A 72,089-nucleotide genomic window follows, 5' to 3' on the forward strand; every position below is an offset into this window, starting at 1 on the left:
AAATGATACTCATGAAGTTGTGCCGCAAAACAGTGGGAGTACTTTAGTGAAGGATGGTGAATCCACTTCATGAAACTGTCATATCTTCATCAAAAATCATTATGAAGACTATGTAGCAACAAGGAAAACTGTTTATGATACAATAAATAATGTTTACATATGTGTAAATGTGCAGGAGTGGGATGGCAGCAATTACCAAAACATCAACCCACTTGGGTGCAGGGATTACAGTGATTTACTTCTTTAAAGTTCTTTCTATTTTGTAATATCATCTCAGTGAAAAAAAAAATCCTGGGGAGGAGAAAAGCCAAAATGAAGCCCTAAAATCTCCCTGCCTAGGGCAATTTTTGAATGAGAGACAGATGATTCTGTCTCCTCAGGAAGCCGTAACTAACTCCAGGATCAACCCGGATAATACACACAGGCACCACAAACACCAGAGGAGGACTTGCGGAGGATCAATCCTGCCCTGCTGCAGTCACATCCTCTCTGCCTTCTTTCCATCCTCTGTAGGGAAGGGCCCATGTGTACATTCTTATGGCCACTAGCAACACAAGACGGCAGCATTTCCTGGCCTCTTTAATATTCTTTTTTCATATCCCACCATGGTGATGATGAGGATAGCAAATATAAAGTATTATTATCATCAAGTTTATTGATTACTTACTATGTGCCAGGCACTGTGCCAACAACTGTTATCTTCTTGAGTCCTCCATAGAACCCCCATGAGGCTAGGAATATTGTTTTTATACTCATTTACAGATGAGAAAATTGAGATTCAGGGCAATGTAAGTGTCAGGACTGGACTTGAATCCTGGTATCAACTAACTTCAAACACAAAGTAAAAGAACCTCTGCTTACCAGCAATTTTAATGTCTAATAAAAAGAGGTGCTATAAAAAAATCCAGGCCATACAAAACTGTAGGGACGGAAATTAGGTCAGTGGTTGCCAAAGGTTGAGGGAGTAGGAGGAATGAAACACAAGGAGACTCATGGAGGAGCTGTGAGGTGATGGAACTGTTCTGCATAGTACTGGGGTGATGGATATACTCCAAGCATTTGTCAAAAACTATTGGACCATACATCACAATGAGGAAACTTTAATGGATACAAATTTTAAAAAATATCCAGGATGCTGGAAAATCCCAGGGTGGAATGCAGGCTGAAACAAATGAATATAACTATATTAAGATTACATGACATAACCTCACTGAAGGTAGTGGGGAAAAACATGTAACTGACCTAAGTCACTTTGCAAAATACTGTTTCAACTGAGACCTGTAAGGCTGAAGACCAAAGGAACTGTCCATAAATGCTGTACTCTGGTAGGTATAGTTGTTTCACACAGGGGTACAGGGTAGCAATTTTGAAATTACTATACATATATATTGGGGTTGAACAAGTGAGTAAATAAACTATGGGTAATGAGAGCCTGGTTTCTCACTGTCCAAGAAAGAAGTTATAAATAAGCAAAGGGGGAAGCTGGATTAGTCAGAGACATTACTATGAGGTCATGTTTATGTTATGTACACAGACAGATGCATACAGAAATAATTACAGGACCCGGAGGAAGATGGCGGAAGAGTAAGACACGGAGATCACCTTCCTCCCCACAGATACATCAGAAATTCATCTACACATGGAGCAACTCCTACAGAACACCTACTGAACGCTGACAGAAGACCTCAGACCCCCCCAAAAGGCAAGAAACTCCCCACATACCTGGGTAGGGCAAAAGAAAAAAAGAATAAACAGAGACAATAGGATAGGGACGGGACCTGCACCAGTGGGAGGGAGCCGTGAAGGAGGAAAGGTTTCCACACACTACAAGCCCCTTCGCGGGCGGAGACTGCAGGTGGCGGAGGGGGAAAGCTTCAGAGTAGCGGAGGAGAGCACAGCAACAGGGGTGTGGAGGGCAAAGCGGAGAGATTCCGGCACAGAGGATAGGTGCCCTCAGGCACACACCAGCCCGAGAGGCTTGTATGCTCGGCCTCCGGGGCGGGCGGGGCTGGGAGCTGAGGCTCGGGTATCAGCTTTCAGTCGGAGCGCAGGGAGAGGACTGGGGCTGGCGGCAGGAAGAGAGCCTGAAGGGGTTAGTGCACCATGGCTAGCCCGGAGGGAGTCTGGGGAAAGGGTCTGGAGCTGCCGAAGTGGCAAGAGACTTTTTTCCCTTTTGTTTCCTGGTGCGCGAGGAGAGGGCATTAAGAGGGCTGCTTGGGGAAGCGCCGGAGACAGGCGCGAGCCACGGCTAAAGGCGCGGACCTCGGAGACCGGCGTGGGACGCTAGGGCTGCTGCTGCCGCCCCCGCTGCGGGGCCTGTGTGTGAGCGTGGGTCACTGTCCGCCCTGCCTTCCAGGGGGCCTGTGCACCCCGCCACTGCCGGGGTCCCGGGACCTGGGGACGGCTTTCCCGGGAAAGCGCACGGAGCGCCTTGGACTGCTGCAACGTCATGCCGGCCTCTGCCGCCGCAGGCCCGCCCCACACTGCGCGCCCCTCCCTCCCCTCTGCCTGAGTGAGCCAGAGCTCCCGAATCAGCGGCTCCTTTAAACCCGTCCTGCCTGAGCGAAGAACGGACGCCCTCCAGCGACCTACGTGCAGAGGCGGGGCCAGGTCCAAGGCTGAGACCTGGGAGCTGTGAGAGCAGAGACAGGGAAATCTCTCTGTGCAGCCTCGGAGGCAGCGGATTAAAGCTCCATGGCCCATTTGATGTGCCCTGCATCTGTGGAGTGCATAAATGGACAGCGAATCATCCCAAATTGAGGAAGTGGACTTTGAGATTAAGATTTAAGACTTTCCCCCCTTTTGCTCTTTTTACAACGAATTATCCCAAATTAAGGAGGTGGACTTAGAGAGCAAGATTTCAGACTTCTCGCCCTTTTCCTCTTTTTACAACAAATTATCCCAAATTGAGGAGGTGGACTTGGAGAGCAAGATTTTTGATTTTGCCCCCTGCTCTCTTTTTGTGAATGTGTATGTGTAATCTTCTGTGCAAGAGTCTCTCTGTATAGTTTTGTTTCCACCATATGTCCCAGGGTTCTATCTGTCCGTTTTTTTTTTTCAATAATTACTTTTTAATTTTAATAACCCTACTATATTTCATACTTTATTCTATTTTACTTTACCTGCTCTTTCTTTTTTTTTCATACCTTCCCTTCCTTCCTCCGCTCCTCCTTTCCTTCTTTTTCTTTCCTCCCTCCCACCCTCCCACCTTTCTTCTTTCCACTTCCTATTTCTTTCCTCCCTCCCTCCCTCCCTCCTGTCTCTCTTTCTTTCTTTCCTCCCTCCCTCCCTCCCTCCCTCCCTCCCTTCTTCCATTCACTCTTCCTTTTGCTTTCTTTCCTCCCTTCCTCCCTCCTCTCTTTCTTTCTTTCCAACCTTCCTCCATCCCTCCCTCCTTTCTTTCTTTCTTCCTTACTTCCTTCCTTCCTTTCTTCCCTTCTTCCTTTCTTTCCCTCTCTCTTTCTTTCTCCTACTAATTCTTTCTTTCTACTTTTTCTCCCTGTTATTCTGAGCCGGGTGGATGAAAGGCTCTTGGTGCTGCAGCCAGGAGTCAGTGCTGTGCCTCTGAAGTGGGAGAGCCAACTTCAGGACACTGGTCCACAAGAGACCTTCCAGCTCCACATATCAAGCAGTGAAAATCTCCCAGAGATCTCCATCTCAGCACCAGCACCCAGCTTCTGTCAACGACCAGCAAGCTACAGTGCTGGTCACCCTATGCCAAGCAACTAGCAAGGCAGGAACACAAACCCACCCATTAGCAGAGAGGCTGCCTAAAAACATAATAAGGCCACAGGCACCCCAAAACACACCACCAGACGTGGACCTGTCCACCAGAAACACAAGATCGAGCCTCAACCACCAGAACACAGGCATTAGTCCCCCCCACCAGGAAGCCTACACAACCTACTGAAACAACCTTAGCCACTGGGGACAGACACCAAAAACAACGGGAACTACGAATCTGCAGCCTGCAAAAAGGAGACCCAAACACAGTAACATAAGCAAAATGAGAAGACAAAAAAACACACAGCAGGTGAAGGAGCAAGATAAAAACCTACCAGACCTAACAAATGAAGAGGTAATAGGCAGTCTACCTGAAAAAGAATTCAGAATAATGATAGTAAAGATGATCCAAGATTCTATTTCCAAGATCCAAAATCTTGGAAATAGAATAGACAAAATGCAAGAAACAGTTAACAAGGACCTAGAAGAACTAAAGATGAATCAAGCATCGATTAAAAATACAATAAATGAAATGAAAAATACTCTAGATGGGATAAATAGCAGAATAACTGAGGCAGAAGAACGGATAAGTGAGGTGGAAGATAAAATAGTGGAAATAACTACTTCAGAGCAGAATAAAGAAAAAAGAATGAAAAGAACAGAGGACACTCTCAGAGACCTCTGGGACAACATTAAATGCACCAACATTCGAATTATAGGGGTTCCAGAAGAAGAAGAGAAAAAGAAAGGGACTGAGAAAATATTTGAAGAGATTATAGTTGAAAACTTCCCTAATATGGGAAAGGAAATAGTTAATCAAGTCCAGGAGGCACAGAGAGTCCCATATAGAATAAATCCAAGGAGAAATACGCCAAGACACATATTAATCAAACTGGCAAAAATTAAACACAAAGAAATCATATTAAAAGCAGCAAGGGAAAAACAACAAATAACACACAAGGGAATCCCCATCAGGTTAACAGCTGATCTCTCAGCAGAAACTCTACAAGCCAGAAGGGAGTGGAAGGACATATTTAAAGTGATGAAGGAGAAAAAAGTGCAACCAAGATTACTCTACCCAGCAAGGATCTCATTCAGATTTGATGGAGAAATTAAAACCTTTACAGACGAGCAAAAGCTGAGAGAGTTCAGCACCACCAAACCAGCTTTACAACAAATGCTAAAGGAACTTCTCTAGGCAAGAAACACAACAGAAGTAAAAGACCTACAATAACGAACCCAAAACAATTGAGAAAATGGGAACAGGAACATACATATCAATAATTACCTTAAATGTAAATGGACTAAATGCTCCCACCAAAAGACACAGACTGGCTGAATGGATACAAAAACAAGACCCATATATATGCTGTCTACAAGAGACCCACTTCAGACCTAGAGACACATACAGACTGAAAGTAAGGGGATGGAAAAAGATATTCCATGCAAATAGAAATCAAAAGAAAGCTGAAGTAGCAATTCTTATATCAGACAAAATAGACTTTAAAATAAAGACTATTAGAAGAGACACAGAAGGACACTACATAACAATAAAGGGATCGATCCAAGAAGAAGATATCACAATTGTAAATATTTATGCACCCAACATAGGAGCACCTCAATACATAAGGCAAATACTAACAGCCATAAAAGGGGAAATCGACAGTAACACAATCATAGTAGGGGACTTTAACACCCCACTTTCACCAATGGACAGATCATCCAAAATGAAAATAAATAAGGAAACACAAGCTTTAAATGATACATTAAACAAGATGGACTTAGTTGATATTTATAGGACATTCCATCCAAAAACAACAGAATACACATTTTTCTCAAGTGCTCATGGAACATTCTCCAGGATAGATCATATCTTGGGTCACAAATCAAGCCTTGGTAAATTTAAGAAAATTGAAATTGTATCAAGTATCTTTTCCAACCACAATGCTACCAGACTAGATATCAATTAGAGGAAAAGATCTTTAAAAAATACAAACACATGGAGGCTAAACAATACACTACTCAATAACGAAGTGATCACTGAAGAAATCAAAGAGGAAATTAAAAAATACCTAGAAACAAATGACAATGGAGACACGATGAGCCAAAACCTATGGGACGCAACAAAAGCAGTTCTAAGGGGGAAGTTTATAGCAATAAAATCCCACCTTAAGAAACAGGAATCATCTCGAGTAAACAACCTGACCCTGCACCTAAAGCAATTAGAGAAAGAAGAACAAAAAAACCCCAAAGTTAGCAGAAGGAAAGAAATCATAAAAATCAGATCAGAAATAAATGAAAAAGAAATGAAGGAAACGATAGCAAAGATCAATAAAACTAAAAGCTGGTTCTTTGAGAAGATAAACAAAATTGACAAACCATTAGCCAGACTCATCAAGAAAAGAAGGGAGAAGACTCAAATCAATAGAATTAGAAATGAAAAAGGAGAAGTAACAACTGACACTGTAGAAATACAAAGGATCATGAGATATTACTACAAGCAACTCTATGCCAATAAAATGGACAACCTGGAAGAAATGGACAAATTCTTAGAAATGCACAACCTGCCAAGACTGAATCAGGGAGAAATAGAAAATATGAATAGACCAAACACAAGCACTGAAATTGAAACTGTGATTAAAAATCTTCCAACAAACAAAAGCCCAGGACCAGATGGCTTCACAGGCGAATTCTATCAAACATTTAGAGAAGAGCTAACACCCATCCTTCTCAAACTCTTCCAAACAATATCAGAGGAAGGAACGCTCCCAAACTCATTCTACGAGGCCACCATCATCTTGATACCAAAACCAGGCAAAGATGTCACAAAGAAAGAAAACTACAGGCCAATATCACTGATGAACAGAGATGCAAAAATCCTCAACAAAATACTAGGAAACAGAATCCAACAGCACATTAAAAGAATCATACACCGTGACCAAGTGGGGTTTATTCCAGGAAAGCAAGCATTCTTCAATATACGCAAATCAATCAATGTGATATACCATATTAACAAGTTGAAGGAGAAAAACCATATGATCATCTCAATAGATGCAGAGAAAGCTTTCAACAAAATTCAACACCCATTTATGATAAAAACCCTGCAGAAAGTAGGAATAGAGGGAACTTTCCTCAACATAATAAAGGCCATATATGACAAACCCATAGCCAACGTTGTCCTCAATGGTGAAAAACTGAAACCATTTCCACTAAGATCAGGAACAAGACAAGGCTGCCCACTCTCACCACTCTTATTCAACTTAGTTTTGGAAGTTTTAGCCACAGCAATCAGAGAAGAAAAGGAAATAAAAGGAATCCAAATTGGAAAAGGAGAAGTAAAGCTGTCACTGTTTGCAGATGACATGATACTATACATAGAGAATCCTAAAGATGCTACCAGAAAACTACTAGAGCTAATCAATCAATTTGGTAAAGTAGCAGGATACAAAATTAATGCACAGAAATCCCTTGCATTCCTGTACACCACTGATGAAAAATCTGACAAGGAAATCAAGAAAACACTCCAATTTACCATTGCAACAAAAAGAATAAAATATCTAGGAATAAACATACCTAAGGAGACAAAAGACCTGTATGCAGAAAATTATAAGACACTGATGAAAGAAATGAAAGATGATACAAATAGATGGAGAGATATACCATGCTCCTGGATTGGAAGAATCAATATTGTGAAAATGACTCTACTACCCAAAGCAATCTACAGGTTCAATGCAATCCCTATCAAACTACCACTGGCATTTTTCACAGAACTAGAACAAAAAATTTCAAAATTTCTTTGGAGAAACAAAAGACCCCGAATAGACAAAGCAATCTTGAGAACGAAAAATGGAGCTGGAGGAATCAGCCTCCCTGACTTCAGACTATACTACAAAGCTAGAGTAATCAAGACAGTGTGGTACTGGCATAAAAACAGAAAGGTAGATCAATGAAACAGGATAGAAAGCCCAGAGATAAACCCACGCACATATGGTCAACTTATCTTTGATAAAGGAGGCAGGAATGTACAGTGGAGAAAGGACAGCCTCTTCAATAAGTGGCGCTGGGAAGACTGGACAGGGACATGTAAAAGTATGAGATTAGATCATTCCCTAACCCCATACACAAAAATAAGCTCAAAATGGATGAAAGACCTAAATGTAAGGCCAGAAACTATCAAACTCGTAGAGGAAAACATAGGCAGAACACTCTATGACATAAATCACAGGAAGATCCTTTTGGACCCACCTCCTAGAGAAATGGAAATAAAAACAAAGATAAACAAATGGGACCTAATGAAACTTCAAAGCTTTTGCACAGCAAAGGAAACCATAAACAAGACCAAAAGACAACCCTCAGAATGGGAGAAAATATTGCAAATGAAGCAACTGACAAAGGATTAATCTCCAAAATTTACAAGCAGCTCATGCAGCTCAATAGCAAAAAAACAAACAACCCAATCCAAAAATGGGCAGAAGACTTAAATAGGCATTTCTCCAAAGAAGATATACAGACTGCCAACAAACACATGAAAGAATGCTCAACATCATTAATCATTAGAGAAAAGCAAATCAAAACTACAATGAGATATCATCTTACCCCAGTCAGAATGGCCATCATCAAGAAATCTAGAAACAATAAATGCTGGAGAGGGTGTGGAGAAGAGGGAACACTCTTGCACTGCTGGTGGGAATGTGAATTGGTACAGCCACTATGGAGAACAGTATGGAGGTTCCTTAAAACACTACCAATAGAACTACCATATGACCCAGCAATCCCACTACTAGGCATATACCCTGAGAAAACCACAATTCAAAAAGAGACATGTACCCAAATGTTCATTGCAGCTCTATTCACAATAGCCCGGAGCTGGAAACAACCTAAGTGTCCATCATCGGATGAATGGATAAAGAAGATGTGGCACATATATACAATGGAATATTACTCTGCCGTAAAAAGAAATGAAATTGAGCTATTTGTAATGAGGTGGATAGACCTAGAGTCTGTCATACAGAGTGAAGTAAGTCAGAAAGAGAAAGACAAATACCGTATGCTAACACATATATATGGAATTAAAAAAAAATGTCATGAAGAACCTAGGGGTAAAACGGGAATAAAGACACAGACCTACTTGAGAATGGACTTGAGGATATGGGGAGGGGGAAGGGTAAGCTGTGACAAAGCGAAAGAGAGGAATGGACATATATACACTACCAAACGTAAGGTAGATAGCTAGTGGGAAGCAGCCGCAGAGCACAGGGAGATCAGCTCGGTGCTTTGTGACTGCCTGGAGGGGTGGGATGGGGAGGGTGAGAGGGAGGGAGATGCATGAGGGAAGCGATGTGGGAACAGATGTATATGTATGACTGATTCACTTTGTTATAAAGCAGAAGCTAATAAAAAACTAAAAATAAAAAAAAATAATTACAGTTATGTGAATAGAGAGTGAATAATAACCCTAGCTGCCTGCAGAGAAGACCTACAGCCAGTGACACCCTCGTAGCAACAAGCACATTCAGCACCTAGATCTTGGTTTCTAAATATCATTCTCCAATAAAAAGAACCATGACTCCTTGGAGAAATGACTGATTCTAGACACAGGGCAGGAAAAATACAAGATAAGCCTAGAGTATCTTGCAGTGCCAGAAAATAAGGAAGTGCTTTAAAAAAGGGGGGGTGGTACATCAAAGGAACAAAACCAAAGCAAAAGAATTCAGAATGGTCAAAGCTGGAGCAACTTAGGCAACAAAATAAATGATGTAGTATTGAATTATAATCCAAAGAATAAATTAAATATCCATGAGTGCATACTGATATAAATGATTAGATAAATAAATAAATACATAGGGAAAAGAGACAAATCTTCCTTACAGAAGAATTCCAAGTAATATATGTAGATACTTCCCTCTCCAGGAGGTGGAGCTAAATTCCCCTCTCCTTGAGTATGGCCTGGACTTAGTGACCTACTTCCAAAATGTAGAGGAGGGAAAGGAAAACAGTAACTTTATAATGGAGAAATCTAGCAGATACCACTTTAATCAAGTGATCAAGGTTAATGTCACCAGTGATAGGTCATGTTGACATCATAGACCACTGACATGATGTCATGATAGTGTCAATCCACCTCAGTGGTATTCTTCCCAAACACTAGTAACCCAGTCTAATCATGAGAAACATCAGACTAGCCCAAATTCAGCAACATTCTACACAATACCTGACCAATATGTCTTAAAATTGTCAGTCATAAAACACAAGGAAAGACTGAGGAGGAGACATGACCACTAAATACAATGTGGTCTCCTGGGTGGGATCCTGGAATAGGAAAAGGACATTAGAAGAAAAACTGGTGAGAAGATCTAAATAAAGTCTGTAGTTCACATTAAAAATGGATAGCAGAATTAGTCATTTACCACTGATTAAGATATAACTTTATTCTTTTGTATAACAGATTCTTCTTTTTTAAAAAAATTAAGGTCAAACTCACATAGCATAAAATTAACCATTTTAAAGTGAACAATTCAGTGGCCTTTAGGGGATTCATAATGTTGGGCAACCACCCCTTTTATGTAGTTCCCTCTATCTAGTTCCAACACATTACCTTTACTCCAAGAGGAAATCCTGTACCCATCAAGCAATAGCTTCCCTTTCCTCCCTCCGCCCAGCCACCAATCTGCTTTCTGTCTCTATGGATTAACCTATTTTGGATATTTCATATAAATAGAATCACACAGTATGTGACCTTTTGTGTCTGGTTTCCTTCACTTAGCAAAATGTTTTTGAGATTCATTCACTTTGTATCATGTATCAGTATTTCATTCTTTTTTACGGCTTAATAGTACTACATTGTATGTACATACCACAATTTGTTTATCCATATATTCCTTGATGAACATGTGGGCTGTTTCCACCTTCTGGCTATTGTGAATAGTGCTGCTATGAACATAAGTGGACGTGCATGCATTGTTTTAATACCTGTTTTCAATTCTTTTGGGTATATACCTAGGAGTGGAATTGTTGGGTCATATGATAATTCCATATTGAACATTTTGAAGACCCACCAAAATTTTCCACAGTGGCTGAACCATTTGACATCCCCACCAGCAGTGGATGAGGGTTCCAATTTCTCTCCATCCTCACCAACAGATCCTATTGGATGGGAAGCTGTATCTCATTATGGGTTTGACTTGCATTTCTCTAATGACGAATGATGCTGAGCACCTTTTCATGTACTTGTTGACCATCTGTATATTTTGTTTGAAGAAATGTCTGTTCAAGCCCCTTGTCTATTGTTAAATTGGATTGTTTGTCTATTTGTTGATGAGCTCTAAGAGTTCTTTATATATCTGGATACTACATCCTCATCAGATATATAATTTGCAAATATTTTCTCATATAATAGATCCATTCTTGATCAGAATTCTAACCACCTCCAACTGACACACAATATGAGAGTGTGAAAATCATCTTGACAACTGGAGGTGACGGGAGTGTCCATGGCTTCATGCTCGTCTTCACACTAGTCTTCTTTTTTTCACGTTAACCTTTATTGAAATCTTGCTAGATGAATAGTGGGTTATTGTTACTCATGAATTTGACCTGGTTCTTTTTAGTTAATAGTAATTATATTCCTTTTCCATTGTTGCATAACAGATTTCCACCAAATCAGCAGTTTAAAACAACACAAATTTACTATCTTACAGTATTTGTGATCAGAAGTCTAGACACAGATGAACTTGGTTCTCTGCTCAGACTCTCATGAGGCTAAAGTCAATGTGTCATCTGAGGGTTTCTAGAGCTCTGGGTCCTCTTTCAAACCCATGTGGTTCCTGTGGTCTGAGGCTCCCATTCTCTTTCTAACTGCTGGCCAGAGGCCATTCACAGTTCCTTGCCATGTGGTCCCCTCCACACACCCTCTCATGCTTCAAGGAAGGGTCCAGTCTTTTTTAAGGACTCACCTAATTAAGTCAGGCCCACCAAGGATAACCTTTTTAACGTAACTCAATCATAGGTTGAGTAACTCAATCATATCATCATAATCACAGGTTCTGCCTACACTCATGGGGAGGGAGTTAGGCAAGGTGTGTACAGCAAGGGGTGGTAATCTTGGGAGCGATCTTAGAATTCCACCTGTCAGAGCATTGTATCACAGTTAATTTTTTTACTTTTGACAAACATACTATGGTTATGTACATAGGTACATAATATGTTTCTATACAACTGAAGTTATTCCAAAAAATTTAAAAGGCAACATCATGGATTTCAACTTTCAGGCAAGATGGAGTAGCAATGACTAGATTTACATAGGTACATAGGTACAATGTGTTTCTATAAATCTAAAATTATTACCCCAAATTTTAAAGGTCACATTATGGTTTTCTACTTCCAGGCAAGAGGGAGTAGTAATGACTAGATTTACTCTCCTGCCCAAATAATATCAAAAACCCAAACAAAAATAGAAAGCCCACAAATAAGATATATGAAGCAATGGTTTTGAAGATACAGGGATCAAGCAAGGAAAGAGACTGATCCTCAGAGACACAGAAAACGACTACTCTGGCTTCCTGCCTGGAGAGAGTTTCCAGGATGTGGCACAGGGAGAGGAAATACAGGTGGAAACTGGCAACTGTGAGTGCAGGGATGCCAAGGTCGTTAGAGTTTGCAGAGGACCTGGTAGGTGAGAGCTGCACACAGACAACCATGGAGACCTTCAAGGGTCCTCACGGGGTATTCCACAGAGGGTTGATCAGCACGTGTGTGAAGAAAAAACCTGAAGCCAGGGAAAGGATTAGAGGGAACAGTGCCCAGCTCTCACACAGGGATGGGAAGAGCATCTGTTCAGACGCTGAGTAGGGTACCAAGAAGGGTCCTGCCTCAGTGGTAGGGAATAATCAACCCTACATTAAATAGAGCTCTGATTCCACCTAATGGATCTAAAAACAAGATCCAAAAGGATCAAACTATTACAAGTAACATCTACGACATAACAAAGCTCATGAATATTGATAGAAATATAAAAATATCCAGCACCCAAAGAGGTAAAATTCATAAATGTCTGGCATATAATCAGAAATTACCAGCAGGAAAATAGACCCCATAATGAGCAGAAAAATCAATTAACTGAAAATGACCCACAACTGCCATAGGTGTTAGAATTAGCACATGAGGACCTTAAAACAAGAAATATAACTGCATAGTGTGTGCTCAAAAGGTTAAGTAGAGAGATCAAAGATATTAAATGACCTGAGCTGAAATTCTAGAGATGAAAGCTATCATGTCTGAGATGGAAAATAAGGTAGAAAGGATTAATGGAAGATTAAACACTGCAGAGGAAAAGATTAGTAAACAGCAATAGAAACTCTCCAAAATGAACACAGAGGGAAATTATTATTTTAAAAAGAAAGCATGTCAGTGAACTTTGGGATTCAAGTGGCCTAATACGTGTGTAATTGCAGTCCCAAGGGAGAGGAGAAAAAGAGCAGAACAGAAAAAAATATTTGAAGAAGAAATGGCCAAGAAGGTTTTCAAATTTTGATGAAAACTATAAACTCACAGATTCAAGACTCTTAATGAAACTTAAGCAAAATAAACATGAAGAAAACTACACCAAGCCATATCATAATTGAATTGCTTAAAACCAGGGATAAAGAGAAAATCTTAAAAGCGGCCAAAGAAAAAAGACATTATATGAACAAATGAAACTCGCATACACTGCTGATGGGAACGTAAAATGGTACAATGTTTTTGAACAATGGTTTGGCAGTTTCTTAAAAAGTTAATCACACATCTATCAGATACTCAACCATTCCATTCCAAAGTATTATACCCAAGAGAAATGAAAGTATATTCCATACAAAAATTTGTACATGAATGTTCATGGATGTTTATTTGTAACAGCCTCAAACTGGAAATAACAAAAATATCCATTAACAGCTGAATGGATAAACAAATTGTGGTATAGCCATATAATAATAGTAATGAAAAAGAATGAACTAACAATGTATGCAAAAGAATCAAAGAAACTCTCAATAATTATACTGAGTGAAGGAAACCAGGCTCCCCTCCCCCCACAAAGAATACATACTGTGTGATTCCATTCCTTCAAAAATCTTAAAAAGAGGAACGCTAATTAATTGTGTAGGAATCAGCAATACTTGCATGGCAGGTGGGAAAGAATGGAAGGGAGAGAATTCAAGGAGGGAAGAGGAAAGTTTTGAGGGCCATGGACATGTTCATCTGTGGGGATTTCACAGGTGTACACATATGTCAAAATGTAGCAAATTACACATTTCAAATACGTGGAGTTCAGTGAACTTCAAGTATAATCCAACAAAAGCCCAAGGACGAGGGCACCCAGGTCCTGGCTCCCACAGGCTTGGCCGGCTGGTGGGGCAGGCATCCTGGGCTCAGGAAACATCAGTTCACGACTCTGAGCCTCAGCTTCCACCTCGGTGTCAGGTAAACGTCACAGCTGAGCCAGGTGAAGACAACCAGTGAGACCAGCTAGCCCAAACCAGGCATTTGGCAGGAGCTCAGAAACTTTTCTCTTAGGAATGTGGGTATAATCAGTGACTCCCATTGGCATGCTGAGTGACTCTCTTCTAAACCACATCGGCAAACATTTCCTTAAAGGTCCCTGTTCAGTCCCAAAATACAGAAGTGTGTTTTCAAAAGTTTGGTCTGCAAGCAAAATGCAAGTCTTCAGTAATCGTTAATTCATGTTCCCATTCATTATTTTTGAAGGACACACACATGACTTCCCATCAGAACCCGCTTTCTAAGGTTCTTCACACTGGCCTGACAGAAAGAAATCCCATCAACAGCCATGGGAGGGGAATGAACAGTTTCCATCATGGCTTCTTCTTTTTTTTTAAAGCCATACAGAGTGCCTTGTGGGATCCTAGTTCCCCAACCAGGGATTGAACCTGGGCCCTCAGCAGTGAGAGTGTAGAGGCCTAACCACTGGACTGCCAGGGAATTCCCTCCAGCATGGCTTCTGACATGTTGAGGAGAGCCCTCAGGCTGCTCCCATGTGTGGCCTCCAAGGCCTCGTCCATGCCACAGCCCAGCTGCCATGTCAGGCCTGCTTGAATCCCCACACTGGGCTCCACCTGTTCCTGCTGACCCCTGCCCTCTTCATCCTGCCCACAGTGAATGTCTGGAGTTTCCCTGATGTGTCAAGTCCGATTAGATGGTGGTATGGGCTGAATCGTGTCCCCTGCCAAAATTCATGTGTTGTAGTCCTAACCTCTGATCCTTCAGAATGTGGCTGTATTTGGGATAGGGTTTTTAAAGAGGTAATTAAGTTAAACTGAGGTCACTAGGGTGGGTCCTAATCCAATATGACTGCTGTCCTCTTTTTTTTTCTTTTCTTTTTTTTTTCCGGTATGTGGGCCTCTCACTGTTGTGGCTTCTCCCGTTGTGGAGCACAAGCCCCAGACGCGCAGGCCCAGCGGCAATGGCTCACGGGCCCAGCCGCTCCGCGGCATGTGGGATCTTCTAGACCGGGGCATGAACCCACATCCCCTGCATCGGCAGGCAGACTCTCAACCAGCACGCCACCAGGGAAGCCCCTGGTGTCCTCTTAAAAAGAGGAGATTCAGACGCAGATACACACAGAAGGAAGACCATGTGAGGACACCGGGAGAAGATGGCCATCTGCAAGCCGAGGAGAGAGGCCTCAGGAGGAACCAACCTGCTGACACCTAGATTTTGGACTTCTAGCCTTTAGAATTACGAGAAAAGAAACATCTGTTGTTTAAGCCACCCTGACTGTGGTACTTTGTTCGGGCAGCACCAGCACACTGACACAGATGGGGTCCCTCAGACACCCCGACCCCAGCCCCATGCCTCCTTCAGATTCCCCACCACCCCCAAGTGAACTGAAGTGAGAGAAGGCTGAATGGACCTGGGGCCTTGATGCCAGGCAGACAGAGAAGTTTTCACCTTACCGGCCCACAGGCGATGAGAGGCTCTGAGGGTTGACGGCGTGAGGAGAGGGAGACACCGCTGAGAATATTTAGGGAGATGAGTGAGAAGAATGCATAGTGGCCATACCTGCCTACAGCTTGGACTCAGAGAGGCAGCGCTAACTGAACAAAAGCCCAGGAAGAGATCATCAGCAGAACCAGGACCATCTGGGCTGAGTTATCCTATGGTGCTTCTTCCAGCTCAACTCATTCAAGGCCACGCCTAAGGTGTGAGCTTCATCACAGGAGCTGGAAGGAGGAGGAGGAACTGTCCCCAGGAAGGACCTGGCACTGATGTTAGCAGTCCCGGCAGCCCCGAAGCTAGGATTAGCCAAGTGGGGAGTGGTTAAGGAGGGAACTCCCGGCCCCTCACTCTCCGGGGCAGTCCTGGGAAGGGGCCTGACTGTTCCATCCTCACAGAAAAGCAGTGAAGTAGACACCATCCCCCTTTTTCCAGAGGAGGAAGTTGAGGCTTGGAAAGCCAACTGATTTATCCCAGGACACGGTGGCCAGTTTAGAGGCAGCTCCAGGCTCAAACCCAGGTCTCCCAGCTCTGGAGCAACAGCATGAGCTGTGCCAGGCCCAGTCAGGGCGTCTTCAAGGTGGGACAACTTCTGTGGGGAGGAAAGAGGTCAGGCTGGTTTCACCCTTCCCGCTTCCTTCCCAGCTCCTGTGTGCACATAAGTGTGTATACGTGCATGCAGACGCTCATACACACCCCCACACACGCACACACTTATATTCATATACACACTTAGACACCTATGTGCTCTCACATGTATATACACACTCACATACAGGCAGCATGCTCACATGTGTGCATACTTGCTCTCACACGCATAAACACCCACACACATGCACACCCTTGTGCTCTCCCAGCCCTCACACTGGTTCACCCTCACACACACATACTCTAATCCCATTGCCATGTGAACTTGTCCTTTGTTCGTCTGAACCACAAGATGGGTCTGAAAACAAGATGCTGTAGGTGATAACAGCCCATACATCACACAAAAAGGCACAGTTAAATCAATGGACAGACCTTGGTTTTTGTGTGATGATCTCCTTGGAGGCCCAAGTTAAGTAGATTTTATTTAAATTGTCTTCTGAAAACACCAGAATTCTTTCTAACTACTTTATGATTTGTTTCACAACATAAAGTTGGAAGGAAATTCTGTTTTAAAACTTCATATTACCCATTGGAAGGCACTTTCCCCACCCAAGGTTTTGTGGCTACATCAGAAAAATAAAGGTTTTCTCATTTACCAATATGAATCGAAGCAGATGTGTGTGAGGCCTCTGATTCATTAGCTTAATCATGAGCATTTGGGAGTATGTGTGCCATATTGTATAACCACAAAAACAGACTAACATTAATTAAAGCAAATTTATTGGCTGTTTGAAAACCCATATAATAATTTTTGTGAAGAATTAGATTTTTATTTTGGTCAAAACTGCAATTTTTTATCTAAGTGGAAAATCTCATTCTGCTCAAATGAGAGACTGAAAAAACGTGGCTATGTAGCTAGTGCAGTCTTTGGCTTTCTTCAACAACCAAGTCACATTTCTCCATCATTGACTCAGAGACTGGACATATGCTAATACCTTTTTTGCTTCTGTATGGCCTTAACAGGATGGCAGAGCCCCAGTGGTAAAAAGATCTTAAGATCATCCTTGTAACCACAGGACCTCCTGTCCAATTAGCAAACAGAGACATTCCTTCTGGATTCAGTCAAAGAAGAATTCCAACAAGAAGAATGATTTTCAGGATGTGTTTGATCCACTGAGCTCTTCGCACATATCAACTTGTTTCATCCCCACAGAAACCTTATAACGCAAGTACTATAATCCCCATTTAACGGATGAGCAAACTGAGGTTTGGAAAAACAGCCATTTACCTGAAGCTACACAGCTGAGAAATGACAGAGCTGGGATGTGAACCCAGTTCTGCTTAAAGCTAAAGTCTTCCCCATCACCCTCCACATCGGACACCTGTGGAGGATATCCACACTGGCAGAAAAAGCTGCCACTGCTCCAAGCTAAAGTATTGTTTCCATGGGGGGCTGCTGTGAGGCTGCAGAAAGGGCTCAGAGCTAGGAGTCACGTCACCCAGGCTCGGGCGCACGCTGCCACCTGGGGCTGGTCACTGTCACTTCTGGGAGGGTGAAGCCTATCTCTCAGGGGTTGGGATGGGGCTGTTAAGAAACACCACAAGGAAGAATACGTGACCCTTCTGTCCAGGGCGGGCACTTGGGAGGCCCTCAACTGTTTCCCCTGTAGTCTCCAGGAGTACAGTGACATGTCTTTCTTTAAAACTATATCTGCAGTGAATTCCCTCGTGGTCCAGTGGTTAGGACTCCACACTTTCACTGCCGAGCACCCGGATTCAATTCCTGGTCAGGAAATTAAGATCCCACATGCCATGCCGTGCAAATAATAATAATAATACATAAAATAAAATCTGCTAGGGGAGACATACTATTTTTTAAAAAACTGTATCTGCAACCTTATGTTTTCTCCCAGTGGTTGGTGCTTAGTGCTGAAATATGTTTCCAGACATGATGAAGGGATGTTTTCTAAGTGTCTGTGTCAATAATTAAAGATTAATCCTGATCCTACACATGGAGAAAATCGATTGGGGAGGAGCTGGAGGTCGTGTGTAGCCTACAGAGAAGTTTACCGAACAGAGTTACATTTGCTCAAGGAATTAGAAGTCGCAGAGCAGACCAAGTGCAGTGCCCAGTACTGCAAAACACTACTCACGGAGGGTTCTGCACCAAACCAACAAATGAGCCTAATTCTGAGATGAAATTTTCAGAGTTCTTCCAAGTCTTATTTTAAGACTTCTTTATCATTTGTTTTTGCTTTTTGCTTTTGCTTTCAAAAACAGCAAGAGACCCAACTGAAATGAAAGTTCAACCAAAAGACAGATTGCATGCACTTTTCCCATCATAAAACTTGAAGCATGATTTCACAGTGGTGCAACAGTTTTGGAGTTCCACAGGAGGATGAACATGTATGTCATGGACAAACTTGGATGGTCCAAAATCAAGATAAAAAACAAAGCCCTAAAAATGATCCTCTTTAGGCAGGTACTCTACATCATAAAAAATAACAGAAGTAAGAAACTTTCCCCATAAAACCATCAGCTGTACTGTGCCAACGAAGATGTGGAGAGGCATAGATGCCATGTTGATAGAGGGATGCAGATTCCACGGATGGAATCCTATGTGGTCATGAAACATGACCATAAAGACTGTGCAGCACCTGGAAAAATGTTTTTGATAAAAGGTTGGAATAGAGAGAAGCAAAGTGTAAATAGTGTGTGCACTTAGGTACACATAAATCTGTCCATCCATATAAGAATTGGAAGGGATCATGCAAAAGGTTAAATGTCCTTGCTTTAGGGTGGTGGGATTATCAATAATATTAATCATGTTAAATCGACATACATCTTGGTTATTTAAACGTTTAAAAGGGAGGAAGGGGAAGGGTTGCCAAGCAGGTGTGCTATTTCCCAACATTGGGTCTAACATCCAAAAGGAGGTGGCCACAGCCCAGGAGCAGTGGGAGCTGGGGAGCTGGTGAGCAAAGAGAAATGGGTTTGAAAGAACTCTGTCTCCCACCAACACCTAACAATGCCTAGTGGGGGGCAGGGGTCAGAATAATTAAGGGAAAAGGGGGAAATGTGTAGAAATCTGTGGTGAAGGAGAGGGTTCCCTGAAGGTGTAGGATTACACCAAAGGCCTTTGGAACCCTGACACTGAAGAACAGCAGGATCTAGTGCTCAGAGCACACCCTGGGCTGTACAAGCTACTCTGACCTGCCCTCTCTTCTCTTCCTGAATCACCATGGCCTCTCCCCACAGGCTGAGCAGTGCTCTCAGCCCTGCCTCATGCATAGAGAACTGAGGCTCTGGACCAGCCTGGGCCACACAGCCAGCAGGTGGTGGTGGCTGCTACAGACTGAATCATTCAGCCCCCTGCCCCCCTGTAATGGGATTAGGTGATGTGGGCTTTGAGAGGTGATTAGGACATGAGAGTAGAGCCCTCATAAATGGGATTAGTGTTCTTATCAAAGAGACCCCAGAGAGCTCCCTCAACCCTTCTGTCTGCCATGAGAGGACACAGGGAGAAGACCGCCTATGAACCAGGAAGCATGTCTACACCAGACACCAAATCTGAGGGCGCCTTGGTCTTGGACTTCCTAGCCTCCACAACTGTGAGAAATAAATATCTGTTGTTTAAGCCACCCAGTCTGTGGTATTTTGTAACAGCAGCTTGAACAGACTAAAGACAGTGGCCTTCTGATTCCTTGTCCAGAGCGCTTCCTCTTCAAACTCAGACCCCTCAAGGCCACCATGACACACAGCACCAGGCAAAGCTGGGCAACCTCCTGGCCTCACTGCTCCTGGTCACTGGGACTCAGGGCACCCCAACAGATTCCTCCAACGGTCTGGAAAGGAGCCTCCTTTCTCATGAGTGCACTCCTATGGGGAGAACACTCCCTGGGAAGGAGATGAAAATGGGCTGAAGGGGGACTTCCCTGGTGGTCCAGTGGTTAACACTTCGCCTTCCAATGCACGGGGTATGGGTTCTATCCCTGGTGGGGGAACTAAGATACCACATGCCCCACAGCCAAAAAACCAAAACATAAAGTAGAAGCAATATTGTAACCAATTCAATAAAGACTTAAAAAAGCAAAGAAAGTGGGCCAAGCTAAGTGGGCCCCAGCAGCAGGCGGCCCTGACTGCCCTCGGCTGGATATGAAACTCATATAAATGGTGTAGAGAACACACACAACCTTATCACTCCTCCTTCCAAGGCCTCCTGCTGACCTGAGGGAGCTCAGGCCTGGCCTGTGTGCCTGGAACAGGTCATGGCCTCCCTCTGAGTGACATTTCTCCCTTGTAAAACAATGACAATAACCTCTGTCTTCCACAATTCATCATGCTGTTGTGGGAAAGTTTTAAGATTTTAAGTTATCCTATAACTTGTTAAGCTCACATTTTGTGATTGCATTACAGTCAGAGAGAAATACAGATTTTGATCCTACAGATAAACTCAAATTTATCAATATACATAAACACCTGCAGAACAAACACCTACCAACCTACTGCCTAGCCCATTAGATCAAAAATCCTTTAGCTGGATTTCAAGCCATTGAGGAAGAATTTCTCCAGAATGTGGCTCCAGCTTGTTGCCCAAGCCTCTCTCTTGTTATTCCTTGGATGGTCATCTACTTGGTTTTACCAGCCCCTTGTCTTCTTCCCCTCCTAATAACAACACTTCAAATTGTCCTTTGGGGACCATCCTCCACTCCTGGTCCTTTCAGCTCCAGTGGGGTACACACAGATGTGCCCAGTTGCACACAACCCCCCCACACACACACAGATCAGAGATGCTGCCTGGCTCATCTCAGTGACTGGTGCAGGTAATCCATATTGACCATTGGAGTGAATCAGTGGGACTACTGGGAAAGAGAAACTCTAATGCTGAGGATATGAACCTGGAGCTGCTGACAGTTGCCCTGCCACTTCATGGGAAAGAGTGAGGGCATCCTTGACAAATATGGAGCCAACACAAGGAAACACAAAATCAAGGCACCTCTAGCTGTGCCTGAGCAGATATTTCCCTGGACATTTCAGTTAAATTCCCTTTTTAATTAAGCCAGTCTGAGCTGGTGTCCTGTCACATTGCTATTTGAAAGTTTAAGGATCCAAAGGCAACTAGAAAGGTGGACTCTAAGGAGATGATGCTCAATGAAGGTAAAAGAGACACCCTGCTCTGGGGACCATGATTCTTCCATGACCTCTGGAAGGGGATTTGGAGGCCACAGTGAGATATAGTTGTTGAAAAATTCTTGGGGGCCTATGGCTGGGATTGGGGTGAGGAGGGGGAGCAGAGCTGCCTAGGCACACCTTATGGGTATAGGGCACCACACACGTTTTCAGGTCCACTGATCTGCTTGGTCCTCGGAGTGGCTGGGCCAGTTCCCTCCAGCCCGAGCAGCCTCTTCCACTTACTGCAGGGTGATATGCAGGTGTCCTCGTATTTGTGTATGCCACGATGTGGAAAGAGCTGGAAAGCAAGACCCTACAGTGCCATCACCAGTGAGGAGGCCACTCCAGTCAGTCACTTTGGGATCAGAACAGCATGCACTTAAGGGTTAAAGACCACAAACTACAAAGCATGGGACTGAGCCAGAAAGAAACCCAAATGCATCAACCTTGCCTTTGACTACTATGGCTAGATGCAGGGCGGGAGAGCAGGACCCTGAGAGAAACAGAAATTTTGCAGCTGGAGAGTGTTCCCAAAGTGTGGAGCAGTGAAGGGGGCATGGTCATGAAAACTGCAGCAGTTTGGATGACTTCCCCCTCCCTCCACCCCCGCCCTGTCCTCCTCTAGGGTAACATTCTAGGGCACCTATCTGACACTGTTGGTTGCTCCCCAATAGCCATTCCTAAGCTCCCTTCCTCACAAAGCTACCATTTTGTTCCACTGGCAACATGCCCAGACTCAGAGGATTCACCAAGCTTGGCCAAAGTCTCCTGTGGCAACCCCATCACCCTTGACAGGATGATGGTGATCACTGGCCCTGGTTCTGGCTGGTGGCTATAAAGGAAAGTTCCCTAACTCAAATAAAAAAGAAAGCCTCTCGAGAAGATAGCTTTTTCCTGCCCTCTTCCCTTCTACCTTGGCTATTCTTGTGTGAAGACATGTGCTTGGAGCTGCAGCAGCCATCTTGTGACCATGAGGAAAGACCAAGTGAATGGCAGCATTTTGTCTGTGTCGAGGCGTCAGGAGGACCTAGATCCATGTGCGGCACCCTTCGGCCAGCCTGAGACCCAGAGTCACTTCCCCTTGATCGCCCAGCACCCCCAAGCCACTCCCGGGGCTCACGATACACCAGAAATACATCTACACGTGGAACAACTCCTACAGAACACCTACTGAACGCTGGCAGAAGACCTCAGACCTCCCAAAAGGCAAGAAACTCCCCACGTACCTGGGTAGGCAAAAGAAAAAAGAATAAACAGAGACAAAAGAATAGGGATGGGACCCGCACCAGTGGGGGGGAGTTGTGAAGAAGGAAAAGTTTCCACACACTAGGAATCCCCTTCATGGGTGGAGACTGCATGTGGCGGAGGGGGGAAGCTTCGGGGCCGCGGAGGAGAGCACAGCAACAGGGGTGCGGAGGGCAAAGCGGAGAGATTCCCGCACAGAAGATGGGTGCCGACCAGCACTCACCAGCCCGAGAGGCTTGTCTGCTCACCCGCCGGGGTGGGCGGGGCTGGGAGCTGAGGCTCTGCCTTTGGTCGGAGCACAGGGAGAGGACTGGGGTTGGTGGCGTGAACACAGCCTGCAGGGGATTAGTGCACCACGGCAAGCCGGGAGGGAGCCCGGGGAAAAGTCTGGACCTGCCGAAGAGGCAAGAGACTTTTTCTTCCCTATTTGTTTCCTGGTGCACGAGGAGATGGGATGAAAAGTGCTGCTTAAAGGAGCTCCAGAGACGGGCGTGTGTCACAGCTAACAGCGTGGACCACAGAGATGGGCATGAGATGCTAAGGCTGCTGCTGCCGCCACCAAGAAGCCTGTGAGCGAGCACAGGGCACTATCCACACCTCCACTCCTGGGAGCCTAGGCAGCCTGCCACTGCCTGGGTCCCGGGATCCAGGGACAACTTACCCGGGAGAACGCACGGCGTGCCTCAGGCTGGTGCAACGTCCCGCTGGCCTCTGCCACCGCAGGCTCGCTCCGCATCCACACCCCTCCCTCCCCCGGCCTGAGTGAGCCAGAGCCCTGCAAGCAGCTGCTCCTTTAACCCCATCCTGTCTGATCCAAGAACAGACGCCCTCTGGCGACCTACACACAGAGGCGGGGCCAAATCCAAAGCTGAGCCCTGGGAGCTGTGAGAACAAAGAAGACAAAGGGAAATCTCTCCCAGCAGCCTCAGGAGAAGCGGATTAAAACTCCACAATCAACTTGATGTACCCTGCATCTGTGGAATACATGAACAGACAACGAATCATCCCACATTGAGGAGGTGGACTTTGAGAGCAAGATTTATTATTTTTTCCCATTTTCCTCTTTTTGTGAGTGTGTAAGTGCATGCTTCTGTGCGAGATTTTGTCTGTATAGCTTTGCTTTCACCATTTGTCCTAGGTTTCTATCCGTCCTTTTTTTTTACTTAAAAATTTTCTTTTTCTTAATAATTATTTTTATTTTAATAACTCTATTTTATTTTATCTTATTTTATTTTATCATCTTTCTTTCTTTCTTTCTTTCTTCCTTCCTCTATTCTTTCTTTCTTTCTTCCTTTCTTCCTTCCTTCCTTCCTTTCTTTCTTTCTTTCCTTCTACATTTTCTCCCTTTTATTCTGAGCAATGTGGATGAAAGGCTCTTGGTGCTGCATCCAGGAGTCAGTGCTGTGCCTCTGAGGTGGTAGAGCCAACTTTACAACACTGGTCCACAAGAGACCTCCCAGCTCCACATAATATCAAATGGCGAAAATCTCGCAGAGATCTCCATCTCAACACCAGCACCCAGCTTCACTCAACGACCAGCAAACTACAGTGCTGGACACCCAATGCCAAACAACTAGAAAGACAGGAACACAACCCCCCATTAGCAGACAGGCTGGCTAAAATCATAATAAGTCCACAGACACCCCAAAACACACCACCAGACTGGACCTGAACACCACAAAGACAAGATCCAGCTTCATCCACCAGAACACAGGCACTAGTCCCCTCCACCAGGAAGCTTACACAACCTGCTGAACCAACTTTAGCCACTGGGGACAGAACCCAAAACCAACGGGAAATACGAACCTGCAGCCTGCAAAAAGGAGACCCCAAACACAGTAAGATAAGCAAAATGAGAAGACAGAAAAACCACAGCAGATGAAGGAGCAAGATAAAAACCCACCAGACCTAACAAATGAAGAGGAAATAGGCAGTCTACCTGAAAAAGAATTCAGAATAATGATAGTATATAAGATCCCAAATCTTGGTAACAGAATAGAGAAAATGCAAGAAGCATTTAACAAGGACCTAGAAGAACTAAAGATGAAACAAGCAATGATGAACAACAAAATAAATGAAATGAAAAATACTCTAGATGGGATCAATAGCAGAATAACTGAGACAGAAGAACGGATAAGTGAGCTGGAAGATAAAAGAGTGGAAATAACTACTTCAGAGCAGAATAAAGAAAAACACAATGAAAAGAACTGAGGACAGTGTCAGAGACCTCTGGGACAACATTAAAGGCACCAACATCCGAATTTTAGGGGTTCCAGAAGAAGAAGAGAAAAAGAAAGGGACTGAGAAAATATTTGAAGAGATTATAGTTGAAAACTTCCCTAATATGGGGAAGGAAATAGTTAATCAAGTCCAGGAAGCACAGAGAGTCCCATACAGGATAAATCCAAGGAGAAACCTGCCGAGACATATATTAATCAAACTGTCAAAAATTACATACAAAGAAAACATATTAAAAGCAGCAAGGGAACAACAAATAACACACAAGGGAATCCCCATTAAGTTAACAGCTGATCTTTCAGCAGAAACTCTGCAAGCCAGAAGGGACTGGCAGGACATATTTAAAGTGATGAAGGAGAAAAAAGTGCAACCAAGATTACTCTACCCAGCAAGGATCTCATTCAGATTTGATGGAGAAATTAAAACCTTTACAGACAAGCAAAAGCTGAGAGAGTTCAGCACCACCAAACCAGCTTCACAACAAATGCTAAAGGATCTTCTCTAGGCAAGAAACACAAGAGAAGGAAAAGACCTATAATAACAAATCCAAAACAATTAAGAAAATGGGAATAGGAACATACATATCGATAATTACCTTAAATGTAAATGGATTAAATGCTCCCACCAAAAGACACAGACTGGCTGAATGGATACAAAAACAAGACCCATATATATGCTGTCTACAAGAGACCCACTTCAGACCCAGAGACACATACAGACTGAAAGTGAGAGAATGGACAAAAGATATTCCATGCAAATGGAAACCAAAAGAAAGCTGGAGTAGCATTTCTCATATCAGACACAATAGACTTTAAAATAAAGACTATTAGAAGAGACGAAGAAGGACACTACATAATGATCAAGGGATCAATCCAAGAAGAAGATATAAGAATTGTAAATATTTATGCACCCAACATAGAAGCACCTCAATACATAAGGCAAATACTAACAGCCATAAAAGGGGAAGTCAACAGTAACACATTCATAGTAGGGGACTTTAACACCACACTTTCACCAATGGACAGATCATCCAAAATGAAAATAAATAAGGAAACACAAGCTTTAAATGATACATTAAACAAGATGGACTTAATTGATATTTATAGGACATTCCATCCAAAAACAACAGAATATACATTTTTCTCAAGTGCTCATGGAACATTCTCCAGGATAGATCATATCTTGGGTCACAAATCAAGCCTTGGTAAATTTAAGAAAATTGAAATTGTATCAAGTATCTTTTCTGACCACAATGCTATAAGACTAAATATCAATTAAAGGAAAAGCTCTGTAAAAAATACAAACACACACTGGGCTTCCCTGGTGGTGCAGTGGTTGAGAGTCCGCCTGCCGATGCAGGGGATACGGGTTCCTTCCCCGGTCTGGGAAGATCCCACATGCCGCGGAGCGGCTGGGCCCGTGAGCCATGGCCGCTGAGCCTTTGTGTCCGGAGCCTGTGCTCCGCAATGGGAGAGGACACAACAGTGAGAGGCCCCCGTACCGCAAAAAATAAAAAATAAAAAAAATACAAACACATGGAGGCTAAACAATACACTACTTAATAACGAAGTGATCACTGAAGAAGTCAAAGAGGAAATCAAAAAATGCCCACCAACCTCAGTTCTCAGGAAGATAAAAGCAAAGTCACTGATTTTCAGCCTGCCCCAATTTTTCTTCTTGTAAGGATACAAGCGATCACTTGCAAGCTGTTTACATGTCATAGCTGAAACAGGAATTCCAAACAAGTTTTGGAATGCTAGAAAGTTGAAGATTATGAAATGCAAACAAAATCACAAAAATTCTTTAACTGCTCAAATGTTTAAATGCTGAAGTAATGCAACAGCTTCACAATAAGTACTCCAGTGTCAACAGAAAGAATATCAGGTGTTGTCTGTGCAGAATTATGCAGAAATGTTGAGTATGGGCAAGATAGCCAACACCCTGCATAGAATCCATTGCACTTTGATTCAACTTTGAATAAATTGTTTGCACTTTTGCACATCCACCATAATTTGCATTTGTATTATCTCTATGGAAAGCAGTACACTTCTCATGAACTCAATAAGTGAGCAGCAGCCTTCTAAGCAAGCCTTTTTCACGAAAAAAACATACAAGCAAAGGGATTTATTTTTCAGTATTGTGATTACTTGCAACTTGGGCTGTGTTGTAAAAAGACAAGGCATTTTAGATCTTTAATAATCTCTGTAATAGTAAATAGAGCTATTACATTGTTTTATTGTTACAGCATTTTATCCTGGCACTTAAAATTTTTTTGCAATTTTAGAATCAGAAAATACTCCTGGTATGTTTGATCAGTCATTTGTGCTGAAAAGAATGATAATGATGATACACAAGGTGGACGGTCATTACAACTTCTGCTGTGATTATTTTATTTTCATCCGAATTTGTTTTAATTAGAAAATGTATTTTATCTGTTTATAGCTGAGATAATCCTATATCTCTTAGGTTTAGCTGTTAATACATACTGGTTTATAAATGACTTTCTATCACTTTTTCATATTGAATGAACAGTTTCATGCTGTGGAAAAGGTTTCAAAAGGATTTTTTCCCTCATTTAATACATAACCAATGTTCTGAAAATGAATCATGAATTTACATTTGCATTTGGGATTCAAATACTAGATGATAGCAAACACCACAGAAATTGAAAATATTGAATTTGATAGTCTCATGGCATCATGATTATGTTTGTCACTCACGAGGCTAAAGTTATAACAGTAAATTGGGGTTGAACTGTAGAAGTTGTTACCAACTAACAATAAATTGAACTTTGATATGTGATGCGGAAAAGGTGGACATCATGTATGGCTGCAAGCGAGAGCTGTATTCGCAAGGAAGAACCTTCCCAAAGAAAGCCACAGCTCATCTCATACAAGGTTTTGGGAAGCTTCGTTCAAGGATTGGTGGATTTTCAGAAGCAGGGGTGTGTATTGATTGACAGACTTTCAATTATGTTAGTGTGATCACTGAAATAAGGCTGTTATTGACTGGCAAACTTTCAGAAGTATGGTCACTAGACTGAGGTATCTGCTGACTGACTTGTCTACAGGCATGGGATAGTAACAAATTGGCTGACTTTCAGAAGCTGCAGTCTCTTTAACTTGCTAACTGTCAGAAGCATGGCCACTGTTGATTTTCAGAGCATGTGTACTGATCCAAAGTAATCTCTAATTAATGGTGATTACTTGCTTACAACTTGAGACTGTGACAAAAAGAAGTCTTTTCCTTTCTTTAATATGGAAAAGAAGACTCTCAATTCTTATTTACCTTCTCCTACACCCACCCCGCCCCCCCAACTTTGGTCTTTCCTCCGCCAAAAATATGAGAGAGACTATAAGGGATTGTTTCGGTCTTTGTGGAGATACAATTTTCAGCTGGCATTGCCACCTAAGTCATTTAAGTGCCAATTACTGAAGCAGAAAAATAGTTTCAACTGCTCGATTTTCATTACTGGGACAAAGCACAACTTATTACAATAAGGGTGACCTGACAAAATCAATACAGGATGCAGTTCAAAGTCATTCAATACGAGACATATCCAGTATACACAGGATACCTGGCAACCCTACCTTCAAGTCAGCTTAGCCTTCTCATTCACCAACCTCATCTCTTTGCTTGTGAACACCATGTCTTGTTTCTAATCCATTATCTTGTCTCCTGTTCTCCATATATGCTATCCCTGCTTGAGTTTGGACTCTCATTCACCTATCACTTGAATTACCATAGCCCAGATTTCTAGGCATCAGTCTATACAGCTTTAATACATACTAAACACACCCTCTATACATCGTTGCCAGAACAATGTTCCTTACTTAACATTTTTAACTCACTCCATCATTTTCACGATAAAATCCAAACTTCTTTTCATGGCAAATAGGCCCTTTGTGTTCTGGCCTCTGCCTTCTACTCAGACTTTAACATCTGCCATTCTCCTGCTCATTAGTTCTATATTTGAGTTTCCATAAAAGTGTCATGGTATTACTCACCTCTACCTCTCCTATTTGGAATGCTTATCTCATCCTCTGGAGAGTTCTTATTATTCTTTCAAAACCTAGCTCAGGCATCATTGCCTCTGGAAAGCTTTCTCTGATGTCACCATGTTTCCTTGGTTACATTCAGGCTCTCCTTCATCACGTCCACATCTCTACAACTTTCTTGCACTGCAACATATTGTCACAACCTATCTATCTGCCTGTTAAAACAACCACACTTACATACAGTGACATAATAATTTGCTTTACTCATCTGATAGTCCTCCATCCCCTTTCCTCCATTCATGGCTTCTTGAAGGCCTGTGACTTTTTTCTTAAAATTCCCAGTGTGCAGCATAGTACATGTCCCAAAGCTGGGACTCAAACAACCAACCAACCAAACTACTGAGTTGCTTATAAATTACTCCTTTTGTTTTCTTAAAATTGTTTGACACTAGAGAACACCAAGTAGGAAAAGCATACTCTTTATTTCATGAAGTGATTGATGTACCTTCCAATATTTTGGCACATATGCTAGATTCATTAAACTACTTTTGACAGCCCCTTCTGCTGTGAATTTAGAATATATGTTATTAAATATATATGTATAATATATATTAAATATAATTTAATAGCTTTAAACTTGAAAACTGCTTATTTTTCCATTTAATATACTTAAGATGACAGCTCACAGTATATAGCATGTATAATTTCATAATAAATGACTTCAGAGCAAAAAAAAATAATTCTGAGAACAGAATTAAAAATTGTGTAGAAAATTTCCAATTCACAGCAATTACTAGAAGAACAAAGGAAGAGAACAGACTTTTATTTCTACTTTTAAATGAAATCCAGGCACAAAGTTTGACATCAAGTCAGGAAAAGGACAAACCCCAGAAAGTCAGAGGTAGTTTACAATTCATTTTTAACTTTCATTTGGTCCTTTTCTCTAAAAATGTATAATTTCTTTGACCACATCTTTTATATACTATTACAATGTCAGTTATTTTTTAAAAAGTATTAAGTTTACAGTTTAACAGGAAATCCAGTGCACACTTCCCCTCATCACCCAGATGTTTACAACAATGACATATGATATGCAGCATGCGATGCTGTAGAGAAAACAATTACTTTACAAATGCCCAAAGTCAAGGTCTCCAGTCCAGAATTCTTCATTTTAGGTTATTACAAAGTGTCTGATAGGACTGAACAATTTCCACTTTTCTCATTATCTATTACATAGGTTTATCCTTGGAATTTATTATTTGATGACTAAATCATAGAATGGCTTTTCATATCCATTACATTTATTACATCACTTTCATGTATTCTGATGAGCTTTGGTTTCAGAATGTCACACATGCAAACCTACTTTCTAGGGTTTCTCTTCAAGATGAATTTTATGATGATTAGTAAGAGATGACCTGTGATTGAAAAGTTTCCCACATGTATTACATTCATAGGGTTTCTCTCCAGTATGAATTCTCTGATGGGCAATACGTGATGAGCTTTGTCTAAAAGTTTTCCCGCATGTATTACATTTGAAGGGTTTCTCTCCTGTATGAATCCTTCGATGTTGAATAAGAGCTGATCTTTGGCCAAAAGATATCCCACATTCTTCACATCGATATGGTTTCTCTCCTGTGTGAATTCTCTGATGATTACTAAGGGATGAGTTACACCTGGATGTTTCCCACACTCATTACATTTATAGGGTCTTTCTCCAGTATGCATTCTCTGATGTTGAATGAGAGCTGAACTTTGTCTGAAGGCTTTCCCACACACTTTACATTTACATGGTTTCTCTCCAGTATGAATTCTTTCATGAATAATAAGTGTTGAGTGGGAACTTAAGGCTTTACCACATTCATTACAATTATAAAACTTCTCACCAGTAAGAATTAGTCGGTGTCTGTTAAGTCGTGAAATAGAAGTGAAACCTTTTCCACATTCATTACATCTATAAGGCTTTTCTCCAGTGTGAATTCTTTCCTGTTGAATAAGAGATGCACTCTGACTGAAGGCTCTCCCACATTCACTACATTTAAAAGGTTTCTCTCCTGTGTGTTTCCTCTGATGATAACGAAGGGATGAACTAGACTTAAAGGTATTGCCACATTCATTACATAAATAGGACTTCTTTCTGGAATTCATTCTCTGACATCCAGGAAGGGATGTGTTGCAACTAGATGCCTTCCTACCTGGATTATATTTATAGAGGTTTTCTCCAGCATGGATTTTTTGATGTATAAAAAGGCCTGACCTTCTGCTCAAGGATTTACCACATTCTTTACATCTATAGGATTTCTCCACAGTGTGTGTTCTTAGGGGTTTATAAAGGGATGTACTGAGAGTGAAGGCTTTCCCACATTCTTTACATATATAGGGTTTCTCTCCAGTATGAGTTATTGGATGTTGAATAAGAGCTGAACTTTCGTTAAAGGCTTTCGAACAGTCTTTACATTTAAACAATTTCTCTCCACTATGGTTTATCTCATGTTTATGAAGGGATGAAGTATTAATGAAGGTTTTCTCACACATACTACATTTATAACGTTTCCCGGCTGTGTTGATTTTTTGTTGATTAAATAAATTGGAATTCTGTTTGAAGCTGTTTCCTTGTATTTCACATTTTGGTGGGGTGTTTTCTCTGGGAACCATCTGTTGCCTAACAAGGACTGACTTTGGGCTGAAGTTTTGGCCAAATTCAGTATTTTTATGTTTTCTTTCTACAGTGAGGATTTTTTTGTGAGCGACTGAAACTATCTGAACACTTTCTTTTTTCTTCTGCTTTTTCTCCAATCTGTCTTCATATTTGTAGGGGTTTTCTAATTTGAAGTCCCAGGGTCCATTCCTTTTGGATCTTTTCATTATCAGCTCCTGAAATGAAGAACCTTGTGTTTGAGTTGACTTTGTGGTTTTATAACTGTTCTTCCATCCTGGAAGGGAAAGAAAAAACTGAAGATGTTCCATGTGATACAGCATTTGGCTACTGAGACTAAATGTATAGACTGAATATTGATGGTATTTAAATAAGGTCTTGGTATATGGCCAAAAACAGTAAGAAGAAAAACTTAGGAGATTTAAGCAGTACAGAGAATCAATCAACATGAGTTGAGAACAACAGGGTGGAGAAAAGATTAAACAAACCCATTTAAAGAGGGTGAGTGTAAGAGTGATCAGAAGAATTGGCTAATGGAAAATGGAGAAGAGGGATTCAAAGGGGAGCCATGAATTGGAAAAGGCAGCCTGGGATCAGAGTCCAAAGCCTATGATAGAATCCTAAATTATCTTCATGACATTTTTCTTCTTTGTGTAATCATTCCTAATCTGGAAAGTCTTCATCCCTTTTCCCTCATGCCAAATTCCTTTGTATCCTTCAGATTCAGTTCAAAAGTTAACTCTGAGTCCCTTCTTGACTGTGAGTTTCCACAGAGCATTCCTGTTATTATAGGCACTCACCACAGTGTTAAAAATATATATCTATATATTCTATATATGTAATTATATTTATCTATGTCTAAATATTTTTCACTTTCCTTTTCTACCCTAATGTTCTCTGCAAGCAGATTAGCATGCCCTATTCACCTACAGATCCTCCTAATGGCATCTGAATTATACACAAAATGTTTGTTTTGTTAACCTTCCTTAATAACTTATATATACCTAATTTGAACAATGTCAAATAATCTCAATTATTTATATATTAATTTCATACATACACACACACACACACACACACACACACACACACACACACACAGGATTCAAGACTTGCATGAGAAGTTGCCTTCCAGGACAGTACATTATACAAGCAGTGGGAGGGTTTCAGAGCCAGTTCAAACAGGAAGTAATTACTGAATTAATCTACAGAGGTGCCAACAGGTAGGCATGAAGCCAAAAGTTGCAAGATAAGAAAGCAGCCTTGCTCATTTATCAAGCAGGAGATGCTATGCAAGCAGCATAGAAAAGAGTCAAAGATCAGTAAGACAGGAATAAACATAAAATGGTAAAAAGGGCTAACATGATAAGGTGGTAAAAAACAGAATTAAATTCAATAAATTTTAAAGTTGGGTAAGGACACAATTCATTGAATATTAAATTCTGGTGGGGAATAGGTATACATATATTTTGGCATTTTCTCCTGGGCTAGAGTAACCATTTAAAGGGCTCCTTTGCAACTCACTGTATTTTGAGATTCCTATCTGACATTCACTTTCTCACCTGTTTACAGATTCTCTCTGCTTGGTGAACATAATATATTCTGCTTTTCTCTTTTCTTCTACCAGTGTTAACTTCTCAGTTTCCTTCATGGGTAACTTTCTATTTCCACTTTAAAACTGCTTTCCCTAGGGTTTGGGATTTTTTCCCCCATTCTACACACCCTCTCTGACTAATTTTAAATGCACCCATCTTTACTATTTTTTTAAGGCACTGATATTTGCCAAGCCAAGCAAGTGAGAATAACACTCATTTTAAAATACATATATAGGTAAGTATCAATAAATCACTCATTAAATTAGGAACCACATCTTCTGGAAGAGACCATAATGTGCATTTTGTGTAATAGCTCTTTTTCACTTAGCCAATCACAAAACCTATCTGCTCTCTAATCTTTACTATTTGTTGTAACAGAAAGAGGAGTTTTTTTTTTTATTTTCTGTTCAACACCTTTCAATTTCCTTATCCATCTAAGTCTTGCTTAAGTGATCCAAATTTCAATAACATTATTTGGGCACAAGTGTGGGAGGCAGTGGTAAAAATGGAGTACTTTCCCTGTGAACATCAGTCATTGGTTCTAGGTTACTACACGAGCTGGGAAGAAAATAGCAAGATTCCAAAATTTTGGATTGTAGTTTATAAGGCAAAGTTAGAGACCCTGCCTTAGGTCTGTATGTAAAGACTGCAGTTTTACAACCAACAACTTTACTAGAGCCCTGAGCACTGGGCTCGGGTACCTAAATGGTACTCTGTTTCTCATGCTTTACTGTTCCACCATAGACTCCTAACTAGTCTCCCCACCTCAAATCTTGCTGTCAATTCAGTCTCCACACTGTAGCCACAGTAATCTTTCTAAAATCCACATCTTACCATGTTGCAAACTTCTGTAAGATCCTCCAAATTATCTTCAATGATTTGTATATAAGTACGGTCCAGAGTACTTAACATGGTCAACAAGGTGTTTCATGATCTGACCTTCATTCACCTCGGTACTCATCTCCCTCCCCTGGTTTCTTGCCATGTATACTGAACTACATGCAGTTTCTGGAGCACTACATGGTTTTTTTCTTATTTTGTTATATTTGCATATGCTGGAGACATCCTTTCCATTCACAAATATTTATTAACTGCGTACTATGGACCAGGTAATGATCCACAACTGCTGAGCCTGTGCACCTGGAGCCCGTGCTCCGCAACAAGGGAAGACATCACAATGAGAAGTCCGCGCACCGCAACAAAGAACCCCCGCTTGCTGCAACTAGAGAAAGCCCGTGCGCAGCAATGAAGACCCAACACAGCCAAAAAAGAAAAAGAAGCTGAAGAACTGAAAAAATCACTTAGGCATTGTAATACTAGAGGGCAAGAAAAGGAAGAAAAGCAGAAGAGTATGGTGGTCCAGAAGCCAAAGGAAGAAAGTACTCCAGTGAGGAGGCAATGATCAACTTTGTTAAACAATTTAAGAATTAAAAACTTAACCCTGATTGTGCCAAGATGGAGACTGTCTGGGATTTAATAACTGCTTTTCATAGACTAGTAAGGAAGAAAGCCCTACTGGAGTGCACAGAAGAAACAATGGGAGGTGAGAACATGGAGACATCAAGTATAGAAATGCTTTTGAAAAGTTCTGTTTAAAGGAGAATAGAGAAACAGGACATGGGGAGTTTTTATTTTTTAATGCAAGTAATTATAGCTACAAGGGTCCATACCAATACTGGGAAACTCACCTCAACTCTACTTCAAGTGCCAATGCCTTAGTCCAGAATGGGACTAATAACTTAAAACAGTCATGTTTCCCAAGGAAGGGGACATGAGTCCTGGATTATGGACATCCTAACTGTTCTTTATGGTCTGCTTAAAGTTTTCTGTAGGTCTAAGATATGTCTCCTGAAGTGCAGTTCAACTTTTGCTCTCTCCCAGAATCAAGCCTGGGCCTGAGCTAACTCATGAACAAGGTTATGACTTAGGTCAGAAGTTTAGAGAACAGGTGATTTTGCCAATGACCACCACCCTGACTAGTTCCTGTCATTAGGTCTAGTTTCTCCTCCCTTGGTGCTTATGAAACTCTGTGAGTCTCTCTTCAACCTTCTCTCCCTAGATGATTTCATCCACTCCCACACCTCCTATCTGAATGACTATCCTGAGCCTCAAAACACTTTACAGAGGTATTTCCAGCTGCCTGCTAGACTCTTCATTTGAGGATTTTTCTTCAAATTCAGCTTGTCCAAATCCGAATCCAGTGCATTCCTTTCAAACTCTTTTTGTGTTTCCAAGTTCTGAATTATATCATAACTTCTTCAGCTCCTTTGCCATCAATTCTTAGTTTCATCTCAGAAGCTTCTCTCCCCTGCATTCCAAGTCTAGTCAGTCATCAAATTCCCTTGAATCTCTTCACTAAGATGTCTCTAACAACCATCATTAATACATCCAAGTTCAGGATCTCCTTACTCAATAGTGACTATTGCTATTGACCTTCAAGGTGATCCTCTGACCTGTTTCTCACCTTTCTAGTATTACTTCCCACTGAACTTAACCTTCTTACTATATAGAACTCCTCTTATTATTTCAAAAAGCACTGACTGCTCCTTATTTAATTCATTCAGCAAATACTTAAAAAGCACCTACAACATGTCAGGCTCTATCTTAGGCATGTGATCCACAAGACATTCCAGACCTGGTAATGAAAGGAAACAGTTAACTTCTTTAAGGAGCTCCCAGTTTGGCATTAGAGACAAAAAAGGAGAAGTGTGGTAATTTATACAACAAAAACACAAGACAGAAATGGATGAAAATGTGAGCTTACAACAACATCCAAACTACCCTCAGATAGTACCAAGTACAAGCTGGGAAGGCGTACTAGTGGTGGCCAGAATTTGGGGGAAGAAATGTCTAAAATGGGATTTTAAAGGATTAGCCATAGATTAGATGGAGGGATAGTGTGAGGGCTAAAGGCAGCATCAAAATCTTTGAACCCAAGCCAACTTTCCAGACCTATATCCTTCCCACCTTATCCTACAGGTGGTCAGATTCAAAATTATTCCTATAAAAATGTCACATGCATTTGCAGTCTCGTAAGGTTTTCTAGAGTCAGAGAATTGAGGGAGCTATATGCTGAGAATTACACACAACACCACGATGGGGGCAGAACTACACATCTGTAAATGTATTCCAGAATGCCTGTGTTGGTGAAAAAGAGAAATGCTGTTTTAGAAATTCTGTTGTTGGTAATTCTGATTTTTACAGCTTTTTATTATGGAAGATGTTCAAAAGTGGAGTGAATTGTACAATGAATTGCCAAGCCAGCATCAACAATCACTAATGCTGTTTCATCTATTACCTTATTATGGGTTGAATTGCGTCACCCAAAAAAGATATGTTGAAGTCCTAATTTCCAATAACTCAGAATATAACCTTATTTGGTAAGGTTAAGTAACTTTGCAGATTCAATCAAGTTGAGATGAGGTGATTAGGGTAGGTTCTAATATGACTGGTGTCTTTATAAAAGGGAAATTTGGACACAGGCAAGCACAGAAAGACCATGTCAAGATACCCCAGGGGAACACCAAGTGACAAGAGAAGCAGAGACTGGAGTGATGCAGCTGCAAGCCAAGGAACAAGGACCACTGGCCACATCCAGAAGGTAGGGAGAGGCAAGGAAGGATTCTACCTGGAGTTTCAGAGGGAGCATGGTCCCACAAAACTGTGAGACAATAAATTTCTGTTGTTTAAAGCCACACAGTTTGTGGCACTTTGTTGGAGCAGGTGAGAAAATTAATACAACTCCCTTACATCTCTTTCATTAGCATATGCTAAAGTACACTAATTCCGTATTATATCATTTCATCAATAATACTTCAGACACATTTCTCAAAGATAAGAACTCTATTTGTAAACATAACCACATGTTTTTATTATAACCACCAAAATCAACATTATTGTTTGAAGTTATTTTTGCCTGTAAGGTATTAATTACATGTTCTTCACCCAATTCCAATGTGGTGGTGGGGGGGGGCGGTTTCCACATCAATAATAGGCAATTCTTGGATACCAACTGGGTGTCCTCAATTCAGCTCAACTCTGACATTATCTACCTGGAGATAGCATCATATCCCACAGGTTAAGGGTTCAGTCCTACAAGACTGCCCCCTGCCTCCCTCAGACACCAGTTACAAACCCAGGTTATCATCTGTACTTCTGACCAACTGGCTATAAATCAGAGGTTCCCACGACCCCCTTCTTACGTTTGGTTAATTTGCTACAGTGGCTCATGGAACTCAGAGAAACATTCTGCTTACTAGATCACCAGTTAATTGTAAGAGGATATAACTTGGGAACAGCCAGATGGAAGAGATGCACAGGTCAATGTATGGGGAAAGGGAATGGAATTTCTAAGCCCTCTCTAAGTACACCACACTCCCCAGATCTCCACATATTCACCAACCCAGAAGCTTTCTGAATCTGTCCTTTTGGGTTTTTATGGAGGCGCCATTATACAGGCATGATTGATTAAATCATTGGCCACTGGCAACTAATTCAACCTCCAGTCCCCCTCCCCTCCCTGGAGGTCAACTTTCAAACCTCTAATCACATGATTGGTTATGGCAACCAGGCCCCATCTTAAGATAGGGTCCAAAAGAAACCTCATTAACATAACAAAGACACCTTTGTGGCTCTCATCACCTAGGAATTCCCAGGGTTTTAGGAGCTCTGTACCAAATATATATTACTTATTATTATTATAAACCACAATATTTATATAAATCACTAAGGATCTTTATTCAAGCTGCTGTGATTTAAAAGCATTTGAGATAATTTTTCTCTGTGACTAAGCCAACAACCTGAAACACAATTAGGGTCATTTGTTTCATTTTGCTTTCAATATTTATGGAACACTTTTTCATTTTTGTTTAATCTTGTTTTATAATTTAAATTTTTTTTTTTTTTTTTGCGGTACTTGGGCCTCTCACTGTTTTGGCCTCTCCCGCTGTGGAGCACAGGCTCTGGACACACAGGCTCAGTGGCCATGGCTCACGGCCCAGTCGTTCTGTGGCATGTGGTTATCTTCCCGGACCGGGGCACGAACCCCTGCATCGGCAGGCGGACTCTCAACCACTGCGCCACCAGGGAAGCCCTATAAAACATTTTTATGGTTCCAAAGTCAACATTATAAAAACAAGGTACCTTAAAAAAATTCTACATTCTATCCTTGTTCTCTCAATCCTTTTTCTTTTTCTTCCTTCACCTTATAGGTAACCATTTTTATAGATCTGCTTTTATCCTTTTTTTTTTTGGCTTCTCTATTTTTTTTTAATATAAGCAAATATACACTTTGTCTTTTTTGGTATCTCCTCCTTCCTTTGATAAAACTCCTATTCTCACTGTTCTGCTCTGCACTTTCCCCTACTTAGTAATATTATCACCCCACAGTGGAATTTACAGAATTCTTCCTCATTCTTATTTACAGTGAGAATTCCACCATGAGAATGTCCCTCAGCTTATTCAACCAGATTCCTTTGATGGACAGTTGGATTAACTCTAACTGTAATACACCAGGACATCATATGGGTACACGATAAAGGTACAGCTTTAAACCAATATCCATATTGCTAATTAGAAACCACAGCATTTATAAAATTCTAGCCCAAACTGGACCCAATGGGCTAACATTATCCAAAGCCACATACAACCAAAATCACCTCTTCTGCCAGCCAAGAAGAGAGCTAGCTGAAGGCCGTAGAACTACTCCTTAGAATGAGGAAGCTCTTTATGTACTGACATGGAAAGAGTTTCAATATATATCAAGAGAAAGGGGCAGAATAATGTGTGCTGTATAATATAATTGGAGTGGACAGAGAAAAACAAGAAATATTTGTTTATATTTGCATAGAAGAGCTCTCCAGCTACTGCCTCCTTGTCACATCTCACCTTGTCGTATCCCACACATATTTATCTCCTCCTGCTCACTCACCCCTCATGGGCTCCATTCTGGCTTCTGTCCTTACCACTACTCTAAGGCAACCATGACCTTCATGTGACAAAGGCAAGATGCTCTCTTCAGTCCCCACCTAACTTACCTCTCAGCAGCGTCTGATAGTGACCCCTCATTTTCCTTCAGATGCTCACTACCTAAGCTACAGTGACCCTGAACTTGCCTCAAATTCTTCTCATGTTCCACCAGCTTCAATCTCCTTTGTGTGCTCATTTTCCTCTACCTGATCTTGGAGTTCCGTAGGTTTGAGTGCTAGGCCCCTGATTCTTTGCACTCTGTACCCTTTCCACAGGCCAGCTTCATCTATAAACATACTCTAGGCAAGACTTCTCTACTCTCCATACCTAATTATACAAAACCCAGCTCAAAACAGCAACTTGAGTGTCTCAAAGACAGCTCAACTGAATTTATGATTATTTCCTCCCCCAACCTGTATAACCTTTCTGTCTCTGTAATTGGCACCAGTTCTGAATCAAAACTTTAAAAGGCATCCTTCACACCTCTCCCTCTGCTAATCAATTACCAAGACTTGTTTATTCTGCCATCTAAATATGTCTCAAGTTCATCTACTTTTCCCTACTTCTACTGATACCATCCTTTATGAGACTTGACTTCAATGACACTAGACTCCCGTGTTTCCTTCTATAGTACACCTTACCCTTGTCTTCCCTATGGGTTCATTTCTCTCTGCCTAGCCATGAAATGCCAGAGTTCCTCAAGATTGAGTCCTAGGCTCTTTCTTGCTCTTGCTGTACTCTGAATCCACTCCACAGGCTAACTCAAACTCAACCACTCTTTCAATTATCTTTAGTGACAGGGTCTCCCAAATTTACATTTAATGCCCAGGGTATATTATAAGGGGTGGAACTCCAAATCAAACAGGCTATTTGACATCTCCACTTGAATAACTGGGTCAACCAAAGACAATTTAAGTCATCCAAAACCATATTTATACCATCCCCCAATTCTGATCTCCTAGCACCACTATCTCAGTGAATGATATCACTGTCCATCCCAGAACAAACCACAAACCAAGCACGCATCCTTGACAACTCCATCTCCTCTATCTTCCATATCTAAACCATCTCCAAGTCCTGTTGCTTTTATCTGCCAAATATCTCTGCAACTGGTTCCCTTTTTTCGGTCTCCATCACGACTACCTAACCAAGTCATTCATACATTCACTAACTGGAAGCTGCCTCTGACCAGACACTATTTTAGGTACTGGGGACATGGGAACAAATGAAACAGACAACCCAGCATGAGGGAATTTACAATCCAGAGGAAGAGCTGATAATAAATAAATATGTACTATTTGGCAGTAATAAGTACTCTGAGAGAAAATGAAGCACGGTGAGGGGATAAAGAATGTGGAGGACAAAGGACCTGTGTCCTGTGGAGGACAAAGAACAAAGGATGAGCTGTGTCTAACTGACAAAGTGCCATCTGAGCAGAAACCTGTATAGTGTGAGGAAGTGAGTCAAGTGGGCTCCTGGCCATCAGGAAGAATGGTCCAGGAGAGGAAAAAGCAAGTGCAGAGGCCCTGAGGTGGGAGCCTGCTTGGCCTTCCTGATGAACTACAAGGAGGCCAGGGTGATTAGAGTTCTCCAATGAAGGGCAGAGAGGAAGGAGGTGAAGGCGAAGAGGTAGCTGGGGCCAGACCACAAAGGCCTCTGAGGGCCACGCTGCGGGCTTTGGATTGTGTTCTATGTGATAGAAGCCACTAGAGGTTTTGAGCATGCGAGTGAGATGACCTGATCTATCTTTTAAATAGACCATTCTGGCAGCTACAAGGACAGTAGATGTTGGTGGCAGAAGAGGAGCGCAGGGGATGAGAACAAGACTAAATCAAACATAGTAAACAGGGCTACAGAGCATTTGGGCTCAACTTTCACCTTGTAAGAAATTCACTCCTTAAAATCACTGCATGATATTTCATTAGGCTGCCGCTATAACCCCTACAGCACCTTTCTGCAAATTAGAAAAAGACCCCTATTCTCTGTGCAGATGAAGCCCCCGCAAGTCTCAGTGAGTCGAAGGCAGTCCACAAGCAACCCCTTAGCTGACCACCCTTCCAGGTTCAGTCTGCCCTGAATTCTTGCATAAATATAACAAAGGAAGAGAAAAAGACAAAGGAAGAAAAACACCTTTTCATTGGAGGTAACTGTTTACCTAGATCATCCCTGGATTTTAAACTTTTTGAATAAAAGAATATTTTCATGTTAGGTGTAAATCAAACTCATGAGACGTTCAAGTTGATTTAATCACATTATTCTTATTTTATATATAGATAACTTATATACATAATATGCCAGAATAGTGATTAGACTTTGGACTCATTTCTTAAGTAAGAGACTCAGATGAGACGTGTACCCTTTGAGCCATTTCCTCCCATCTCTCAACATGAAACATACAGATCCAGGGATGACAGTTTGTTTTCCCTTTTTGTCTTGTTTTTCCTATTTGTGAGGAGTCTTGAAGTGAAAATTATATTTTAAAAACACACTTGGAGGCAATTAGAGGTTCTAGGAGTCCTACCCTGGAAGCATAAGCTTTTCTGTCACCGGTTGTTCAAAGGGTTGGTTTTTGGTTTTGGTCTACAGTTAATGATCAAGGTACTTCCAAGAACATCCAGGTCCCTCACCTAAGCTCACAGGGAAGTGAGCTCCCCTTGGAAGGGAAACTGTTCCAAGGGCACTTTAGTCCAGGCAAATGGGAGACTCGCCAGGGGTGCAGGAGAGACACAACCACACGCCAGCACACCCAGGACGCCCCATCTCACTGTCTCCTTTGACCAAAGAGAGGAGGTTCATCCCATCAAGAGAAATGCACACACTGCTTGGCTCTGATGGCCTTACTTCCTCCAGACACCCACTCAGAGTTTTCCTTTGGGGACAGTTTCCCAACTCTGAGAAGGACTTGACATCACCACTAGGTGTCTTCAGGGTCTCTCTGGACAGCTTTCGACTCCAGTCATACTTTCTATTCAGTTTAATCCAACTAACATTTCACTCAGGAAGGGGGACTCCTCATGGATCAGAGGCTCCCGAGGCGAATGGAAAGGGAACAATTCTTCCATCTCTTCCTTTGATCTTCCACGCCATACTCAGTCCACACCTGACGCCCCTCCTAAACTCTCCACTGGTTTCCTGCTGCCTGTGTTCTCTGTTTACTTTGTGGTGGTCTCTAGCAGTTCCCACAAAATTAGAATATTTCTCCCAAGTGACAGTTAAAAGATAAAAGGAGAGATAAGTGTGGTTCCCACCTCAAAAGATCTCACATTATACGGGGAAGAACGAGCTCTACTAAAGGTGTGGGTGCTTTAGGGATCGAGACAGCCTGTCCCACAGCCCTTCTGCTGGGCCCGCATTGTGAGGGGTCATCACTGACTCGTCTGGACCCGACAGCAACCTCAGACAAGTCCTACTACGTCTATGGCAGGTGGCTCCACATTGGTTGCAGGCTGATCCTTGCACAATATAAACCTGGGCCCGTGGCCAGGGTACTTCAACTCCTCAGAGGCTGTGCCTGGCTCTCAGGTCCCGGCTCCCTCTCCCTGCTCCCGTCTCCACACACCGGCTTCCTTTGTCTGGACTCTCGGACATGCTCTTCCTGTGCCTGAACACTTCTCACAATGTGGGATCCGGCCCTTCCTCGGGAAGCCTTGCCCACAGCACTCCTCCTGTTCCACGTTCTCACAGCACCTGCGGCTCTTCCCCCGAGGTCCTCACCGGAGGCTGTCATTCCACAGCCCTGTGTGCGATTAGCCTCCACCTCCACTGAGCTCCGCCAGGGCAGGACCTGCATCCTTCTGTCCAAGGTTGCACTGCTGTTTATCACGGGACAGGAAAGCAGTGAGCGAGGCTTAGAACCTGGCTCCCCCAGAGCCCTGGCCTCCCCAAGTCAACAGCTCTCAGTCCTCAACTTCCATGACAGCCGAATCTGCCAGTTTTCTCCTCTGGTGACTTCTTCTCAGGCTCAGCCACAGATTCTTCCTTCTTAACCCACCTCATAAAACTGAGGTTTCCTGGGACTCTGTCCTCTCCTCCGTTCCCTCATCTGCTCAGCTCAAGGCTTCAAATGCCACCTTTGCACTGATGGCTCCCTGACCTCCCTGTTGAGTTCTGACCCTGTTTACCTTCTACAGCTGTCCACTGGTGACCTCTACCCATATTTCACTAACATTTCAAATGAAACCCATCCCACACCGAACCTGTCCTATACCCTTAATAAAGGGACCTCTCCTCTTTCCTGAACTCACTGCACATGCCTTCCTCCAGGTAATGTCTTGCCTACATTAGGCAATAATCTCCAGAAGGTTCCCACCTCTAGTTTTTCCTCACTTCAAATCTAGGACCAACAGTGTTTCCAAAGTAACCATTCTTAGTTAATTGAAACTGTGTAATAAGGACTCATAAATATATTCTCTGTGAAAATTTTAATAACATTGCATGTAACTAAAGTCCCCTTTCATCAATGCCCATTCTCAGTCCCAATCCAAATGTAACTAGTTACCAGCTTAGGTGTCCCCCGACCTTTCTCTTGGCACTTACACGCACATAATGCATATAGACAAACACCCACCTAATTTTCTTTACACATAAATGGCGATATGTCATAATAATGCACCGTAACTTGCTTTAGTCCTTCACGTAGCTTGGAGCTCTGCCCACACCAGTGCTGCTGCTTTCTGACTGTGGTGCTGTGTGCCAGTGTAGGGACCCACCTCAGCTTCTTTAGCCTTTACTGAAGGACGTTTAAAGTATCTCAGACTCAGACTATTTTTTCTAAAATATCAACAACCATACAACTCTTCTGCTTGAAACTCTTCAATTATTTCCAGTCATCCATGGACAGTTCCCATCCCTAAGAACTGTACCAAAGCACTTCATAGTGTGGCCCCCACCTGGCTCTCTAATCTCATTTCCTTCCTCATCTCTTTCTTTTCCCATATACCCTGAGCTTCAGTCTGAATGAATTATCTGCAGTTCCTTAAATGCACTAAGTTTGCTGAATGAATGCATGGCAATGTAGCCCTCCTCTGAAACAACAGGAAATCACAAGAGAAAAGATCCTGAGAGATTCACTTGTGCAGTAATTATCAGAGAAGAAGAGGAAGCTTGTGACTAGGGGCCTTAGCATCCCTTCTCCAAAACTTCTTCAGGACTGAGAACCTGCAGAAAATTCCCCGACCAACATCTCCGAGTTGCACATGCACTCACTTACCAGACTGCTGCCTGCAGAGATTCCGCACCCACTCACCTAGAGAGGAGCCTCCAGGGCTGTCTTTCTCTACCTTCCAGGGATCTTCTCCTTGCTGCAACAGGGAGATCACCTCGGGTTTGGAAAATGGGAGTCCTGCTCATAGACCAAAAAGAAGAAAAAAAAAGAAAAAGAAAAAAAAGACTTGATTTTGCCTTGACACAAAGAGGTATCTGAGATCTGAGCGGAAAACTCAAAGGATGATACAGAGAACTTCTGTGGGATGCTCCAGTTGTGCCCCCACAATGTGAGGGGTGTGTTAGGGTAAAAGCAAGGGGCAATGTAACATTTAGTTGTATGTTAGTGAAGTATGATAAACATGCAGACTTGATTAACAGGGTGCTAATAGCTTTCTATACAAGAGGGAATATGTATATACTGTTAAATGTATGTTAAATGTACAGATTAAATTAATATTTGTAACAGGTATCTGTGGAAAGGATTATGTACCAAGTAGCTTGTTTAAAATGAGAAAACACTATCTGACTCCCTTTGAAAGATGGCAGCAGTCAGCAAACTATGGGTCATAGGCCAAATCTAGGCCACTGTCTGTTTATGCATGGCCCTTGAGCAAAGAATGGTTCAAAAAAAAAAAAGAAAAGGAATACGTTACAGAGACTATATGTGGCCCACAAAGCTGAAAATATTTACTCCCTGGCCCTTTACAGAAAAAGTTTGCTGACCCCTGTAAAAGAGAATTGAAAAAAGCCAGTGTTGGGTCAAAGAAAAAGGTTGAGGGATGCTCTCTGTTAAGAGATGAGCAAACACATCATAGTTCAGTCATAGTGGGAAAATGTTGCCTGCAGTGAGGGAATTTCTAATGGGCAGCTCTGTAGATTGTCCCATCCATGGGGCAATTCCATACCTACGAGGGAGAAAAAGGTTTTCAGGTTTATTTATGGAGATCCAGTTTGCACAGTGCTAAGGCAAAACTCAGCTAAAGTTTTTAATGACCCAGGGCTTTTACCCAGGAAATCAGATGCTGAGGTATCCCAATTTCTGAACTCTGTATCTACAGGGAAAATTTCCTTACCCAATGAGACAAGGTTACTATAGTTCTCCAGCATCACATCTTGGTACAAGTTTCTCTGAGAAGGAGCCAGCTTTCTCCACTCATCCCGTGTAAAGAACACAGCCACATCTTCAAACGTCACTGACACCTGTAGAGACAAGCATCCCAGCTCACCCAGGACCACCCATCACACAGGGTGAAAAAGGCGGCAGTGGGGAGTAGACGGGCTACCATGAAATGCTTCTGTATTATTCTAGGTTCTGAAGGTTCCAGGTCATTTGCTTAATGAACAACTGACCAATGACAAATAGATACTGAGTAGCAGGAAGTATGAACCAGGCTCTGAGTTAACTGCTACAAGAGATGGGTGGAGGTATTAAGGCCATTAGTGGGAGTGTTAATTAGAATAATCTTCCTGTTGGCAATTTGATAACATACATTAGAAGCTTTAAAATGTGCATACTCTTTAACTCTCCAATTACTATATTTGTTTGATAATGAACACTGAACAAAAATGCACATGCAAGGACATTTATCATGGTGTTAGTAACAGCAAAGAAATGGAAACAACCTCAATAATCACCGACAGAGACTAGGTTAAATAACTGAAGGCACTCTGTGCTCCCTAAAGCTTGAGGACAGTAATAATGGAAATTAAAATAGCTATAATTTATTGAATGCTTTTTTCAGGCTAAGTACTATTCTTAGAGCTTTATATTAACCTTTAGTGTATATCTTTATTTTATCTTCACAACAACCCTATGAAGAAGGTACTATTATTGTGTCCATTTTACACAAGAGAAAACAAAGAGAAATTTATCCAAGTCACACAGCTGGTATGAAGGGAAAACTCACTCCTCCTGCATGTCTCCGCTACTCTTAATACAACACTACTTCACTTCTGACACCAGATGTGGGGGGTTTTCCGCACACCAAGCAATTGTGGGACACCAGCTGGGTGTCCTACAATTAAACTCAATTCTGACACCTGAAGATAGTGTCAGATTCCCACAAGACTGGCCCCCTTTCAATGTCAATCACAAGTCCAGGTTGTTACCTGTGCTGCTGACTGACTGGCTATAAATTGGAGGTTTCTACAACCCTCTCCTCAGGTTTGATTAATTTGCCAGAGTGGCTCACAGAACTCAGGAAAACATTTACTTACTAGATTACTGGTTTATTATAAAAGAAGACATAGGAACTGGCAGGTGAAAGAGCGGCACAGGGAAGGGGTGCACAGCTTCCATGCTCTCTCGGGATTCACCATTCTCTCTGACTCTCTACATGTTCACCAACCTGGAAGAACTCTGAACCCTTCTGGGTTTTTATGGAGGTTCATTACATAGGCACGATTGATTAAATCACTGACCATTGGCGACTGATGCAACTTTCATCTCCTAGGGTGGTGACAGATGGATAAGAGGGGTTATTGGGGGGCAGGACTGAAAATTCCAACACTTTAATCAAGGTTGGTTCCCCTGGCAATTTGCCCGCATCCTTAGGTGGGGTACAAAAGTAACCTCATTAACATAAACTCTGGTGTGGATACAAAACACACCCATTGTGCCTTCATTGCTCTGAAGTAATTTCAGGGATAAAAAGCATATATTACTAACCACTTAGGAAATCACAAGGGTTTTGGAAATTATGTGCCAGGAACAGGGACAAAGACCAAATATATATTTCGTATTATAAATCACAATATCACTGGTCAGTGGTAGAGGTAGAATTCCAATCCAAGGAACTGCCTCTCAACGCCTATCTCATAGGCTTAAGTAATAAATGATAATCCATACAATGGAGGTAAAGAGCAGTGATGGTAGCAAAACACTGTGAACGCACTTAATGCCAATATACTCAAAAATGATTAAAGTGGTGAGTTTAATCTTATGTGTATTTTATCAAAATAAAAAGCTAAAATGAGAAAATAAAAATATACATACATACATATGTACACATGTACATCAATAAATAATAAATAAAGAAAGGTACACAGACAATTATTCTGAGGGCTGCATACCAAAGGTATGACCATGATTATCTCAAGATGTTGGGGTAAGACTGATTTTACGTTTTTATTCTCTGAGATTTTTAACATTAACATGCAGTGCATGTATAATAAGATAATTTATTGGCACATGGCAGGGAATACAAGAAATGATCTTTGCCCTCAAAAGAATTTACAATCCAACTGGCAGACAAGAAAAACGCATGAAACAATTTGAACAAGAAAAGTGTCGCTGGACAGGACCATATACTATTTCCTCGTTCAATCCTCATTTTAGAGATGAGAAACACCAGGTCCAGGGCAGTTAAGACACCAGGTCACATACTTTACCAATGGCAGAGACAAGACGATAACTGAAGTTTTCTTTTAACCCAGCACTTGGTGGGTATATTCTCTCTCTGGTCTTAAACGTCCTGTCACTGAGTTTTACACACAATTCCACATAGTACTGATGTATCGGCAGCAGGTGAGGTTAGGGAGAAATGTCACATAGGACTCACAAGCAGGGATGGAGAAGATTCTGGGTAAGAGAGCAGCCTGGCTCTGTTGGAATGGAATGGGAAGGGCTTAGAAAAAAGTAGCCCAAATATGCAGAGGCAGGTCCTAGCCACAGTCTCAGAAGATCAACCACTACCACATTTCATGGGTCCAAAAGATACACAACATCACATTGCAGAGAACTCTGGTCATTTGGGAGCCAGGCCTGCCCTGTGTTCTGAAAGATGTACCAGAGGAAAGGCTGGATGATAACTAACATGAACTTAGAGGCCAGACATACCTGGGTTTGATTTTAGGTTGCCTGACTTCGTTGAGCCTCAGTTTCAAGTGTAAAATGGGGGTGATAACTTCTGCTTCGCTATGAGAGTGAGAACAAAGGTGAAGCCCTCAGGATATTCCCCAGCAACGTTAACTACTATTAGATGAGGATGAGTAAAGGAAGGACACTGTATAGTCATTTCTATCTACCAACAGTAGATAGATAGACATCATGAACTAGAATAATATCGTTTAGCTACCACAACCACCACATATTGAACATCTACTATGTGCCCGGCCCTGATAAGAATGCTTTCCATGCACTAACTCCCAGGATCCTCTCATCTACCCTTTGAGGTAGGCCCAGTTGTTGTATTCACTTTACAGGTGAAGAAACTGAGGCACAGAGAGGAAAGAAACTGAGGCACAGAGAGGTGGAGTTTTTTGCCCAAGACCCATTAACAGCAACAGAGGAGATGGGCACAAACCTGGCCATCTGGCTCAAAAGCCCCACTGAGGAATCACTGTATACACTGCCTCTCCACTACCAATATCCCATGAAACTCTCACTGCTGCTTCCTGAGGAGTCTTCTCTCTGCTCTTGGAGTCAAGAGACCTCTCCATCTACGTCCCCACCAGCATGGCTATCCTTTGTTCACACAGTGGCTCACCTGGATGGGGTCCCACCCTCATTCTCACAACATAAAGGTGAAAATGGCAGGTCAACATCAGTTTTCAAGAGAGTGACAGAAGCAAGGCACATGATCCAGAAAGTTAAGATGGAGAAAAACTAAAAACTATGGACTGGGAAAAGCCTGGCGAAGGTATCATGAGGATTTCTCAGGGCGGAAAGAAAAAGAAAAGCATTCTGGCCAAGGGTAGGGAGGGGGACACGACTGAGCAAAGGAGACAGGCCAGAAAGGAACTCTGCCAAGTGTGCATGTTTGTTTGTTCTGACCCCAAGTGGTATAAGACATGTGGCATCTTACCTATCAATTCAGTAATCATACAGTGAATTGAGATTAATGAATAAAAGAGTGTCTATTAGAAAAAAAAAGAGAAACACAGGCCATGGATTGGGGGGTTGGAGGCAAGCATTCCCTATGCAATCCACCATCCACCAGGGTGGACCAACTCTTCCAAGGCAGAAGGACATGGGCTCCAAATCCTGGTGAAGACTGTATTGGGGAGAAAACTTCAGTTTGAGGGTAAAATAACAGAAAAAAAAACCCCATCTATCTCTAAGACCTGAGATGGCAATGAACTCACCTGAGACCTTGCTTCCCTCTGTTCAGTAGCCATGTCCTCTTTTTGGGCAGTTTCACCTTAGGATGGGAGAAGTCTCCAGAAGCCAGATCTGAGAGAAGAAAAAGGGAACCAGGAGGAAGCCCCTTCTGCTTTCTAGACCTCAGAATCAGCAGCTCTGAAACCTTTATACCACTTGAAAATGATGCCAAGTGCCCCCAGAGAAGGAAGTCAGAAGGAACGAGGGCTAGACAGGACCAGAGAGAAGGGCTGGGTCATCCTGGTCCAGGCCCAGCTCCTTCCCTGGCTCAGAGGAAAAGTCCTAGGACTCTATCAGCAGTAGCAGCAACTCCCTGAGCCTCACCGCGTGCCAGGCACTACCTATCAATACATCATCGAGTCCCACAGCACAGTTGGCATTGTCAGCACCCCATTTTATAGATCAGGAAACTGAGGGCAGAGTGGGAGCAACTTGTCCCAGTCCACACAGCCAGGGAGGGTGGCACCAGGGTTCCAGGCACCGCGGGCTCCAGAGCACCTGCTCTAACCTCCCTGCGTGCATGTGACAACTTTTCTCCACCTCAAGCATTCCCACCCAATTCCTCCCCCTCCTGTCAAGGAAACAATTTCCAGATTTCTAGAGAAAGCTGCTTCGGAAAGGGAAAACATCAGCTCTCCTATGGCGGGGAGGGGCTGCTGTCTTGAGGAAAGGGCCCATTAAACCAAAGACCTGGGTCCAGTCCTGGCTCTGCCACTGGGGGAAGCTGGCGACTCACTTCTCGCGTAAAACAAGCCTGTCACTCGGGAGTGCAGGGGTGATGGTAAGGGGAGGAAATAATTTTCTCACGTTCACTGCCAGCCCGAAACAAATTCAAATGCCGGCAGGCGCTGAGCAGGTAGCGCGCTGGGAACTGGTCGGGAAGAAGCAGGAGGGTGGCTGGGTCCAGCCAATGGGGACGATGTGTCCGACCTGTCTCGTTCAGGGCCACGTCAGTGGGATGGCTGGGGGCGGCAGGCGAACAGAGCCAGGGGTGCCCGGCTCTCGGCCCGCCGGCGCCCACAAAGACCCGGCTCGCGTCTCTTGGGCCTGTGCCCCATGCCCCGGCGACGCATGCTCCCGAAGCCCGGTCCTCCCTCCCGCATCCTGCCTACCCCCCGCCGCTCACCTCGCCCAGGCATCGGGGGTTCCGCGGGCCGCAGGCTGGAGGCTCCGGAACTGCCACGGCCAGACAGAAGCTTCCACTGGGGACTCCACGCGGTGCCGCCTCGGCGGACCTCTGGCGAGTAATTAGCTCATGCCAACGGCAAACGCCCGACGCCCTACGCCCCACGTAGCTCCGGGAGGGACGGGGCAGGGACAGTCGCGAGCCCCTCTGGGAAATGTAGTCCATGCGAGAACAAAAGATTCTGGGAAATGTAGTTCTTCGAGCTTGTCTGCGAGGAGAGCCCTGGCTGAGCCTATCACTTGTCCAGACCCCATTCTGGGTTCGTGGTCGAGCTCCTTGGGCTGCTGGCTCCTGGGTTCCTGGTTCTTCCAGGAGGAAACCGACGTTCCTACAGGGCAGTGACTTGTAGCTCTGCATCTGCGTAAATGAGAGCAAGGCAAGTAGACAACCGCCAAGAACAAACCTATTTCCCCGTAAGTCTTTCAACAAGAGTGTATGGAGGACTTCCCTGGTGACTAAGTGGTTGAGAATCCGCCTGCCAATGCAAGGAACACGGGTTCGAGTCCTGGTCCTAGAAGATCCCACATGCCTTGGAGCAACTAAGCCTGTGTGCCAGAACTACTGAGCCTGTGCTTTAGAGCCGGCAAGCCACAGCTACTGAGCCCATGTGCCACAACTGAAGCCTGCGCACCTAGAGCCCATGCTCGGCAAGAAAGAGAAGCCACCTCAATGAGAAGCCCACGCACCTCAACGAAGAGTAGCCCCCCTCACACCACAACTAGAGAAAGCCTGTGAGCAGCAACGAAGATGCAGCACAGCCAAAAATAAATAAAATAAAATAAATTAATAAAGAAAAAGAAATTTATCCTGAGCACAGACTCTACATTCTCGCTATATGCTATGTTCATCATTGCTCAGCTGTGTACCAGAGCTGTGGCACAGCTCTGTGTCTTCAGATGACCCCACTTGGAAGCACACTGCTTGCTCTACCACCAGTAGACTTCAGGGGTCACACTGCACGTCATCCCCATGGTTCCAGTCCTTACATCATCTTTACAATTTTTCCCATAAGAGGTTTATTTAATGAATTGTCTAATACATAACAACATGCATGTGTAATCAGTACTGCATACCATTATACCTATACCAATTAATAACATTGAAACCCAAATCTAATCTTGTCCTATAGGACTCAAATCATTGGCTAGGTTTAAGGAGCACATATTTTGAAACATTTAAATTTGATCCAGTTCTAACAAGTAATCCACACTTATTCTATTCTCATTCACATCATTTATGACATTACATTAATACTTTCTTTCATTTCTTGGCTCAGCAATACATCAGCCCAAGAAATGTGACTTAGCAAATTGTGGCATATTAATCTCTTGCTAGCACAGAATATATTTTGTAAAGATTTCAAGATACCCCTTACAGATTTCCTCCTGTGTCTAAAGCACTATGCTCATAAGGCATGTGATTCTGTGTGTTCTCAAGGCCTCCAGACACCAGGTAACAATGGCCCACACAGAAGGACAAATCTGAGAATAGTCTTTAAGTTGAAGTGAGCATTTTCTGTCCCAAGAGGTAAAGGTAAAAAATTATGATTAATAAACGTACCCATGCATCTTAACATACAGAAAAATTTAGATCTTATACCTTCTATCCAAGAATATATAGCTAAGATTAGATAGGTGTAACTTTGGGGCCATTATCCTCCACATCCTCCAAGTGTCCAGAAGTATCTTCTGGCCCAGCAGCCATAATTTCAGCTGGCTTCACACCGTTTTATTGTTTCATTTGTGTTTTGAATAGATACAAGGAGTGCAGTGTGACAGCTGGTCTTTGTCAGATATTTCCCTTCAGTGGGAGTGGTCTTTTCAGATGTGCATACAACTATTCAGCAGCTGTCTCCTCAGATGTTTCAGATGATAGCTCAGGTACAAGGAAGCAAGACTCATGTTGGCTTTGAAGCCCTAGGCCCTATCAGATCTAATGTATCTTGTAACAGCCTATGAGAAGAGCTTAGTTTCCAAGGTTCCTGCAAGGGACTTGCCCAGTGTAAATACACTTTACCAATCAGGAGTCATTTTTATCTTAAGCAATGTTGCCTCATCATGCAGCTGATGAATCTTTTGAGCATGTTACCAAGGCAGTCAGAAACATAAATAAGATTGTTCAGAAACACAGTTGACATACTTTCTTGGGTGGTTACCAGGGGAACAGAGCTAAAATGCTATTCCAAGGTCAAATTCTTTCACAGAGAAAGAGAAAGGATTTCCTTATCTTATTACCTACCACCCATCCCCTTGTTCTTTGGTTAATTGTTTTTTTTCATTAAACTCTATTTTGAGATCATTACTGATTCGCATGCAGTTGTCAGAAATAACACACAGGGCTCCTGTGTATACTTTACCGTTTCCCCAGTGGCAACATCTTGCAAAACTATAGTACAATAATGTGCTTGTTAGCTTTTTTAATACAGAAAAGAAGACAGGTTAGTATATACCTGGTCACCAGGACTTATATTGTAAAATGGGCCATTAACAACCACTTTATTTATTAAATAATTAGGTGATTTTTTTGATCAAAATAACTTTTTAGTATCCATAGTATTTTTATAGGAAATTTTCTACCAAATAATAGTATGACAGTATTTAACACACCAAACAGTGTTATTTGACAGAGTTAACAGTATCTCTTTCACCCTCTCAGCAAGTGTCTCTTTTAGGTATCTCAAACTTAGTATGTTTTAAATTGGATGTTTTATCTTCTCTCCCAAACCAGTTTTACCAACATTTTTAGTAGACTTTATTTTTTTAGATCATTGTTAGCTTCACAGCAAAACTGAGCGGAAGGTACAGAGAGCTCCCATAGACCTCCTACCTTACCCACATACACAGCTTCCCTCACTATTTTTTTTATATACTGCAGGTTCTTATTAGTCATCCATTTCATACACATCAGTGTATACATGTCAATCCCAATCTCCCAATTCGTCACCTCAACCCTGCCCACTGCCACTTTCCTCCCCTAGTGTCCATACATCTGTTCTCCACATGTGTCTCAATTTCTGCCCTGCAAACCAGTCCATCTGTACCATTTTTCTCGGTTCCACATACATGCGTTAATATGCGATATTTGTTTTTCTCTTTCTGACTTACTTCACTCTGTATGACAGTCTCTAGATTCATCCATGTCTCAACAAATGACCCAATTACGTTCCTTTTTATGGCTGAGTAATATTCCATTGTATATATGTACCCCATGTTCTTTATCCATTCATCTGTCAATGGGCATTTAGGTTGCTTCCATGACCTGGCTATTGTAAATAGTGCTGCAGTGAACATTGGGGTGCGGTGCATGTGTCTTTTTGAATATGGTTTTCTCAGGGTATGTGCCCAGTAGTGGGATTGCTGGATCATATCATAATTCTATGTTTAGTTTTTTTTTTTTACATCTTTATTGGATTATAATTGCTTTACAATAGTGTGTTAGTTTCTGCTTTATAACAAAAAGAATCAGTTATACATGTACATATGTTCCCATATCTCTTCCCTCATGCATCTCCCTCCCTCCCACCCTCCCTATCCCACCCCTCCAGGTGGTCACAAAGCACCGAGCTGATCTCCTTGTGCTATGCGGCTGCTTCCCACTATCTATTTTACATTTGGTAGTGTATATATGTCCATGCCACTCTCTCACTTTGTCACAGCTTACGCTTTCCCCTCCCCATATCCTCAAGTCCATTCTCTACTAGGTCTGTTTCTTTATTCCCATCTTACCCCTACGTTCTTCATGACATTTTTTTCTTAGATTCCATATATATGAGTTAGCATATGGTATTTGTCTTTCTCTTTCTGACTTACTTCACTCTGTATGACAGACTCTAGATCCATGCACCTCACTACAAGTAACTCAATTTCGTTTCCTTTTATGGCTGAGTAATATTCCATTGTATATATGTGCCGCATCTTCTTTATCCATTCTTCCAATGATGGACACTTAGGTTGTTTCCAGCTCCTGGCTATTGTAAATAGAGCTACAATGAACATTTTGGTACATGACTCTTTTTGAATTATGGCTTTCTCAGGGTATATGTCCAGTAGTGGGATTGCTGGGTCATATCGTAGTTTATCTTTAGTTTTTTAAGGAACCTACAAACTGTTCTCCATGGTGGCTGTATCAATTTACATTCCCACCAGTAGTGCAAGAGTGTTCCCTTTTCTCCACACCCTCTCCAGCATTTATTGTTTCTAGACTTTTTGATGATGGCCATTCTGACCGGTGTGAGATGATACCTCTCTGTAGTTTTGATTTGCATTTCTCTAATGATTAATGATGTTGAGCATTCTTTCATGTGTTTGTTGGCAATCTGTATGTCTTCTCTGGAGAAATGTCTATTCAGGTCTTCTGCCCATTTTTGGATTGGGTTTTGGCTTTTTTGTTATTGAGCTGCATGAGTTGTATGTAAATTTTGGAGATTAACCCAACTGACAAAGTTGCTTCATTTGCAAATATTTTCTCCCATTCTGAGGGTTGTGTGTTGGTCTTGTTTATGGTTTCCTTTGCTGTGCCAAGCTTTGAAGTTTCATTAGGTCCCATTTTTTAATTTTTGTTTTTATTTCCATTTCTCTAGGAGGTGGGTCCAAAAGGATCTTGCTGTGATTTATGTCATAGAGTGTTGTGCCTATATTTTCCTCTAAGAGTTTGATAGTTTCTGGCCTTACATTTAGATCTTTAATCCATTTTGAGCTTATTTTTGTGTATGGTGGTAGGGAGTGTTCTAATCTCATACTTTTACATGTACCTGTCCAGTTTTCCCAGCCCCAATTATTGAAGAGTCTGTCCTTTCTCCACTGTACATTCCTGCCTCCTTTATCAAAGATAAGGTGAGCATATGTGCGTGTGTTTATCTCTTGGCTTTCTATGCTGTTCCATTGATCTACATTTCTGTTTTTGTGCCAGCACCATACTGTCTTGATTACTGTAGCTTTGTAGTATAGTCTGCGGTCAGGGAGCCTGATTCCTCCAACGCCCTTTTTCATTCTCAAGATTGCTTTGGCTATTCGGGGTCTTTTGTGTTTCCATAAAAATTGTGAAATTTTTTGTTCTAGTTCTGTGAAAAATGCCAGTGGTAGTCTGATACGGATTGCATTGAATCTGTAGATTGCTTTGGGTAGTATAGTCATTTTCACAAAGTTGATTCTTCCAATCCAACAACATGGTATATCTCTCCATCTATTTGTATCATCTTTAATTTCTTTCATCAGTGTCTTATAATTTTCTGCATATATGTCTTTTGTCTCCTTTAGGTAGGTTTATTCTTAGATATTTTTTTCTTTTTGTTGCAATGGTAAATGGGAGTGTTTTCTTAATTTCACTTTCAGATTTTTCATCATTAGTGTATAGGAATGCCAGAGATTTCTGTGCATTAATTTTGTATCCTGCTACTTTACCAAATTCATTGTTTAGCTCTAGTAGTTTTCTGGTAACATCTTTAGGATTCTCTATGTATAGTATCATATCATCTGCAAACAGTGACAGCTTTACTTCTTCTTTTCCAATTTGGATTCCTTTTATTTCTTTTTCATATCTGATTGCTGTGGATAAAACTTCCAAAACTATGTTGAATAATAGTCGTGAGAGTGGCTAACCTTGTCTTTTTCCTGATCTTAGTGGAAATGCTTTCCGTTTTTCACCATTGAGGACGATGTTGGCTGTGGGTTTGTCATATATGGCCTTTATTATGTTGAGGAAAATTCCCTCTATGCCTACTTTCTGCAGGGTTTTTATCATAAATGGGTGGTAAAATTTAAGTTAATACATGCATAAGCCCTCTGACTTCCCACATACCTGAATATGTGCATATTTTCCATCAGTTCCCCTTTTGATTGCAAATCTTGTTAGAAAGCAGTGATGCTCAAAATATCCATCCCTCAATGCTGGGGTGCTGGCTCTTACCTCAGGTTCAGATCATGTCCCTCGCTGTTACGTCTCCTTTGTTTTCACCTAGTCACTCACGTTGGAGGAAAACTACGCTGATCTCATGAACAGGCTCAGAGATATGTTAATGGGGAAACACTTTATAGGCTATACATTTTATCACTTACACTCAATTGTCACAGAAGCATTGCACATGTGCTATTAGCAGCAGACTTAAAGCAAGCAGTGTCACATTTCATGAATAGTTATAATCTGTGAAAATTTCACTAGATAATTTTCTTTCCATTCAGAACATCAGGGCAAAAGCATGGTTAACACAATACCTGTCATAAATACAGACCTTAACTAACAGAACTAGAATTTAACATCCACTAAAACATAGTCTTTTTTCTCTCTGAAATAACCCTCATCTCCACCAAACACAGCAAATCAAAACTAGTTTGTTTGCAATTGACCATATCAGCTCCTTCAAGCTGGCTGAGGTAGAAGTCCTCAGGAGTCTCAGACTGAATTCCCCAAAGGCCTCTCAAGGCCAGGAATGCCATGACAAAAGCCTGCCATAAGCCTCCACCTCAGTGGATTTCTGTCTTCTAGAGGTATCCCAAATATCAAGATTCGTGCACATGCCAGGAGACAGTCTTTCCCATTCACCTGATAAGGCTGCTCAGAAACCAGGAGTCCCAGTTTTTGGAGGGACTAGGTAGAGAGAAAAGAAAAATGTTTCAATTCTACCCTCAGGAGTAGTTTACCCAATTGCTGTAAGTCACAACTAACTTGAGGGGAAGGGCATCCCTCTATCTGGAAAACACAGATCAAAACTTTCCAGACAAAACCCATAAATATTATAACCATATTCACCAGTTCACTCAGTAACCAATCCTTCCATTAACTTTTTACGAAGCCATCAGGTTTTCCTTTAGGATTATTTAAGTTTTTACCCAGTTCTGAAGTGTAATCTGAAATTTATCAGAGACCTGTTATTAGCAAAAGGTCGTTCCTATGAATCTGGAAGATGAAGCACTTTTGCAAAAGCATCAGAGTACAACAATAACTGTCTACAAAAGACAAAAGACTTAAAAAGTCACAGTTAAACATATTATCACAATATAAGCAATAAAGAATCTTGGTTATAGTAACTAGGATTATGACTGATTATAATCTTAACCCTTAAAAACCTTAATCTCTCACCAAAACCAAAAAACAATTGTGCATTTCCTGATTGGTAAGCTTAATGCTTTAGTCTTATTCTCCTAAGCAGGCAAAAGTAGATAAACTTAGACCTGCCCAGCAATTAGTGTTCCAATATTTTACCTTTTTTGAAATGACTTAGTCAATGAATTCTCTTCATGTAACTTAGTTTAGTTTCAAGTTACAAAAATCTTGAGAGACTATTTTAGATAGACACTCCCAAAACATAATTATTCCCATAAAGAATTTTAAAATCCTTGCTCCTTTTTGTTCATTTACTCTTAGAGATCACATATGATTAGATTAAAGTTCCTGAGAACCCAGGTAGATCATATACATCTCAAAGGTACAGGAAGAGAAATACCAATTCCTTCAGAGAGCTAGCTTAACCAATTACAGAAGGCTCACTTTGATACAATAGCAGAGCCATGAGGGGCCATTGTTCTCCAGATCTCTTGGCCGCCCCCATTCATCATGCACAGCCACTACAGGGTCCCACATACTAGTAGACATCCACTGCAGTACTACCCCTGCAACTTTCAGGATTACCCCCTCAACTTTTGGACCCCACGTGTGAATGGCCGGCCACCCCGGGATAAAACCCACAACTTTCAGGCCCCACAAGCTAGTGGACAACCCCTGCAACATTCCATTCCCCATCCTGTATTTCCCAACATCTCCGTGCTCACAAGAGTTTCCTTGTTCTCCTGGCTGGCTCTGCCAACTGTTGGGCTGCACCCAGCAGGCCTCTAAGGCCTACATTTGCCCAGTTTAAGACCAAAGAAGAAGCCTGGAGTCAGCAACAGAGACATCAGTGGCTTAATGGATGGTAGGGGGTGTAGATTGCCAGTTATAGAGGGAATTACATCAGTTTGGCGCATTAGTTACCAGGACCCATACTACCCCTTTGATAAGGACAATCACTAGCCTGGGCCTGGGGCAAGCATGTAGGAAGTTCAGTCGTGTGAGTAGGGTATAGGGGAAGCAGGCAATGGTTGAGCAGGGGATGTTCAGAGAGGAAGAGAACCCCTATCCTGAGTGGCCTGACCATATAAATGTCATCAGTAGTATACCATGTCCCTGTTCCCTCCTTCCTGATCCTCTCCTCCCCACTTCATGTAGTAAAGTCAGAGTAATTTATTTACCTATTTGGCTTTGAATGATTTCTTTACCAAAATATTATATTAGATATGATTTCTTGAGACTACTTTTGGCTTCATTATGACAATTTTTAAGGATATAAGCTGAATTTATTTACGATAGAAATTTCTTGAAACAACTGGATCACTAGGCAGTTCTTTGGTCTTTTTAAGTTCTATAGGGAGTTTGTGTTGTAATCATGGCTTTGTATTGTGGGATTTGATCTGCATCATCAAGTCTGAATTCTTAAGGGACATCTGCAGTTACTTTCATGCAACAAAGATAACCTCACATCCTTCTTGGCAAATATATCCATCCACAATACAGGGGCAAGTTTGTGCCTTTATATCAGTTGTATGTCACATTTAGAAATCATGATGAACCTGAACCAGTAGTTTTTGATGAGCAACAGGATATGCTTGAAGTTTAGAATGAATAAAAGGTGGCCTGTTTTGACGGTGGGCTTGGCAATACACTGTGTACCTCTGTGTGGCTCACAAATGAAAAGTTAATCTAGAAAACCAGATTCATTTGGAATCAGATTTCATAAGTTAGACATAGCCAGCTTTCAATATTCAAGTGACAAAAGGTCAATGCCGAGAACAAAGTCATCTACTAGAAGGCCAATTGACAATGTGATAGATAAAGTTCATATAAAGCCTAGCTTTCTGCCCTCAAGCACAAGGAGACAAGATATTACAGGCAGAACACTAAGAATATCTACTAGGCTACAATATCCAGGGAATAGCAGGAAGGGCTTCTTCAGCTCATGAGAGATGGTGCTGGACTCTGATGGAAACCGTGGCCTTGGAACAGACACTTGAAGGACAAGTTAGAGGAAAATGATTCCATGAAACTTGAAAATACCTCCAATGGCCGTGACATGGAGCAATCCTTGCTCCCTCCAGGGAGAACAGTATCTGGGGAAATGTGCCAGGAAGAAGGATGAGCCTTTATTCCAACATCATTGAGGTGAAGCCAAACTTTTCCCTCCATATGTTTTTTGTTTGTTTGTTTTTGTTGTTTTTTAAACATCTTTATTGGAGTATAACTCCTTTACAATAGTGTGTTAGTTTCTGCATTATAACAAAGTGAATCAGTTATACATATACATATGTTCCCATATCTCTTCGCTCTTGAATCTCCCTCCCTCCCACCCACCCTATCCCACCCCTCTAGGTGGTTTGTGTCCAAATGGTTTTAATTGGCTCACAAAGAGCTGTTCCTGTTGGCTAACTAGTGCTAGATGGAAGTTGCCTGTGGGGAAGTGGGGGTGGTGTCTTTAGGGAGTCCCAGCTGCAGAGAAGAGGCTCCTGGCACAGGCCTGGCCTCTGCTAACTCAGGCCCTGGAGGGTGAATTCCCAGACACAATCCTGATTTCCTGGCTGCTCCCAGGGGGGACTCTGCCAGCCTGGCACTGCTTTGCTTCTATGGGCAGAGGTCCCTCAAAGCCCTGCATGAGGCTGAGCTTTGATTTATGACCACTTCATGTCATGTGTGACTCTCACATGCAGGAAACCACAACAGAGGCTGATTCTACCTGGACCTTAGAGTAAACCCCTTTTCTTATTTCCCCTTCATTCCCCTTAAGTGGTTGAAGTAATGCAAGGAGCCAGTGAAGATGGTGTTGAAGGTGGCCCTCAGAAGTAGGAGGTTTAAAGACTCGAGGCTCTGGTAGAATTAAACAGCATATAACCTCACACCACAGCCAGTCTGAGCAAGACAGAGGCCTTTCCTCTTTCTGCTAACACCACACTGCTGAGATTTCTTTTCCCCTTCAGACAGGATCTTCTGTCTGGTGAATGATGATTTCTCCCTTGAGCTGAATGAGTGGGGACCATGTAGATAGAGAGTGATTTTCCCTTTGACTTTGTACCCTATTGTAAGTTCACTGATTTCTCTCTATCCTCATGCTCCTTCTCACAGCCAACTTTTGACTGACAGTTGAGGGAGAGATGGATGAGCAATAAAACTATATCCCAAACATGGCTCTTTTCATTCAACCCTGCTGCTTCTTTGGGTCCCAGAATACAGTGGAATCTTTCTGTGTTCTGGAGTAACCTTCTCAGTACTTTAGTTCCCTAGATTTAAATTTTTACCCTTCTGATTTTTTTTGTGTCTAGGAATGTTCACTTCCCAGTTTACCATTAGACTTGCATACCACATCATCAGTGATTTTTCAATACATGATTATTTGGGATGAACAAAAACTCTACTGAGCATTGTATGGGATGTGCCCATGCATAATCTATGGTATTTTATCAAAGTGAATATGTAATGTAATAACCAGAGGAGACATGTATGCAGATATGGGTAATGCAAGGAAGAATATGATGAGACCAAAATGAGTCATGTAACCTTAAACACCAACATTAGTCCATGTTATTATATCTCAAACATTTGCACTAAACTACTTCTAAAATAAAACTTAACAGTTCAGAACACTACATTGATTTTATCACATGTAGTCAGGTTCCCACTGGCACCAACATACATTTGGGAGTTCATTTACTACAACCAAGAAGAACTGTGTTGTGTGCTCAGTACATGTCTGTGAGATGTAATTAGTAAAGAAGTTAAGGGGAATGCACAATTATTAGAGTCTTTAAAAATCAAGGGAGGGCTTTCCTGGTGGCACAGTGTTTGGGAGTCTGCCTGCCGATGCAGGGGACACGGGTTCGTGCCCTGGTCCAGGAAGATCCCACATGCCGAGGAGCAGCTGGGCCCGTGAGCCATGGCCGCTGAGCCTGCGCGTCCAGAGCCTGTGCTCCACAACGGGAGAGGCCACAACTGTGAGCGGCCCATTTACCACACACACAAAAAAAAAAAATCAAGGGAGTTTTTCAGCAGACGAATGAAAGAAAGAGGAAGAGAATTAGGAGAAAGTCATGGAACATATAATTATGTGAGTTGATGACAAACAAAGTTGTAAGTATGGCTCGGGGCCGAGTCATCTTGGGCTTGTATTTGAAGGTAATACTTGGATTTATCCTGGCCTCTTCAATATTTCTATAAGGAGTGGCTGACAGGATGTCATCAATGTTTTAGGGGGATTAAACTGATCCTGTGTGCAGGACAGATATGTGTAGGGGGAAGCAGGAGGCAGTCAGAACCACGATAAGCCTGTTGCTGTGCTCATGGTAAGAGCTGGTCAGTGTTGGGACCAAGTGGGAAAGAAGGTGATAGTGAGGACAATGAGTACTGATTTTTCACGAGAGTAGAGAAGATTGAGAAAGGAGAGAAGGCCAATGAGGAATTGAAGGCTTTTGAAGAATGACCACTGGAGATTTAGGTGAGTGCTCCCTGGACACCAGGGAAGACGAGGTGGGAACCCTCAGGTGTAGAGTAGGAAAAGAGGCAAGGGCTCCTAGAAACTTTCCCCATGGATTGGAACAAACTCTGGACTTGGAGTCAGAAGTTCTGGGTTCTAATCCAAATCCTGTAATTAATTCATGTTTTCATGTTCCTAAGTTGTTATAGGAACTCTGGGCAGTTTAGCATTAAGGGAACCTCTGCTTCTCTTAGCCCATCTAAATTTGAAGGGATACCGAGATTTCTATGAGGAATTCTAGCTACTGTCTGAGGCTCGTCACCCTCTGATACCCATCCCTGACACCCATGCCAGGCAATAAACCACCAAGAAGTTAGATTGGTTGTGGGGGAAGAAGAATAGTGCAGGGCTAGGTTCTGAGCTGTGAGAGGAGAGGGTAGGAATTGAGCCTAAGACAGAGGAAAAGTTAACTAATTCAGTAATGACCAAAGACCCTGAAAGTAACAGCACCATTTGTAACCAATAATTGCTCGTTGTACAGCCCTGGAAAAGGTAACTTTTCTGTGACTCAGTAAATTGGGGATAATTTAACATCTCCTAATGTGAGGCCATAGAGGACAGGTGACACTGAGGAGAGCCAACTCTAAAGTTTTCTGAAATTCTCAGACCATAGAGTAGCCACTGTCTCATAGGGTTGCTGGACCCAATCCTGTCTTTTCCTGAATTTTTGTTGTCTGTAAAATAAGTGTTTTTAAATCACACCTTTTTATACATAACTAATGGTTTTATGACTTATGAGCACCTATCAGCCTCATATTTAAAAGCATGACCATGATCACATATCATTAATTACAGGAATAGTCATGGGTAAATTTACACCTATAGGGACTCAGTTTCTTGGTCTGTAAAATGAAAAAAATGTATGCTATCAAGAGTCCTCTCAGTTCTAAAAGTTTTAAATTATAGAATATGAAATTAGTTTCCTTAAAGCTCCCTTCATGTCATGATTTCTCAAGCTGTAGATGAAGAGATTGATGAGAGGAGTCACCACTGTGAAGATGACAATAGTCACCACATCTTGCACTGAGTACGAGGATGAAGGGTGCTTATAGACCCCCAGGATTGCCCCATAGAACAGGGAGACCACAGTGAGGTGGGATCCACACGTGGACAGGGCTTTTCTTATTCCATGGGCAGATGGCAACTTCAGTACATTAGAGAAGATGGAATCATATAAAATGATGATACATGTAAATGGTGTCATAAATACCAGTTCACCCACAGTGAATACCATCAGGTCATTGATAAAGGTATTCAAACAAGAGAGTTTTAGAATAGGATAAGGGTCACAGAAAAAGTTATACACAGCATTGTTGGAACAAAATGTGAGTTGCACCATGAGAAGAGTGTGTAGGAGAGCATGCAGATTTGTACTGAGCCAAGATGCAGCCACCAGAAGGACACAGAGTTTGGGCCTCATGATCATGGTGTAGTGGAGTGGGCAACAGATGGCAGTATAATCATCATAGGCCATCACACTCAGGAGGAACCCATCTCTGTTGATGAAAATGATGAAGAAGTAAATCTGGGTCGTACATACCATGTAAGAGATAGACTTGCTTCACAGTATGTGATTCACCAGCTTCTTGGGGATTGTGACTGATGAAAAGCAGATGTTGACACAGGAGAGGTTGGCCAAGAATAAGGACATGGGTGTTTGGAGATGACTGTCACAGCTGATAGCCAAGACAATGAGAAAGTTCCCAATGAGGGTGACCAGGTACATCCACAAGAACATCCCAAAGAGAATCTCCTCCTGCTCTGACTGCCCAGAGAGTCCCAGGAGAATGAATTCTGTGACTCCAGTCTGGTTGTCTCTGCCCAGGGGAGAAGATGTGGTCAAAAGTAAAAGGAAATATTTATTTAATTAGGCTCCATATATTGTTTAGAGATTACAAGTTTTTAATGATACCAGATCCAAAATGTATTTCTTAATTAATAACACTTCAAATATAAAAGTAGATGAGATTGATAATGTCATCATTTGAGCAAATTTTTTATGATACTGTTTTGTCATGGAGAATTAATTCACATTAGATAATTCTATGAAGCGAGTTTTAATGAAATAAATAGCTGGTTAATTTCTATAATTTTCATTTGTGTTTAATTATCTTTGATTTCATGCAGCTTAATTCATACTTCAATAACATTTAATGAATATCTGGTATATACAAGTTATTTTCACATACACAATCTCTTTTAATCCATATCATTCATATATATATATATATATATATATATATATATATATATATATATATATTGGCCGCCTCACATGGCTTTTGGGATCTCAGTTCCCTGGCCAGGTACTGAACCTGGGCCACAGCAGTAAAAGCCTAGAATCCTAACCACTAGGCCACCAGGAACTTCTGTAATCCATCATTCATAAGTGAGGACCCTGAGAAGAAGAATCAGAGATGAAGAACCTGGGATTCAGGGAAATTAGGTGATGACAGATTAGATTGAAAGAAAGCGTAACATTTATAGTCTTGAAACAGCTGAAATGCCCTTTTCTTTATATTCCTCCCTAGTTTTACTTCCAAGTTTCAATTATCAACCATTTATTGAGACTATAACCAAGTGCCAGGCAGTGTCTTCCTGCCTTACATACATTTCTTACAGATTTAAAATATGTAAATTTAAAAAATAACAAGCCTCATTAAGCAGAAGGGAAAAATGAAGCAATGAGATTTAGCTATTTGTTTAAAGTCATAAGTTCTTTTACCCGAATAACTTTATACAACTCACTCAAATTCATTCTGGATCTCTCTTATTTTCTCAGGATTATACTAATTCTAGGCACTGAAGGATCTGCCTGGCAGTTTTCCCTCAACGTTGTAACTGGAGAGCATCAAAATGTCATTGCAGTAGCTCACAAATGTTGGCTTGGATGAGCTAAGCATGCTAGTGAGTTTGCTATGTACTGCATTCTGTGAAGAGACTTCTTTTCTCCCTGTGCTGGCCAAAACAGGATCACTGGTATTTGTATTATTTTTGAAGAGGAAAAGGAGATTCATAGAGAAAGTCAAGTTATGGGGGCATATCCAAGTGATAATCCCAGCCTTAAGGAATTCATGCAGGCAGAAAGAGTCAGATAGAGAATTTTGAATATGTAAGAATACACAGTATTCGAATAGTAAAGAGGAGAGGAGATGGCATTTCAGGGGAGGAGATTTACAGGTTAAATGTCTTGACTGACTGGGATAAAGGATGTCACAGGCAATACTTTTAGGAGAGTGGTTGCAGGATGTATATAGTATGGTGACTATAAAGTATCCAGCATTTTGAGAGTTAACTTAGTAAAACCAATGTAAAATTCTGAGATCTGAAGCCATTTTCTCATAAATTATATCACAGAATTAAAAGGTAGAAAGGCAGTAGTTGGCAGTACCCAGAGCTATTGAAAGAAAGTACTTCAGGGAAAGGATGTCGAATGTAGAAGTGGGGTACAGGGGTTGCATCAAGGAAAAACCAAAACAATATTTGTGCAGACTTTTTCATTGTGCTCCAAAGAGTAGATGTTGATATTAGGGTCTTAATTGTAAGCTATTTCCCATAATGGAAATGGTAGTAGAATGTGAAAGAAGTATAGCAGGATGGTGTAGGGTTTTTCCTATTGTCTGGGAACTGGCAAAGGCCAAAACAGGTGTACAGGCTCTAAATAACCCAGACTCTAGGTCGAGAGATCTGCCAGCATTAAGGTTAGCCACTTCCTGTCAATGTTTGCTGAGATAGTCCTACCAGGAGTACAAGCAACGTTGGCCCCAACCCCCAAGTCAATATGGTAAGAGGGCCTGGTTTCATATATTAGTCCCTTGTGAATCTCTTTAGTTTGTGACTGTCTCTGAGACATCTCATGTTTTGCAGCATTGAGTGTTTGTGTTCCTGGACCTTAAAACTGAGGATGCTTCGTGCTTGGACCGCAGCTCAAGCTGACCCCCTCTGTGGGGTTCCATGTGGCATCCAAGCAACCTCCCTCTGAGACACTTCTGTAATGTGGTCATAGACCACAGTGAAGGTACACAAGGAAGCAACTAATAAAACGGTGGAGCTTAAGGGTAGAATAGGAGGGTCTTGAATGTCTGACAGAAGAGTCTCTTTTGTGAGGAAAGAGGGTGGCTCTTGGCTCTGAGCTTTTGGCCAGAATTTCTAAGAGCCTGCCATCACTGATCTTAGCAATGCTGCCCTTAGTTACCTCTTTCGTTTCCCACTGCTTAATTTTCTGTTTCCACCTTGGAAACATGCTTGCTCTCTTCTGCAATGGGCAGTACATCCTGAAAGAGGAAAGGCTTGTACATGTTAAACCAGGTGATGTTTCCCGTTTGAACTTGGTGAGATGCTGAAGCATTTAGTGTGTGTTTCTCCAAATGTAAATGTATGTGTTTTTGTCTATGTGAATCTGTCTCTGTGGGAGATAACTGTGTCCTCACCTGCTTTCCCAGATTTTCTTACCTGGCTGCTCTGCTGCTGTGAGAGGCTATCATGGGACCCCTGTCTCCACTGGCTCCTTGCCTGACCCTGAATCATGAGAATGTCACAGCTAGTGGGGGAGTCAGAAAGATTTTCTCCCTGGAGGAGAACACTTAGATTCAGACAGGTGGATTCCCCACAGCTCCTCATTAAAGGCACACATACTAAGTGTTCTTTGTTCCTATCCTCTCTGGAAACAGATATCTCAGCCTGAGGGGAATCAGTTTAGTGTTCAGACTTGTTGCTTCCCATTGCATCAAGTACATCTCACACCCATGTCACAGACAAAATATACTTGGTCCCTTGTTCTGTGCTCAGAATTGATCTGAAGAAAAATTGTGAAGCCAGTGAACTTGGCCCACAGATATTCACGGTAGCTCCATTCTTTGCTCTACACTGACTCCCTTTTGTATAATCCTTAAGTCTTTAGGACTCTGCACTCTTTCTTCTTTCAAATAAAAGGTTTGTCAATTTATAGTAAGAAAGTAAGGTCTAAGAACAGACCCTCAATTCTGTCTCAGTTAATCTCTGTAATAGTTGCTGTGTCCCTGACATAGGAAACCAGAGGTACCACTTAGAAATGCTGGCCTGTGGATGGGGGTAGGGAATACTGGGTGTGGGTTATATATGTGGTCATCTAAATAATATCTGTGGGCTATTGGAACTTGGATGTGTATTTTTAAGTTTCTATTTGTGTGCATATACATAGCAAAATTTTTACAAGGTGAGTTTTAAAACCAATTTTAAAAAATGAAAGAACACAAATATGAAATTGGGCAAAGGTGTGTTAGGCAAGTGCAAATATTAGAGAACATTGGTGGCATTATTAATTACAGATAAAGCAATAATTAAGTCAACTGAAAGCATAAATCACAAAAGAGGAATATTTGATGATAACAAAGGACAAATTCATAAAACTTAATCACAGTTATGAAATCAAACAAAACAATGTAGCAACTGTTTGCAATAGCAATGTAGAATAGGAATAGGTTAGGCAAAGGTTTAAAAAAATTTTAAAGAAGTTGATTAATGTCTTAATGATGGACTTTAATATACAATTCCCAGAATTTGATAGATCAAGTAGTTAAGTTAAAAAATATGACAGAGATTTTGTTTAAACAACAAAGAAATTTGATTTGTACACAGGGAAATATATTCAATATTCTGTGATAAACCATAATGGAAAAGAATATTTAAAAAATGCATATATAACTGAATCACTTTGCTGTACAGCAGAAATTATCACATTGTAAATCAACTATACCTCAGTTAGAAATATATATATAGGGCTTCCCTGGTGGCGCAGTGGTTGAGAGTCCGCCTGCCGATGCAGGTGACATGGGTTCGTGCCCCGGTCCGGGAGGATACCACATGCTGCGGAGCAGCTGGGCCCGTGAGCCATGGCCGCTGAGCCTGCACGTCCAGAGCCTGTGCTCCGCAAGGGGAGAGGCCACGGCAGTGAGAGGCCAGTGTACTGCAAAAAAAAAAAAAAAATTTATATATATATATATATATATATATATATATATATATATATATATACACATATAAAATACACATATTTCCACCTTGAAAATAGAAAATATATATTCTTATTTTAAGCCCAGGGAATAATTATAAATGTTGGCCATTTTCTTGACTACAACAAAAACTTTATAATAGAGTTTTTGAAATGAAAACTGAATCAATGAAATCAAACATTGATTTCATAAGATATATTCTCTTATGGCCTTCACCACAAAGCCAAAAATTAGAAACCAGAAATCAAAATGTAAAAAGAAATGTTCAGTTGATAAAATTTAAAACAGTGTTCTTCATAATCCCCATATCAAAAAGAAAGTTTAAACCAAATGATTCATAAATTAGAGAAAAAATATAAAAAGCTATGGGAAAATAGACTTAAATGCTCTTATTAATAATAAAGGAATATAAAAACTGAATAAATCAAGTATTTAATCAAGAATTTTTATTTTAAAATTATTTTAGTCAAATAAATATATTAGCATAGCTTTAAAAGTTAAACAATTCTTTAAATGAGAAAGGTAGTTCACTACCTATCTTTCCACTCCATGATCCAACTTCCCAATGTAAATACTTTTATATATTTCTAAATAATATGTTTATAATGCTATTTTTGATCATTGATTTACAATATATTGTCTTCCCATTTTGACAGGTGATGAGTTAATACCATTTCACCATCCCTTTTCCTCTTCCTCAAATGCTCCTATTATAGGCACATCACAATTTGGAGGTATGTCAATATCTATTATTGACTTTCTGACTCTGTTATACACCGTTTGTGTACTAATCCTTTTGTTTTTCCTGGCACAAATTTTGAATGTTCCTGAAGTTAATAATTGCCTATTTTTTTCATTTGCTTAATTTTTTTTGTGTGTGTGGCATGTGGGCCTCTCACTGTTGTGGCCTCTCCCGTTGCGGAGCACAGCCTCTGGACGCGCAGGCTCAGCGGCCATGGCTCACCGGCCCAGCCGCTCCGCGGCATATGGGATCCTCCCAGACCCGGGCACGAACCCATATCCCCTGCATGGGCAGGCGGACTCTCAACCACTGCGCCACCAGGGAGGCCATCATTTGCTTAATTTTTATGCCTCTTTTCCTTCCATATTTTGAAATTAATTTTGGGGGGGTGAGTTATAATTGATAGATAATAAACATTACCCATTTACATTACACTTCGATGAATGTTAAAATCATGTTGTCATGTAACCACCACCACAATCAAGAAACACAACAGTTATATCACCCTAAAAAGTTTTCTTGTTTCCCTTTGAAGTTAGCACCCTTCCATGACCAGGTAATCACTGATCTGCTTTCTTTCACTACAATTTTGTGTTTCCTAGAATTTAATATAAATGGAATCATACAGTATGTGGTCTTTTGTGTTTGAATTCTTTCACTTAGCATAATGCTTTTGAGATTAATCCATGTTGTCAATGTATCACAAATTTGTTGCATTTATTAACATTGTGTTCCTTTTCATTCCTGTGTAGTATTCCATAGTAAGGAGATCCACAATTTTTATAACCATTCAACAGTTGAGGAAATTGGTTTGTTTCCAGTTTAGAACTATTATGTATAATATGTATGCATATCACTATATATGTATACAATGTGCATATAATACTACCATGTATATTTCTGTAGAAGTTTGTGTGTGGCCATATGCTTTCATTTTTCTTGGAATGTGATTACTGGTTTTTATGGTAAATGTTTTAACTTTATAAGATACTGCAATACCGTTTTTGCAAAAAATAGCTGGACAGTTTGCATTCCTATCAGCAATATTTGAGAGTTCGAATTGTTACACATCCTTATCAACACTGGGTATTGTCAGTCATTTTTTTTTTTTTTCGGTATGAAGGCCTCTCACTGCTGTGGCCTCTCCCGTTGCAGAGCACAGGCTCCAGACACACAGGCTCAGTGGCCATGGCTCATGCGGCACGTGGGATCTTCCCGGACTGGGGCACGAACCCATGTCCCCTGCATCAGCAGGCGGAGTCTCAACCACTGTGCCACCAGGAAAGCCCTTGTCAGTCTTTTTAACATTAACTATTCTACTGGATGTATAATAATATCTCATTGTGGTTTTAATTTGCATTTTCCTGATAACTAGTGATGTTGAGCATCTTATACTTATCGCCTATTCATATATCCCCTTTTGTGAAGTTATGTTCAAATATTTTCCCCGTTTTTATTGGGTTGTTTGTCTATTTTTATTGAGCTGTTTTTCTTCTCAGTTTTGAGTTTTATTTTTTCTGGACTCAATTGTAAATTTCGCAAAGATTTTCTCCCAGTTTGTGGTTTGCTTTTAATTTTCTTATGCCTTATGAAAAGAAAAAAAATTAATTTTAATGTTCATCTTATCACTCTTTCCCCTTAAAGTTATGCTTTTTATGTCCTATTCATGAAATCTTTGCCTCAGTCAGTGTAACAAATATTTTGTACCATGTTTTCTTCCAGTAGTTTAATAGAATTTTGTCTTTAACTTTATGATTCATTTCCGTGGGTGAATATGATGTGAGATAATAATTAGAGTTAGTTTTTATCTATACTGATTACCAGTTGTTCCAACATCACCTGCTAAAAAGATTTCTGTTTCCATATTGAATTATACTTGCACCTTTGTTGAAATTCAATTCTATTTCTGGAGTTTCTGTGTGTTGCATTCATTTCTATGTTTATCTAACACCAATACCACACTGTCATGATTATTGAATCTTTATGTTAAATATTGAGATCAATAGTATAAGTGATCTGAACTTGTTCTTAATTTTCAAGGTTTTCGGCTATTTTAGGTCCTTTGCTTTTCAATATAAACCTTTAAATCAGCTTGTCAATTTCTTGAAAATTGTCTGTTAGGATTTTGATTGGGTTGTATTGAATCTGTTGATTAATTTGGGGAGAATTAAATTCTAATCTTTTATTGCTAACATATAGACACACAGTTGATTTTACGTATTCACCTTGTACTCTGAAATTAGCTTATCAATTCTAGGAATGTTTCTATAGATTCCATTGTGTTTTCTATGTACTTCAACATGTACACTACGGCAAGAGTCAGCAAATTTTTACTGTAAAAGGCCAGTTACTGAGTACTCTACATGTTGCAATGTCACCTCTCCCATTGTAGAAGGAGAGCAGTCATAGAAAATATGAAAAAAATGATGATGGCTATGTTCCAAAGAACTTGTTAAAAAAAGAAAACAGAATGCAGAGGGCTGAATTTTGCTTATAGGCTGTGCTTTGCCAACTCTTGTTCTTGGGTTTTTCAGAAATGAAATCCTATAACATGTACACTTTTGTCTGGCTTCTTTAACAGCATAATTGTTTTGAGATTCATCCATGCTGTAGCTGTAGTTTATTCCTTTTTATTGCAGGTAATATTCCATTTCATGGCTATACTACAATGCTTCATACAGGCGCCTATCTATGAAGACTTGTGTTGTCTCTTAGAAATAAAGCTGCTAGCAACATTCAACTACAAGACTTGGTATGGATCTATGCTTTTTCTTCTCTTGGATTAATTAACTAGAAGAGGAAAGGCTGGATCATTTTAAGAAATTAACATTTTTAAGAAAATGCCAAACTCTTTTCCAAGGTTGTTGTATTGCGTATATTTCTTGGTGAATTGCCTGTTCAAATTTTTTGCATTTTTCAAAATTACAATGTTTGTCTTTATATTCTTGAATTTGTATATTGGGCATAGTTAAACTTTATCAGATATATGAATTAACAGATAAATGTTCTCGTTAGATATATGATTTGCAAATGTTTTCTTCCAGTATGTAACTTGTCTTTTAATTCATTTATCAGTGTATTTTGAAGAGCAGAAGTTCTTACTTTGATGTTCAATTTACCAGTTTGTTCATTTATATATGGTCTTTTGGTGTC

At 41.5% G+C, this 72,089-nt stretch overlaps 2 protein-coding genes and 1 long non-coding RNA gene across 3 annotated transcripts; all 3 read right to left on the reverse strand.

The window, feature by feature from the left end:
- Positions 1-30,296: 30,296 nt before the first annotated feature.
- On the reverse strand, positions 30,297-44,461 carry LOC309804168 (uncharacterized protein). Its single transcript, XM_082621326.1, has 2 exons — positions 44,377-44,461; positions 30,297-31,882 (listed from the first exon to the last, which is right to left on the reverse strand). The coding sequence occupies exon 2, from the start codon at positions 31,812-31,814 to the stop codon at positions 30,312-30,314; it is 1,503 nt and encodes a 500-aa protein (XP_082477452.1). The 5' UTR covers positions 31,815-31,882; positions 44,377-44,461; the 3' UTR covers positions 30,297-30,311.
- An 824-nt stretch (positions 44,462-45,285) lies between these two features.
- LOC309805133 lies at positions 45,286-50,780 on the reverse strand. The gene is made up of 3 exons (XR_014294229.1): positions 50,600-50,780; positions 49,458-49,545; positions 45,286-45,572 (listed from the first exon to the last, which is right to left on the reverse strand). It is a non-coding gene; the product is annotated as an uncharacterized lncRNA (long non-coding RNA).
- A 12,319-nt stretch (positions 50,781-63,099) lies between these two features.
- On the reverse strand, positions 63,100-66,824 carry LOC309805272 (olfactory receptor 1f45-like; the record flags this gene model as incomplete). Its single annotated transcript, XM_082623204.1, is given in 4 exon segments — positions 63,100-63,765; positions 63,769-64,021; positions 66,400-66,478; positions 66,635-66,824. Coding segments are annotated over 4 exon segments (1,188 nt in total).
- Positions 66,825-72,089: the final 5,265 nt, after the last annotated feature.

This window comes from Mesoplodon mirus (assembly GCF_964341445.2).
Source record: "Mesoplodon mirus genome assembly, chromosome: 5".
NCBI classification, from domain to species: Eukaryota; Metazoa; Chordata; class Mammalia; order Artiodactyla; family Ziphiidae; genus Mesoplodon; species Mesoplodon mirus.

Coding starts and splice junctions, on each gene's coding strand:
- LOC309804168 (XM_082621326.1), bottom strand. CDS start 31,814: ATGAAAAGATCCAAAAGGAATGGACCCTGGGACTTCAAATTAGAAAAC.